General features: G+C 45.1%; 6 protein-coding genes and 1 pseudogene across 6 annotated transcripts in view; 5 read left to right on the forward strand and 2 right to left on the reverse strand.

The window, feature by feature from the left end:
- The window catches only part of LOC117006287 (mast cell protease 1A-like), a 2361-nt gene extending 1721 nt beyond the window's left edge, over positions 1 to 640 (forward strand). Inside the window, exon 5 of the mRNA XM_033078661.1 lies at positions 461 to 640. Coding sequence (XP_032934552.1) covers positions 461 to 640 — 180 coding nt within the window. The remainder of the gene's footprint in view (positions 1 to 460) is intronic.
- An 11491-nt stretch (positions 641 to 12131) lies between these two features.
- On the forward strand, positions 12132 to 14582 carry LOC117006671 (cathepsin G-like). The gene is made up of 5 exons (XM_033079227.1): positions 12132 to 12186; positions 12607 to 12772; positions 13266 to 13407; positions 13525 to 13782; positions 14297 to 14582. Exons 1-5 carry the CDS (start codon positions 12132 to 12134, stop codon positions 14474 to 14476), a joined length of 801 nt encoding a protein of 266 aa, XP_032935118.1. The 3' UTR covers positions 14477 to 14582.
- A 468-nt stretch (positions 14583 to 15050) lies between these two features.
- LOC117006288 lies at positions 15051 to 17829 on the forward strand (annotated as a pseudogene).
- An 11489-nt stretch (positions 17830 to 29318) lies between these two features.
- Positions 29319 to 31626, forward strand: LOC117006289 (mast cell protease 1A-like). The gene is made up of 5 exons (XM_033078663.1): positions 29319 to 29373; positions 29794 to 29959; positions 30415 to 30556; positions 30674 to 30931; positions 31447 to 31626. The coding sequence occupies exons 1-5, from the start codon at positions 29319 to 29321 to the stop codon at positions 31624 to 31626; spliced, it is 801 nt and encodes a 266-aa protein (XP_032934554.1).
- A 13454-nt stretch (positions 31627 to 45080) lies between these two features.
- On the reverse strand, positions 45081 to 46019 carry LOC117006674 (olfactory receptor 49-like). The gene has a single exon (XM_033079230.1). The coding sequence runs from the start codon at positions 46017 to 46019 to the stop codon at positions 45081 to 45083; it is 939 nt and encodes a 312-aa protein (XP_032935121.1).
- Positions 46020 to 57132: 11113 nt separating this feature from the next.
- Positions 57133 to 59138, forward strand: DAD1 (defender against cell death 1). Its single transcript, XM_033078897.1, has 3 exons — positions 57133 to 57370; positions 58290 to 58440; positions 58952 to 59138. Exons 1-2 carry the CDS (start codon positions 57139 to 57141, stop codon positions 58418 to 58420), a joined length of 363 nt encoding a protein of 120 aa, XP_032934788.1. The 5' UTR covers positions 57133 to 57138; the 3' UTR covers positions 58421 to 58440; positions 58952 to 59138.
- Positions 59139 to 65332: 6194 nt separating this feature from the next.
- LOC117006290 (T cell receptor alpha chain MC.7.G5-like) overlaps positions 65333 to 70119 on the reverse strand; it is a 9916-nt gene continuing 5129 nt past the window's right edge. Inside the window, exons 3-6 of the mRNA XM_042779918.1 lie at positions 69278 to 69541; positions 68282 to 68329; positions 66718 to 66827; positions 65333 to 66261 (exon numbers count right to left, since the gene is read on the reverse strand). Coding sequence (XP_042635852.1) covers positions 66256 to 66261; positions 66718 to 66827; positions 68282 to 68329; positions 69278 to 69541 — 428 coding nt within the window. The 3' untranslated portion in view covers positions 65333 to 66255. The remainder of the gene's footprint in view (positions 66262 to 66717; positions 66828 to 68281; positions 68330 to 69277; positions 69542 to 70119) is intronic.

Here is a 70119-nt window from a genome sequence, read left to right on the forward strand (position 1 = left end):
TGAAGGTAAAAGGATGCCAGAATGAACCAGCATCTTCAGAATGTTGAGCTGAGGGTCCTCACAGAAGTTCTGAAGTTGATGTGCTCCCCAAATTGGAGTACATTTTCCTAACTATCAACAAAATTTGCCTTTTTAATTCCTTGGGTGTGTTCTACCCAGACTAACCAGTGCTTCAGTGCTTAAATTCTTTGTGATACCCTTGCTAGGGTGGGTATGATATTCCCCATGTCTAACGTAGGCCTATGTTCTTTTTGAGTTTTTGAATCTCAAAGAGCCTTCAGCCTGAATTGTTTCATGGGTGGGCTCAGAGGAGTAGTGAGGCAGCTAGAGACCCTGCAGAGCTGGAGGAGGTGGAGGTGGTTGGAACAGGAGGTTCTTCACATGGAGGGAGGGAAGAGGAAAATTGTTCCTTAAGGCAGGGAGAGCATGTCTAACTCCTCTCACTCCTCTCATGACACAGGGTGATTCTGGTGGCCCATTAGTCTGCAATCAGAAGGCTCATGGCATTGTTTCTCATGGACTTGAAAGCCGCCTCTTCCCTAAGGTATTTACCAGAGTCTCCTATTTTGAGCCCTGGATACGTCAGCAGTTGAGGAGGTTTGCACTCCAAGAGCTGCCTGCCTCTCCATCCTCCCAATAAAATGCTCAGTGCCCCTTCTCCAGAGTGCATCAAACACCTGCTGGTGCTCAGAAGCTCCCAGGGGCAGCTGAGCTGGGCTCAGAGAAGCCCCCGTGGTGCAGGCACAGGCTTTTGCAGCAAGGAGAGTCTCCGTGGCAAAGTGAAAATGCAGCTCCCAAGTCCACACAGCTTCCCATTGTTCCCTTTCTCCCACTGCTGCTCCAGCTCTGCTTTCTGGCATTCAGTAAAACCATCTTCAAACTTGCTTGTGTCTGCAGCCTTCTTGGGAACTGGATGCAAACCCTGAGGGTGAGAATGAGGAGATGACACTCCTTGGGAGAAGCTGGGTGAGACTGTAGGTGGGACAGTGCAGTACAGGTGTCAGTCCCCAGATGCTGCCAATGCTCCCCTTGCCTCCATCAGCCTCTTGCAGTCAAGGCAGCAGGTTGATTCAGCAGCCTGTACAGAACATTTATCCAGCCTGTCAGGAACAGAGGCATCTCCACATGCAAGGGGAGATCAGGTGGTGTACGAGCTGAAAGGAGGGATGTGGGACTTTAGACTGGCTTTTTAAAATGCTGTTTATTGTATCGAGATGATTCAGCAATTCACAGGTTGTGGGTGACAAGAGCCCAGACCACAGCCTGTCAGCTTCCGCTGTGGGTTTGTCTGAAGCCAACTCTAGTTCTGGTTACAATGCTCTGTATACTTTGCATTGCAGAGCATCTGCATACCAAACAGTCAATCAATGCTTTTTCCTATTTTACCTATAGCCGATCATAACTGCTAACATTACCATATTCATGCAAGTATTTTCTTATTACAAAAAGTTAGTATATTACAGTTTATAATAAATGTTATATGTACCTATATTGTAACTATATTAGAAAAATTGTTCCTTCATATGAATAGAAAAATGTACTCAATCATTTCAAAGCAACAAGGAAAATGAAAAGGGACAAAGCAGATCCTCCAGATGTTTGGTGGGAGTAAGGACGTAGGTTTGATAACAGCATGCAGAAATTAAAAGTTCTGACCTTGGAATAGGCCAAATTGGGATGAATGCAGGCACTGGGCACTGGAATAATGCTTGTTGTGGGAACATATACTTAGTTTTATTACCCTAACTTAGTGTGCTTGCGCTACTTGCAAGGTCAAACAGCAAACACAAAGAAGGCGGTGAACCTTCATTGGAAACAAAGATCCCCTAAAGGATGAGACACCCCCAACTACGGGTGGAGCATGTGCAACACAACATATCAACATAGATTTAGGAACAGAAACTAGGAGGAGCTTTCCAGAACATTCTGTATTAATAGATATTAACATAGAGTATATAAATGAGATTTTTAGCTTGATTGTTTTGCTACGTTGGGAAGGGTGAGCCCTTCTCCATACCCCTGGTCGGTTTTGCTTATGCTTTATTTGAACCTCAATTATACTACATTACTCACTGTCAAATTTTGTATATGCTCAAATTTATGTATTTAATATAGTTTGTATTCATTTATATACAATTGCTGCTATTTTAAAAAAAGCTGTTTAATATAATTTTGTTCTAATTTATTTATGTTTGATAAATTCGACAAATAGAAGAATTCATTTATAACTATTTTATGCCAAAACCCGGGAGCTCCAGTTCAAAGGAAGAGTGGCTAATTTTGGGAAGGAGCTCCCCACCAGTTGTTAGGGTGGTCTCCCAGGACTAGGCCAGGCTCTCTTGGAGAAGGAGTTCCAAATTAAAATAAAGCATAAGCAAAAGAAGCTAGCAATAGGATGCATGCAAAAAGAAGGCTCCCAGGAGAGTACCATCACAAAGAAAAGTGCCTGTAAAAGTCTTGGGCACAGGAACTGCTTGGGAAAACACGGACTGTATTAAGTACCACAGGTTGGGTAAGGGGGACAGCTGTGTGCTTCTGTGTGTGAGTGATTAATAATTAAGATGGCTGGATTGCTGAAGAGAGTGAGGATCCTCCAGTACCGAGGTTCTGTATCTCTGCAAGGAGACCGGTCGGGAAGGGAGGGAAGTGAAAAGGGGAGAATGAGAGAAGACCCCGGGAGGGACTGGAAGGGAAGGTCCCAGCCGAAGAACTCATGTGAAAAGTCTTTGAGCAGAACGGAGCTGATGCTCGAAGGGGTGATTTAGGAGGAGAGTGGCTGAGTTTAGTTCAATTATCTTTTGGAAGGGAAACAGGTGGAAAACTGTATGTGATTAAAGGCTTTGTGGAAAGTAGCCAGAAAGAGAAGTTGTGGAGGATAGATTGAAAAGGGAATTAGGGAATTAGGAGGGAGACAAGTGTGGACACTGTATAGTGGCCTAGGAAAATTCCAGCCAGGATTTTTCCCAGGGTGAAGATTCACAGGTCTGGGCTGCGGACTTTTCCCAGGAAGATAGTTCTATCGGTGATAGAAAAGAATTAATAATATACAGTAATTTCACGAATACAAGCCGCACCAATTTGACTAAGATTTTGCTCCTAAACCGGAAATGCGGCTAATACTCAGGAGCGGCTAATATGTGAATAATTTTCTGACATTTACAACCTCAGAAGAGCCAGCCAGAGTGCAGAGCCGAGCTGCTGCAAAGTCGGCATTTTGCGATTTTGTTACAAATTGCTACTTTGTTGCACTGCGGGTGGAGCCTGGCTGCCTGCAGGCAGCACAGGGGGCGGGGAGAGAGGCGGGAGAGCTCCCTCCTTCCCTCCTCTGCCGCAGCCCGGGGGAGAGACGGGGGGGCCCCGTGTCGCCACTGCCGCGGCTCTGGGAGGAGAGGGGAGACCCGGGCCACCCCTGCCGCGGCTCTGGCAGACGGCGGGGGGCTCCATCCCCTCCTGCTGCCGCGAGAGCCGGGGGGGGCTCCATCCCTGCCTGCCACCACAGTGCAGCGCCGGGCCGTGGTGACCGAGCCCAGTGCCAGCGGCGGCTGGCCCCCAGTGGCCCCGCCGAGCAGCAGCACCGGGCTGGGCTAACTGGCCCCGTCAGCAGCCCCTAGCGGGCCGAGCCTGCACTGGCTTAGCTGAGCCAGTAAACCCCACCCTGCCGCCGTTCTGTTACAATTTGGCAACTTTGTTGCACGCGGGTCCTCGCTGCAAACGACAGAGCGGCTTATATTCAGGTGTGGCTTATTTATGGACAAAAAACAAAATATTTGTCAACACCCAGAGATGCGGCTTATACTCAGTGCGGTTTGTATTAGTGAATTTACTGTAGATTAAGCACCTGGTGTTTTCCACACAATAGTATGGTCTGTACATGACACGGGTTGTTTTTCCATAATATCCAATAACCTACTGTCCTGTCTGAGAATTGCGAATTATCCTATAAATAAGGGTCTGACTTTCAATAAATGCTTCTTTTGCACAAGAAGAACCATGTTGCTATTATTCACTTTCCCTAGTGTGATAGCCACAGACAAGCAGTTGGCAAAAGATGAAATAGTGTAAATATTAAGCGAGAGAGTTGAACCATGGAATGAGTGAGGGAGAGCAAGGGAGACTATGACATAGGGGATTTCTTAGTCTGTTGCTACCAGAGATGGGTCAGAGGAAGAGTAAGACCTCTAACCCAAGCGTTGTGAATTATGTGAAAAATTTGCAAGAACCTGATATGTGTGGGAACCAGGAGGGAGGGTCACAGAAGGGGAGCAGGATTCCTCAGGACAGTTCACTGAGGATCATGTTACAATATTGGGGGACAATGCAGTCACAAAGAGGAAAAATCAACCAGAAATTGATCTATTATTATATGTTTGAATGGAAAAACGAAAAAATCTGTGCAGACAGTTTACAATGGCCAGAGTTCAAATCATTCAAAGATGGGATTTGTCAGGCTCTAAATCTCTATGTGTATTTGAAAGAACCTCTTCTACAGGAGGAAATATTGCGGGCTATACGGGCTTGGAATAGAGATCATCATGGTCAAGAGCACATTAGGTGGATAATTATCCAAGAAATTTGGGGAACAGTGCCCAGAGGACAAATTATAGGGAAAGCTGAGTTAGCACCAAGGGAAGGATAAGACCCTGGCAAAATGAATAAAGAGACTAAAAAAGAATTTGCTATTATACTCATGCATAGATCCTGATACAGCAGCAGGGCAAGTCCTTTTCAAACCACAATTCGTAACTAAGTCATGCTGGGACTTCAGGAAGAAGCCAGAAAAATCAGAAAATTGGCAGGATAGGGGGCTTCAGGAGTTGTTAAGGGAAGCAAAAATCTGTATATTAAAAGAGATAAGACAAAACACAAAAACAAAAGCCAGGATTCTAATGGCAGCAGTCAAGGAAACACAAGAGACCACAAACACTGAGATATTAGAACAAGGGGAAACAATTTGACTGACGATGAAGCAAAAAAAGCTTCTCTAAGGGAAAACAGTGTAATTATGACTTCTCAGGAGGAAGAAACACAAACTGAAACACCTTAAATTTCCTTGGCAGATGTAGAAACTATAAAGAAGCTAGGGGCAACCCTGAAAAAGGGGAGAATGGATTCTGCCTGATGGTAGGAAAGCAGTACCAAAACCTTTAGCCCGACAGATCCTAAGCAACTTACATAGAATGACTCACTGGGGAACAAGGACACTTTGTAAGCACTTTTCAAAATGTTATAGGGAGTATAAGAATATTTGAAGTTGGGAAACAAATTACTCAAGGATGTCTCACATGTCAGAAAGTGAACAAATAAAGATGCTGAGGAGTCCTCCCTCTGGAGGCATTCGAGCAGCCTATAGGCTGTCCAAAAAGATCTAAGTTGATTTCACTGAATTACCCAGAATAGACAGGTGGAAATGCCTGCTAGTTAGAACAGATCAATTGATTCAGTGGGTAAAAGCATTTCCTGCAGTTTGGGCTACAGATTTAGATTAATACAGGTTATTAATTGAGATCAGAGCACTCATTAGACCTTGAGAATAATTAACAATTATTAAACAGAGCACTCAGAGTTGCCTGGCAATATCATATCCCATAACATCCCGAAAGCTCGGGACAAGTTGAATAAATAAAGCAAACTATTAAACAACTATTAATTAAACTAATGATAAACCCCAAATTACTATGGACCAGATGCCTTCCCTTAGCCTTACAAAACATAAGAACCAAGCCCCACTCTGAAACTGGGATCTGACCATATCAGATATTATATGCACTGCCTTACCCTCAAGGCATGACAATGGATCCCTCACTAGTTGGGGACAAAACCATTCAGGGATATAGTACAACCATCACAAACAGAGACAACTAAGAGAGAAAGGCATTTTGGCACAAACAACTCCTCTTGATTTTCCAATACATTCTATCCGATCAGGACAGTATGCATTGATAAAATGCTGCAGAGGAGAAAGTTTAGAACTCCAATGGAAGAGACCATTTCTGGTTCTTTTAACCACAGAAGCAACAGTTTGAACAGCAGAAAAAGGCTGCACTCATGCTTCACAACTAAAAGGACTGATATAAAACAAAGATTAGAAAATTATTTTGACACCAGGAAAATGAACTTACAAATTGATTCACATATAAAAATTATAATGAATCAATGATAAGGCTAAAGAGGATATTTGGTGCCTAAAGGCTACAGTCTACATGATTGGCATGAAACCACTGTACCTCAGGACCAAAGGGGGATGTAGTTTTTATATACAGTAAAAAAAAAAGTTATAGCATTACTGCATGAAATACCAATTTAAAATTGTTTTTGGAGGTGATTACTGAAATTTAAACATCCTGGTTCAGCTACCAACTGCACCCTCATTGGGCCTGGAGGCAGAACAGCACCCATGGGAAAGAATTAGTTGCCTCCTTTATCAAAAGGAACAACTCAGGAAAATTGAAAAGTTCCTCAGGAGACTCCAGCAGTCAACATTAACTGATTTCTTTGAGGAGCTGCAACTCCAGAAAAAGAGACTGGTAACACCTGTTATTGAGAGGGTTAAAAAACAATTAACACATTGGGAATGTGCTAAGCATGTCTTAAAGTGTCACCCATGGATTTGTGTTGTTTGCACCAGTTGCTTTAATTTGTGGTGGAGAGTAAGTAGGGGGAAATAAAAAAGAGAGACAATTCATTAGTTTTTTTAGGTCATATATGTGAACAGCTAACTTTAGAAAGATATTTTCGTGATTTTTTTGGAACTGTTAACTGAACTGTGCATGAAAACAAATCTTGTTGTAGTTGGCATATCTCTGGAGCTTTAGTGGATTAGAAAATAATATAACTGATCAATCTAGGGAAAGAGATAGGGCAATGCTGCAAAACTATAAAAAATTGGTGCCATCTTTGGAACAGAAAAAGTTAAAATGGCTCATATGTGCTTTATGAGGTCAAGGGTACCAAACCATTAGGATAAGTAGCTCGCCCCTTAAATCCCAAATTCCTCTTTACCTAACACATTTTTCGATTTTTAACACAAATTTCTAAGAAACTGTCTGTATGGCTCATCTCAGACTCTGTTCCATGCAGTCTTAAGCCTTTGGCCAGTTGCCAGGGGTATCATAATAATCCTCAGGAATTTTAACTTTCTACCTTTCTCAAGGCCCCTTGAGTTGCAACCAAGGGTCAAGATGTCAATCTTCATGGTGGCAAAGCTTTCATCCTGGGATTTACTTCTCTTTGGTGCCCTTGGCCTCATAAAGTTAGTATGAGCCATTTTTACTTTTTCTGTTCCGAAGATGGCACAAACTATTTGCAGTTCCACAGCACTGCCCTATCTCTCTCCCTAGATTGATCAGCTATTTTCCCTTATCCACTAAAGCTCTGGAGATATGCCAACTACAACAAGATTTGTTTACCTAAAAAATCTTTCTAAAGTTATCCGTTCAAGTACATGACCTAGACAAACTAAACAAATCAATTGTCTCTTTTTTTCTTCTGCCCTACCTACTCTCCACCAGAAATTAAAACAACAGGTGTAAACAACACAAATCCATGGGTGACACTTTAAGCCATGCTTAGTACATTCCCAGTGTGTTAATTGGTTTTGGACCCTCTCTATAACAGGTGTTACCAGTCTCTTTTTCTGGAGTTGCAGCTCCTCAAATAAATCAGTTAATGTTGACTGCCTGAGGCTCCTGAGGAAACTTTCAGTCTGCCTGGGCTGTTCCCATTGGTCAAGGAGGCGTCTAATTCTTTCTCAGCAGTACTGTTCTGCCTCTGGGCTCAAAGAGCTTGCAGTTGGCTGCTAATTCAGGATGTCTAAATTTCAGTAATGCACTTCTCAAAACAATTTTAAATTGATATTTCAAACTGTAATGCTATAAAATAGCATTTTTCGCCATCAATATAACAATCACATCCCTTCTAGTATTAAGGTCCAGTGATTTCATGCAATTTCATATAGACTGTAGCCTTTAGGCACCAAGCACGCTGTTTAACCTTATCATGGGTGCATTACAATTTCTATATGTTTTTGAACCTAATCCAAATCTTGGAATAATATGCTCCAACAATATTTTGTCTACCGTTTGAGCTGTAGCCCAAATTGCAGGAAATGCTTCTACCCACTGAGTCAATTCATCCACTATAACCAGCAGATATTTCCACCTGCTTCTTCTGGGTAATTTGGTGAAATCAACTTGGAACTTTTCAAATGGCCTATAGGCTGTTTGATTCCCTCCAGAGGGAGGAGTCCTCAACACATTCTTTTTTGTTCACCTTCTGACATGTGAGACATTCTTTAGCAATTTGTTTCCCAACTTCAAATATTCCTATAGACCCATAAAATTTTAAAAAGTGGTCACAAAGTGCCCTTGTTCCCCAGTGAGTCCTTCTATGTAAGCTGCTTAGGATCTGTCAGGCTAAACGTTTTGGTACTACTTTCCTACCATTAGGCAGAATCCATTTTTCTTTTTGAGGGTTGCCCCTAGCTTTCTTATAACATCTTCCTCTGCTAAGGAAAAGTGTGGTGTTACATTTTGTGTTTCTACTTCCTGAAAAGTCACAATTACACTGCTGTTTTCCCTTAGAGAAGCTTTTTTTGCTTCATCGTCAGCCAAATTGTTTCCTCTTGTTTTAATATCTCTGTATTCGTGGTTGTTTGTGTTTCCTTGACTGCTGCCATTAGAATCCTGGCTTTGATTTCTTTGTTTTTCCTTATTTTTTCTAACATACACTTTTGGCGCTTCCCTTAACAACTCCTGAAGCCTCCTATCCTGCCAATCTTCTGATTTTTCTGGCTTCTTCCTGATGTCCTGGCATGACTTAGTTACGAATTGTGTTTTGAAAAGGACCTGCCCTGCTGGTGTATCAGGGTCTAGGCCTGAGTATAATTGCAAATCATTTTTTATTCTCAGTAGCCATTCTGCTGGAGACTTGTCCTTCCCTTGCTGCTCACTCAGAGCTTTCCCTCTATTTTATCCCCTGGGCAAATCCTTGGATAATCATCACCTGAAATCCCTCATATTCTGCCTATGTTCTACCTGCTGATTCTTCCAATTTGGATCTGCCATAGGCTATTTCTGATTTTCCTGTTCTTGCCCTTGATGACCTCTATTCCAAGCCCATATTCCTGACTGTCTAATCATTTCTCTATCTTTTAGTATAAACATGATTCTTAAAATAGCCTGCAATTTTTTTCTCCTGGTTAAGAGAATATTTTAAAAAGACATATAGATTTAAACTCTGACAAATCCAATCATCAAATGATTCCAATTCTGACCAATATAAATTGTAAGCACAAATCTTTTCCTTTGTCCATTCAAACATACAATAATGGATCATTTTCTGCTTGCTTCTTTCTCTTCAGGATTCCCCTCTATCCTGATATCATAACATGGTCCCTAGTGGAATGTCCTGAGGAATCCTGCTCCCCTTCTGGGAACCTCCCTCTTGGTTCCCAGGCATACCAGGTTCTCGTGAATTTTTGTCATAACTCACAACCCCTGGGTCGGAGGTTCTACTCTTCCTCAGACCTATCTCTGGCAGCAACAGGAAAAATAATTTGGTAGTGAGTAATTTAGTATATTTGAGGTTCGTATAATGCATAAACAAGACCCAAAAGGGTTACAGGGAGGGGCTCGCCCGTACCAAACCATCAAGCTAAAAATCTCACTTATCTACTGTTTGCTAAAACGTAGTAACACAGAATTTTCTGGAAAGCTTCTCCAAGTTTCTATTCCTTAAATCTATGTCACTATGCTGTGTTGTTCTATCAGTAGTTAGGGGTCTCTCATCCTTTTGGGGGTCTTATTTCTGAGGAAGGCTCCTTGTCTTCATCGTGTCAACTGTGTAACCCTGCAGGTAGTGTGAGTGCACTGGGCTTGGGGTTATGTAATGAAGCACATGTTCCCTCAAGAAAATCTTACCTTGGTTCCATGCCTGGAATCATCCCAATTTGTTCAAACATTTTATTTCTAGATGTTGCTTATCAAACCTACATCCTTTTAGTACTACATATTTCTAGTCCTACATTTGGAGAGTTCCATCTGCTTTGTCCCATTTCCTTTTTCCTTTTTGCTTTGTAACAATCAAGTACAATCTTGCTAATATAGTTACAATTTCGTTAGCACAAATCACATTGATCACACCCATCCCTAGGAATTCTCCAATTTGCTGATGATTTGTACCCTCCCCTTGAACCTCCCCCATATTTCAGCTGTTGTACCCTCACATTTTCTGTCTTTTGCCCCCAAATTCCCCAGTGCAATAAAACCGTACCTCCTTTCTCCAGGGTACCCACAGTGCTGAAGGAAAGGGATGGCTCGCCCTGAAGGCCACATGTCCATTCACAGCACAGCTGAGGCCAGGCTGCAGCACTGAGGGTGTGGATTACAGACCATGGTTGGGACAGGCAGAGTCACCTGTGGTTGTGAGCCAATGTCTTGGGGTGACTTGATGATGTTTGTATCTGCAATTGCCTGTTCTGTTGGTGCTGAATATTGAGTTCTGCAGCTTTAAAACTGGTTCCAGGAGTGAAGGGAGAGAGGAGAGCTAGAGAGTTTGTTATCAGAGAATGCACCTGTTCCCGTGCATGCATCACACAGACAGTGTTGTCTCCAGTGGACAGCAGGACAGAGCTCTCCTTTTCGGTTGATTAGTTTCTGGCCGGCTGAAGCAGAGAAGGTCCCCAGACTGTAGGTTTTTTTTCTTTTTCTTAAAATTGTTTGAACCTGTTGTGAACTGAATACGAACAACAGCACTGGGAGATCACACCTGTGGCACACCAGGCCTGACCTGGGCTGTGACATTTCCCAGCATCAGAAGAACTAAAAACAGACTGAGTGAGCGAAGCTGCAACCCACGAAAGAGACTTCACTGAATTTGTCATCTCTTCAGAGCAACAAGAGGTTTTATCACTCAACACTGTTCACTTTTGTGATCGGAAGTGTTTTGCCTGTTATATAGATGGGGGTTATTTTTTTCACTTCTCTCTGAAGAAATAGTTCCAGCTTGGGGAGGGACTGCTTCAGTCTTTTTCCTTGAGGAATCCCATTCAAAATTTTTCTCCCAAATTTGCCAAAAACCAAGATAGACAGGCAAAATCACGCTCTGGAGCATTGCTGCCTCTGCTCTGCAAGCCTTCATGGGAGCTCCTCCTCTCCACCCTCAGCCCGTCCAGCAGACAGCTTTCAGGAGGATCCCCATACACCTACCACAGTCCATTGTCTTTTTACAGCACAGGGCCAGGGGCAATGCCAGCATGCTCTAGAGGATTTATTTGTGGGCTTTCTCTAGGCCAAAGCCATGTAAAACTGGGAACATCCTGGAGGTTTCACTGGCTGGGCTCATGGCCAAGGAGGGTCAGGGAAACCAGGGCTGAGTCCCTTGCAGCTTGTAACTCTGGAGTGAGAGCTGCCAGGGAGGGCTCAGAGAGGCTCAGGCAGGGCTGCTCCCCTTCTCCTGCACACACTGACCCTGCTCCTCCTGGCCTGCACCTGGCCAGGGCACCTGCTGATCTGGACCTGGGCCCACAGGCTGCCTTCCCAGCTGGACCTCAGCCTTTCCCATCACCATGGACTTGTCAGATCATTGAGAACACCAGTGCTTGAGGCTGTGAGGCTCACCCTGGCCTTGTCCCTTAGCTCCTCTGATTGGTGATTTCTGATTTCCCAAGGACATCTCTGATGGCAGTCAGCCCCTCTGATAAGAACCAGGATCTTTGCCTGGCCCTGGCCAGCTCTCTCCATTCCTATCAGAGTACAGGGGGGGAACAAAAAACAAAAAGAAATAAAGTCCAGATGGAACCAGCCAACATGCAGGGTCTCATGGGCTCTCTCCAAAGGTCTCTGATGGGATATGCACTCAACAGATCACCCATTGCTGTGCCTGTGTGCTGTGGGTGCTCTGAACAAGCCCAGATCTCTCCAGCTTTCTGATAAGATTGTGACAAAAACACAGAGAATGTCACGAACTGTTCGCAAAGCCACAGTCTCGGGTTTTGAAATCAAAAGCAACAAATGACATGGCTGCAGGCAGGCTGAGGTTTCCTGTTTCAGCTCCACACCACATTTACAGAGGTTATCATTCTGTACCTATCTCCTGCCTGCCACCGCAACTGGTCATCAGGACAGTGGCAGAAGATGCTGCTTCTCCTTCTGATCTCAAGTGCTTTTGTCCTGCCCTGGGCTGGGGCTGGTGAGTACACAGAGAGGGGACTTAGACAAGAACCTGCAAGGGCACAGATGGACACTGAGTAGTCAATCTCAGGCAAGGGTCCTACCTCACCTTCTCTCCTATCTCTACTCTCCTACTTTCCTCTCTCCTCTATCTCTCAGCTCAGGGTGTGCCTGAAACCAGTGAGGCATCACAGGCACCAGAGCTGTGCCCTTTGCTAGCATTTCAGTTATCCAGAGCCAGGGGTGTTCAGGCACTCCAGACAGTGCTGCTTGTCTTTCTCTCCATTGCAGCAGCAATGCTTTGGACAGCCCCAGGAAGGAGAGTTGCTGCTATCACTGGCACATGACACCAGAGGATGACCCCCTCCCTTCATGCAGCCCCAAACTTGACAGGAAATAACTGCAAACATCATATTAACATTTCCCATCTCTCTTCCAGGAAGGATCATTGGTGGGAAGGTGGTTGTGCCCCATTCCAGACCCTACATGGCTTATTTAAAAATCAAAGTTACAAATAAGACTGGCACATTTCATTCTTACTGTGGAGGGTTCCTGATTCAGCCAGATGCAGTGCTCTCAGCAGCTCACTGTGTGCCTGAAGAAGGGTAAGACCCTGTCTTTCTTGTACAGGTGTATTTTTCAAGTCCCAGATTCTCCCAAAGTGCCTCAGCCCTGGTATGGTCTGAAACAGCATCCTGTGTCTCTTCAGCCAGAGCAGGGATCTTTGGAGCTGAGTGATCCCTGTGAGTTGCAGGAATTGTCTGGCAGGAGCTGAGTGTCCTTGGGGACAGGAATGCTCACAGTGGTCTCCAGGGTCATGGATCCTAGCATGGCTTAGAGCTACTGCTGGACAAGAGGGTCCAGTGTCTCCCCTGCCCTGCCTCCCTTTGCCTTCAGCGTGGGGCAGCTGCCACCCGTGTGAGTGTGGGGTGAGGGATCCTCAGCTGGGCTGTGGAAGGGAGCCAGGGACAGAGGACAACTTGCTGAGAGCTGCTCTCTGGGGAGGTTTATCCCAGCACCAGCTCCCTGCAGGCCCCTGCACTGGGGGCTGTGTTCCTGTGGCCAGTGCAGCTGGAACATGTTGGTGTTTCCTGGCAGGAGAGTTGAGGTCACTGTGATTCTGGGAGCCCACAACATCCATGACGAAGAAGAGAGCCAGCAGTGGATCAGTGTTAGAGACTGGGTTTTCCATCCTGACTATTGCCCTGTTACCCTACACAATGACATTGTGCTGATGAAGGTATGGCCCAACACATCCTTCCTGCCTGAGGGATCTCCCCCTGCTCACCTTCCCAAAACTCTGAACTTGTTCCTAATTCTTGGCTGGCTCTAACCCTGTGTTATCTCTGCCTGACAGCTGAAGAAAAAGGCCAAGATCAATAAGAATGTGAAACTTATCTCCTTACCCAGTAGCAATGAACGTGTGAGAACAGGAACTAAATGTGAGGTGGCTGGATGGGGCTGGACATCTTTGTATGGGAGCAAGACTGATGTGATGAGGGAGGTGGAACTGAAGGTGCAAAATGACAAACCATGTCAGAAGGTATTCCGTAGATACCAGCGTCGGTCCATGATGTGTGTTGGTGATCAGAACAGTGGAAAGTCAACTTACAAAGTAAGTGTTGTTTTTGGCTGCAAGCTTTGGAGTAGGTTGCAACTGGACAGTCAGTTTGATTCGCAGGTGAAGGTAAAAGGACAACAGACTGAACCAGGACCGTCAGAATGATGAGCTGAAGTTCTGAAGCTGATGTGCTCCCTGTATTGGGGTGCATTTTCCTAACTATAACATTGTTTGCTTTTTTACTTACTTGGGGATGTTCTACCCAGACTAGCCTGTGCTTCAGAGTGTAAATTCCTTGTGATACCCTTGCTAGGATGGCTTAGACATTTCCCCATGTCTAAAGTTGGTCTATGTTCTTTTTGATTTTTTGATTCTCAAATAGACTCCAGCCTGAATTGTTTCATGGGTGGGCTCAGAGGAGTAGTGAGGCAGCTACAGACCCTGCAGAGCTGGAGGAGGGGAAGGTGGTTGGAACAGGAGGTTCTTCACATGGAGGGAGGGAAGAGGAAACTTGTTCCTTAAGGTAGGGAGAGCATGTCTGACCCCTCTCACTCCTTTCATGACACAGGGTGATTCTGGTGGCCCATTAGTCTGCAATCAGAAGGCTCATGGCATTGTTTCTCATGGACTTGAAAGCCGCCTCTTCCCTAAGGTATTTACAATGGCCTCCTATTTTGAGCCCTGGATACGTCAGCAGCTGAGGAGGTTTGCACTCCAAGAGCTGCCTGCCTCTCCATCCTCCCAATAAAATGCTCAGTGCCCCTTCTCCACAGTGCATCAAACACCTGCTGGTGCTCAGAAGCTCCCAGGGGCAGCTGAGCTGGGCTCAGAGAAGCCCCCGTGGTGCAGGCACAGGCTTTTGCAGAAAGAAGAGTCTCTGTGGCAAAGTGAAAATGCAGCTCCCAAGTCCACACAGCTTCCCATTGTTCCCTTTCTCCCATTGCTGCTCCAGCTCTGCTTTCTGGCATTCAATAAAAGCATCTTCAAACTTCCTCATGTCTGCAGCCTTCTTGGGAACTGGATGCAAACCCTGAGTGTGAGAATGAGGAGATGACACTCCTTGGGAGAAGCTGGGTGAGACTGTAGGTGGGACAGTGCAGTACAGGTGTCAGTCCCCAGATGCTGCCAATGCTCCCCTTGACTCCATCAGCCTCTTGCAGTCAAGGCAGCAGGTTGATCCAGCAGCCTGTACAGAACATTTATCCAGGCTGTCAGGAACAGAGGTATCTCAACATGCAAGGGGAGATCAGATGGTGTAAGAGCTGAAAGGAGGGATGTGGGAATTTAGATTGGCTTTTTTAAATGCTGTTTATTGTATCGAGATGGTGCAACAATTCACAGGTTGTGGTTGACAAGAGCCCAGACCACAGCCTGTCAGCTTCCGCTGTGGGTTCATCTGCAGCCAACTCTAGCTCTGGTTACAATGCTCTGTATACTTTGCATTGCTGAGCATCTTAAGGCATAGCAGTCAGTCAATGCTTTTACCTATTTTACCTATAGCCTATCATAACTACTAACATTACAATATTCATGCTACTATTTTTGTATTAGACAAAGTTAGTATATTATAGTTTATAATTAATGTTATGTGTACCTATATTGTAACTATATTAGAAAAATTGTTGCTTCATTTGAATAGAAAATTGTACTCAATCTTTTCAAAGTAACAAGGAAAATGAAAAGGAACAAAGCAGATCCTCCAGATGTTTGGTGGGGGTAAGGACGTAGGTTTGATAACAGCATGCAGAAATGAAAAGTTCTGACCTTGGAATAGGCCAGATTGAGATGAATCCGGGCACTGGACACTGGAATAATGTTTGTTGTGGGAACATATACTTAGTTTTATTACCCTAACTTAGTGTGCTTGTGCTACTTGCAAGGTCAAACAGCAAACACAAAGGAGATACTGAACCTTCATTGGAAATAAAGATCCCCTAAAGGAGGAGACACCCCCAACTACGGGTGGAGCATGCGCAACAAAACACATCAACATAGATTTAGGAACAGAAACTAGGAGGAGCTTTCCAGAACATTCTGTATTAATATATATAAACATAGAGTATATAAATGAGATATTTAGCTTGATTGTTGTTGTACGTGAGGAAGGGTGAGACCTTCTACATACCCCTGGTCGGTTTTGCTTATGCTTCATTTAAACCTCAATTATACTACATTACTACAAATATCATATTAACCTTTCCCATCTCTCTTCCAGGAAGGATCATTGGTGGGAATGAAGTTGTGCCCCACTCCAGACCCTACATGGCTTATTTAAATATCCAAGTTTCAAATGAGACTGGCACTTATCCTTCTTCCTGTGGAGGGTTCCTGATTCGCCCAGGTGCAGTGCTCTCAGCAGCTCACTGTGTGCCTGAAGAAGGGTAAGACCCTGTCTTTCTTGTACAGGTGATTTTTTCCAGTCTCACATTGTCCCAAAGTGCCTCAGCCCTGCTATGGACTGAAACAGCATCCTGTGTCTCTTCAGCCAGAGCAGGGATCTCTGGAGCTGAGTGATCCCTGTGAGTTGCAGGAATTGTCTGCCAGGAGCTGAGTGTCCTTGGGGACAGGAATGCTCACAGTGGTCTCCAGGGTCATGGATCCTAGCATGGCTTAGAGCTACTGCTGGACAAGAGGGTCCAGTGTCTCCCCTGCCCTGCCTCCCTTTGCCTTCAGCAGTGGGGCAGCTGCCACCCTGTGTGAGTGTGGGGTGAGGGATCCTCAGCTGGGCTGTGGAAGGGAGCCAGGGACAGAGGACAACTTGCTGAGAGCTGCTCTCTGGGGAGGTTTATCCCAGCACCAGCTCCCTGCAAGCCCCTGCACTCGGGGCTGTGTTCCTGTGGCCAATGCAGCTGGAACATGTTGGTGTTTCCTGGCAGGAGAGTTGAGGTCACTGTGATTCTGGGAGCCCACAACATCCGCGTCCGAGAACGGAGCCAGCAGAGGATCCGTGTTAGAGACTGGGTCATCCATCCTGACTATTGCCCTGATACCTTAAGCAATGACATTGCGCTGCTGAAGGTATGGACCAACAAATCCTTCCTGCCTCAGGGATATCCCCCTGCTCACCTCCCCAAACCTCTGAACTTGTTCCTAATTCTTGGTTGGCTCTAACCCTGTGTTTTCTCTGCCTGACAGCTGCAACGAAGTGCCAGGATCAATTAGAATGTGCAACCTATCTCCTTACCCCGCAGCAATGACCATGTGAAACCAGGAACTATATGTGAGGTGGCTGGCTGGGGCCGGACATCTCGGAGAGGGAACAGCACTAATGTGATGAGGGAGGTGGAACTGAGGGTGCAAAGTGAGGAACCATGTCAGGAGCACTTTGATGACTATGACCCTGACTCCATGATCTCTGTTGGTGATCAGAACAGTAGAAAGTCAACTTACTGTGTAAGTGTTCTTTTGGGCTGCATGATTGGGAGGAGGGTGGGTCTCTATAGTCAGCTTGGTTCTGAGGTGAAAGCAAAAGGACACCACAATGAACCAGCATCTTCAGAATGATTTGCTGAGTGTCCTCACAGAAGTTGTGAAGCTGATGTGCTCCACGAATTCGGGTGAATATTCCTAAATACCCACATAATTTACATTTTTATTTACTTATGGATGTTCTACAAAGCCTAGCCGGTTCCTTGGTGTGTAAATTCTTTGTGATACCCTTGCTAGGATGGTTTAGACATTTCCCCATGTCTAAAGTCGGTCTATGTTCTTTTTGACCTTTTGAATGTTAAAGAGCCTCCAGCCTGAATTGTTTCATGGGTGGGCTCAGAGGAGTAGTGAGGCAGCTACAGACCCTGCAGAGCTGGAGGAGGGGGAGGTGGTTGGAACAGGAGGTTCTTCACATGGAGGGAGGGAAGAGGAAACTTGTTCCTTAAGGCAGGGAGAGCCTGTCTGACCCCTCTCACTCCTTTCATGACACAGGGTGATTCTGGTGGCCCATTAGTCTGCAATAAGAAGGCTCATACAATGGTTTCTCATGGACTTGAAAGTCGCCTCTTCCCTAAGGTATTTACAAGAGCCTCCTATTTTGAGCCCTGGATACGTCGGCAGCTGAGGAGTTTTGCACTCCAAGAGCTGCCCGCCTCTCCATCCTCCCAATAAAATGCTCAGTGCCCCTTCTCCAGAGTGCATCAAACACCTGCTGGTGCTCAGAAGCTCCCAGGGGCAGCTGAGCTGGGCTCAGAGAAGCCCCCGTGGTGCAGGCACAAGCTTTTGCAGCAAGGAGAGTCTCCGTGGCAAAGTGAAAATGCAGCTCCCAGGTCCACACAGCTTCCCATTGTTCCCTTTCTCCCACTGCCGCTCCAGCTCTGCTTTCTGGCATTCAATAAAACCATCTTCAAACTTCCTCATGTCTGCAGCCTTCTTGGGAACTGGATGCAAACCCTGAGGGTGAGAATGAGGAGATGACACTCCTTGGGAGAAGCTGGGTGAGACTGTAGGTGGGGCAGTGCAGTACAGGTGTCAGTCCCCAGATGCTGCCAATGCTCCCCTTGCCTCCATCAGCCTCTTGCAGTCAAGGCAGAAGGTGGATCCAGCAGCCTGTACAGAACATTTATCCAGCCTGTCAGGAACTGAGGCATCTCCACATGCAAGGGGAGATCAGGTGGTGTAAGAGCTGAAAGGAAGGATGTGGGAATTTAGACTGGCTTTTTAAAATGCTGTTTATTGTATCCAGAGGATTCAGCAATTCACAGGTTGTGGTTGACAAGGGTCCAGCCCACAGCCTGTCATCCTCAGCTGTGGGTTTGTCTGAAGCCAACTCTAGTTCTGGTTACAATGCTCTGTATACTTTGCATTGCTGAGCATCTTAAGGCATAGCAGTCAATCAATGCTTTTACCTATTTTACCTATAGCCTATCATAACAACTAACATTACCATATGCATGCTACTATTTTCTTATCACAAAAATTTAGTATGTTACTGTTTATTATAAATGTATTTGTGCCTATATTGTAATTATATTAGCAAAATTGTTGTTTCATTTGAATAGAAAATTGTACTCAATCATTACAAAGCAACAAGGAAAAAGCAAAGGGACAAAGCAGATCCTCCAGATGTTTGGTGGGGGTAAGGATGTAGGTTTGATAACAGCATGCAGAAATGAAAAGTTTTGACCTTGAAATAGGCAAAATTGGGATGAATCCAGGCACTGGATACTGGAATAAAGTTTGTTGTGGGAACATATACTTAGTTTTATTACCCTTACTTAGTGTGCTTGCGCTACTTTGAAAGGTCAAACAGCAAACACAAAGGAGATACTGAGCCTTCATCAGAAATAAAGATCCCCTAAAGGAGGAGACACCCCCAACTACGGGTGGAGCATGCACAACAAAACACATCAACATAGATTTAGGAACAGAAACTAGGAGGAGCTTTCCAGAACATTCTGTATTAATATATATTAACATAGAGTATATAAATGAGATATTTAGCTTGATTGTTGTTGTACGTGAGGAAGGGTGAGCCCTTCTCCATCCCCCTGGTCAGTTTTGCTTATGCTTTATTTAAACCTCAATTATACTGTATTACTCACTGTCAAATTTTTTATATACAGTAATTTCATGAGTATAAGGCATAGCCTTTTGACTAAAATTTTCCTTCGATCCCGGAAGTGCACCTTATAGTCTGGTGTGCCTTACATAATGGACAAAGTCGCAAAATTTGCCAAACTCGACAAGTGAGCCACAATGCGGGGGTGGTGCCGCAGGAGCGTCAAGTTGCGAGGCGGGGCGGGAGTGGGCAGCCATGGCCGGTAGGAGTCGCGTGGGGAGGGAGAGTGCTTCCACCGGCCCTGGCCCAGGCGGAACAAGAAGCCGGGTGGCACCGCCCCCGGGGGCGGGCAGAACAAGAAGCCTGGCGGCGTCACCCCCGGCGTGGTGCTGGGGGGAATGAGAAGCCAGGCGGTGCCGCCCCCAGCCAGCAGCAGCCGCACAGGGAGAGAGGGAGCAGGCAGCGCCGCCCTGAGCCGCGGACGGTCCCGAGCTGTGGCAGTCCTGAACCGCCATGAACTGCAGCAACCCCGAGGTGTGAGTCGTGGCTGCCCCGAACCGCGGCAGCTGCGAGCAGCGGCCGCTCTGAGCCCCGCCTCGCCAGCCGGGGGCAGACGGGAGTGCCGAGGCCCACAGCACAGGGAGGGCGCTTGGGGTTGCATTTAAAGGCTACGCCAATCTGTGAAAAATGTTTGCAAATTGAGCACCTGCCAGGAAACTCCACGATTGAGAGATTCTGTTACTAATTAATTTCTTTGTTGTGCGCGGCATGGATCTTCGCAGCAAAAAAAATGTGCGCCTTATAGTCCGGGGTGCCTAATATAATGTACAAAGTTGCAAAGTTTGCCGACTCCTGGGGGTGCGCCTTATAGTCCGGTGCACCTTATGGTTGTGAAATTACTGTACTCAAATTTATGTATTTAATACACTTTGTATTCATTTATATACAATTACTGCTATTTTAAAAAATGCTGCTTAATTTAATTTTGTTCTAATTTAATTATGTTTGGTAAATTGGACAAATAGAAGAATTCATTTATAACTATTTTATGCCAAAAAAACGGGAGCTCCAGTTCAAGGGAAGAGAGCCTAATTTTGGGAAGGAGCTCCTCACCAGTGGTTTGGGTGGTCTCCCAGGACGAGGCCAGGCTCTCTTGGAGAAGGAGCTCCAAATTAAAATAAAGCATAAGCAAAAGAAGCTAGCAATAGGATGCGTGCTAAAAGAAGGCTGCCATGCCAGAATGAGGAAAAGTGCCTGTAAAAGTCTTGGGCACAAGAACTGCTTGGGAAAACATGGACTGTGTAAGTACCAAGGGTTGGGTAAGGGGGACAGCTGTGTGCTTTTGTGTGTGAGTGAGGAATAATTGAGACACCTGGATTGCTGAAGTGAGTGTGGATCCTCCAGTACCGAGGTTCTGTATCTCTGCGAGGAGACTGGTCAGGAAGGGAGGGATGTGAAAAGGGGAGAACGAGACAAGACCCTGGGAGGGACGGGGAGGGAAGGTCCCAGCCGGAGAACTCATGGGAAAAGTCTTTGAGCAGAAGGGAGCTGATGCTTGAAGGGGTAATTTAGGAGGAGAGTGACTGAGTTTGGTTCAATTATCTTTTGGAAGGGAAACGGGTGGAAAATTGTATGGATTAAAGGGTTTGTGGAAAGTAGTCAGAAAGAGAAGTTGTGGAGGATAGATTGAAAAGGGAATTAGGGAATTAGGAGGGAGACAAGTGCGGACACTGCTAATGGCCTAGGAAAATTCCAGCCAGGATTTTTCCCAGGGTGACGATTCATAGCTCGTGGCTGCGGACTTTTCCCAGGAAGTTAGTTCAATTGGTGATAGAAAAGAATTAATAATATAGATTAAGCACCTGGTGTTTTCCACACAATAGTATGGTGTATACATGACATGGGTTGTTTTTCCATAATATCCAATAACCTACTGTCCTGTCTGAGAATTGCGAATTGTCCTATAAATAAGGGTCTGACTTTCAATAAATGCTTCTTTTGCACAAGAAGAACCATGTTGCTATTATTCACTTTCCCTAGCGTGATAGCCACAGGCAAGTAGTTGGCAAAAGATGAAATAGTGTAAATATTAAGTGAGAGAGTTGAACCATGGAATGAGTGAGGGAGAGCAAGGGAGACTATGACATAGGGGATTTCTCAGTCTGTTGCTGCCAGAGATGGGTCAGAGGAAGAGTAAGACCTCTAACCCAAGTGTTGTGAATTATGTGAAAAATTGGCAAGAACCTGATATGTGTGGGAACCAGGAGGGAGGGTCACAGAAGGGGAGCAGGATTCCTCAGGACAGTTCACTGGGGATCATGTTACAATATTGGGGTACAAAGAAATCATAAAGAGGAAAAAGCAACCAGAAATTGATCTATTATTATATGTTTGAATGGACAAAGGAAAAAATCTGTGTAGACAGTTTACAATGGCCAGAGTTCAAATCATTCAAAGATTGGATTTGTCAGGTTCTAAATCTCTATGTGAATTTGAAAGAACCTCTTAAACAGGAGGAAATATTGCAGGCTATAAAGGCTTGGAATAGAGATCATCGGGGGCAAGAGGATTTTAGGTGGATAATTATCCAAGAAATTTGGGGAACAGTGCCCAGAAGACAAATTATAGGGAAAGCTGAGTGAGCACCAAGGGAAGGATAAGACCCTGTCAAAATGGCTAGAGAGACTAAAAAAGAATTTGCTATTCTACTCATGCATAGACTCATACAGCAGCAGGGCAGGTCCTTTTCAAAACACAATTCGTAACTAAGTCATGCTGGGACATCAGGAAGAAGCCAGAAAAATTAGAAAATTGGCAGGATAGGGGATTTCAGGAGTTTTGAGGGAAGTAAAATAGTGTATATTAAAAGAGATAAGACAAAACACAAAAATAAAAGCCAGGATTCTAATGGAAGCAGTCAAGGAAACACAAGCAACCACAAACACAGACATATTAAAACAAGAGGAAACAATTTGACTGACGCTGAAGCAAAAAAGGCTGCTCTAAGAGAAAACAGTGTAATTTTGACTTTTCAGGAGGGAGAAACACAAAATGAAACATCATACTTTTCCTTATCAGATGTAGGAGCTATGAAGAAGAAAAATGGATTCTGCCTAATGGTAGGAAAGTAGTACCAAAACATTTAGCCTGACAGATTCTAAGTAACATACATAGAAGAACTCACTGGGGAACAAGGAAACTTTGTGACCACTTTTCAAAATTTTATGGGTCTATAGGAATAGTTGAAGTTGGGAAACAAATTGCTCAAGAATGTCTCACATGTCAGAAAGTGAACAAAAAAGATGCTGAGGAGTCCTCCCTCTGGAGGCAGTCGAACAGCCTACAGGTCAGTTGATTTCACCAAAATCCCTAGAATAGGCAGGTGGAAATACCTGCTAGTTATAGTAGATCAATTGACTCAGTGGGTAAAGTCATTTCCTGCGGTTTGGGCCACAGATTTAGATTAATACAGGTTATTAATTGAGATAAGAGCACTCATTAGACCTTGAGAATAATTAACAATTATTAAACAGAGCACTCAGAGTTGCCTGGGAATATCATATCCCATGACATCCTGAAAGCTTGGGACAAGTTGAATGAATAAAGCAAACTATTAAACAACTACTAACTAAATTAATGATAAAACCGAAATTACTATGGACCAGATGCCTTCCCTTAGCCTTACAAAACATAAGAACCAAGCCCCACTCTGAAACTGGGATCTGACCATATCAGATATTATATGCACTGCCTTAGCCTCAAGGCATGGCAATGGGTCCCTCACTAGTTGGGGACAAAACCATTCAGGGGTATATTACAACCATTACAAACAATTACAGAGAATTAAGAGAGAAAGGCATTTTGGCACAAACAACTCCTCTTGATTTTCCAACACATTCTATCCGATCAGGACAGTATGCATTGATAAAATGCTACAGAGGAGAAAGTTTAGAACTCCAATGGAAGAGACCATTTCTGGTTCTTTTAGCCACAGAAGCAGCAGCTGGAAAAGCAGAAAAATGCTGGACTCATGCTTCACAACTAAAATGACCGATATAAAATAAAGATTAGAAAATTATTTTGACACCAGGAAAATGAACTTAAAAATTGATTAATATAAAAATTATAATGAATCCATGATAAGACTAAAGAGAGTATTTGGTGCCTAAAGGCTACAGTCTGTATGATTGGCGTGAAACCACTGTACCTCAGTACCAAAAGGAATGCAGTTTTTATATACAGTAAAAAAATATTTGTATTACAGCATTACTGCTTGAAATACCAATTTAAAATTGGTTTTGGAGGTGATTATTGAAATTTAAACATCCTAGATCAGCTACCAACTGCAACCTCATTGGGCCTGGAGGCAGAACAGCACTCATGGGAAAGAATTAGTTGCCTCCTTTATCAAAAGGAACAACTCAGGCAAATTGAAAAGTTCCTCAGGAGACTCCAGCAGTCAACATTAACTGATTTCTTCGAGGAGTTGCAACTCCAGAAAAAGAGACTGGTAACACCTGTTATTGAGAGGGTCCAAAAACAATTAACACATTGGGAATGTACTAAGCATGGCTTAAAGTGTCACCCATGGATTTGTGTTGTTTGCAACTGTTGTTTTTATTTGTGGTGGAGAGTCAGTAGGGCAGAAGAAAAGAAAGACACAATCGATTTGTTTAGTTTGTTTAGGTCATATATATGAACAGCTAACTTTAGAAAGCTATTTTTGTGATTCTTTTGGAACTGTTAACTGAACTGTGCATGAAAACAAATCTTGTTGTAGTTGGCATATCTCTGGAGCTTTAGTGGATTAGAAAATAATATAACTGATCAATCTAGGGAAAGAGATAGGGCAATGCTGCAAAACTATAAAAAAATGGTGCCACCTTTGGAAGAGAAAAAGTTAAAATGGCTCATACGTGCTTTATGAGGTCAAGGGTACCAAACATTAAGGATAAGGAGCTCGCCCCTTAAATCCCAAATCCCAATTTACCTAATACATTTCTCGATTTTTAACACAAATTTCTAAGAAACAGTCTGTATGGCTCATCTCAGACTCTGTTCCATGCAGTCTTATGGCTTTGGCCAGTTGCCAGGGGTATCATAATAATCCTCAGGAATTTTAACTTTCTACCTTTCTCAAGGCCCCTTGAGTTGCAACCAAGAGCCAAGATGTCAATCTTCACGGTAGCAAAGCTTTCATCCTGGGATTTGCTTCTCTTTGGTACCCTTGGCCTCATAAAGTTAGTATGAGCCATTTTTTCTTTTTCTGTTCTGAAGATGGCACAAACTATTTGCAGTTCCACAGCACTGCCCTATCTCTCTCCCTAGATTGATCAGCTATTTTCCCTTATCCACTAAAGTGCTGGAAATATGCCAACTACAACAAGATTTGTTTGCCTAAAAAATCTTTCTAAAGTTATGTCTTCATGTACATGACCTAAACAAACTAAACAAATCAATTGTCTCTTTTTTTCTTCTGCCCTACCTACTCTCCACCAGAAATTAAAACAATAGGTGTAAACAACACAAACCCATGGGCGACACTTTAAGCCATGCTTAGTACATTCCCAGTGTGTTAATTGGTTTTGGACCCTCTCTATAACAGGTGTTATCAGTCTCTTTTTCTGGAGTTGCAGCTCCTCAAATAAATCAGTTGACTTTCTGAGGCTCCTGAGAAAACTTTCAGTCTGCCTGGGCTGCTCCCATTGGTCAAGGAGGCGTCTAATTCTTTCTCAGCAGTACTGTGCTGCCTCTGGGCTCAAAGAGCTTGCAGTTGGCTGCTAATTCAGGATGTCTAAATTTCAGTTATGCACTTCTCAAAACAATTTTAAATTGATATTTCAAACTGTAATGCTATAAAATAGCATTTTTCACCATCAATATAACAATAACATCCCCTTTAGTATTAAGGTCCAGTGGTTTCATACAATTTCATATAGACTGTAGCTTTTAGGCACCAAGCACGCTGTTTAACCTTATCATGGGTTCATTACAATTTCTATATGTTTTTGAAGCTAATCCAAATCTTGGAATAATGTGCTCCTACAATATTTTGTCTACCGTTTGAGCTGTAGCCCAAGCTGCAGGAAATACTTCTACCCACTGAGTCAACTGATCTACTATAACCAACAGATATTTCCACCTGCTTCTTCTGAGGATTTTAGTGAAATCAACTTGGGTCTTTTCAAATGGCCTACAGGATGTTTGACAGCTTCCGGAGGGAAGAGTCCTCAAAATGATTTTTTTTGTTCACCTTCTGACATGTGAGACATTCTTCAGCAATTTGTTTCCCAACTTCAAATATTCCTATAAACCCATAAAATTTTAAAAAGTGCTCACAAAGTACCCTTGTTCCCCAGTGAGTCCTTCTATGTAATTTGCTTAGGATCTGTCAGGCTAAAGGTTTTGGTACTGCTTTCCTAACATTGGGCAGAATCCATTTTTCTTTTTGAGGGTTGCCCCTAGCTTTCTTATAGCTTCCACCTTTGCTAAGGAAAAGTGTGGTGTTTCAGTTTGTGTTTCTACTTCCTGAAAAGTCACAATTGCACCGCCATTTTCCATTAAAGCAGATTTTTTTGCTTCATCGTCAGCCAAATTGTTTCCTCTTGTTTTAATATCTCTGTGTTTGTGGTTGCATGTGTTTCCTTGACTGCTGCCATTAGAATCCTGGCTTTGATTTATTTGTTTTTCCTTATCTCTTCTAACATACACTTTTTGCGCTTCCCTTAACAACTCCTGAAGCCCCCTATCCTGCCAATCTTCTGATTTTTCTGTCTTCTTCCTGATGTCCTGGCATGACTTAGTTACGAATTGTGTTTTGAAAAGGACCTGCCCTGCTGGTGTATCAGGGTCTAGGCCTGATTATAATTGCAAATCATTTTTTATTCTCTTTAGCCATTCTGCTGGAGACTTGTCCTTCCCTTGGTGCTCACTCAGAGCTTTCCCTCTATTTTATCCCCTGGGCAAATCCTTGGATAATCATCACCTGAAATCCCTCATATTCTGCCTATGTTCTACCTGCTGATTCTTCCAATTTGGATCTGCATAGGCTATTTCAGATTTTCCTGTTCTTGCCCTTGATGACCTCTGTTCCAAGCCCATATTCCTGACTGTCTAATCATTTCTCTATCTTATACTATAAACAAGATTCTTAAAATAGCCTGCAATTTTTTTCTCCTGGTTAAGAGGATCTTTTAAAAAGACATACAGATTTAAACTCTGACAAATCCAATCATCAAATGATTCCAATTCTGGCCAATATAAATTGTAAGCACAAATCTTTTCCTTTGTCCATTCAAACATACAATAATGGATCATTTTCTGCTTGCTTCTTTCTCTTCGGGATTCCCCTCTATCCTGATATCGTAACATGGTCCCTAGTGGAATGTCCTGAGGAATCCTGCTCCCCTTCTGGGAACCTCCCTCCTGGCTCCCAGGCATACCAGATTCTCATGAATTTTTGTCATAACTCACAACCCCTGGGTCGGAGGTTTTACTCTTCCTCAGACCTATCTCTGGCAGCAACAGAAAAAAAAATTTGGTAGTGAGTAATTTAGTATATTTGAGGTTCATATAATGCATAAACATGACCCAAAAGGGTTACAGGGAGGGGCTCGCCCGTACCAAACCATCAAGCTAAAAATCTCACTTATCTACTGTTTGCTAAAACGTAGTTACACAGAATTTTCTGGAAAGCTTCTCCAAGTTTCTATTCCTAAAATCTATGTCACTATGTTGTGTTGCTCTATCAGTAGTTAGGGGTCTCTCATCATTTTGGGGTCTTATTTCTGAGGAAGGCTCCTTGTCTTCATCGTGTCAGCTGTGTAACCCTGCAGGTAGTGTGAGTGCACTGGGATTGGGGTTATGTAATGAAGCACATGTTCCCTCAAGAAAATCTTACCTTGGTTCCATGCCTGGAATCATCCCAATTTGTTCAAACATTTTATTTCTAGATGTTGCTTATCAAACCTACATCCTTTTAGTACTACATATTTCTAGTCCCACATTTGGAGGGTTCCATCTGCTTTGTCCCATTTCCTTTTTCCTTTTTGCTTTGTAACAATCAAGTACAATCTTGCTAATATAGTTACAATTTGGTTAGCACAAATCACATTGATCACACCCATCCCTAGGAATTCTCCAATTTGCTGATGATTTTTACCCTCCCCTTTAACCGCCCCCATATTTCAGCTGTTGTACCCTCGCATTTTCTGTCTTTTGCCCCCAAATTCCCCAGTGCAATAAAACCTCCTTTCTCCACGGTACCCACAGTGCTGAAGGAAAGGGATGGCTGGCCCTGAAGGCCACATGTCCATTCACAGCACAGCTGAGGCCAGGCTGCAGCACTGAGGGTGTGGATTACAGACCATGATTGGGACAGGCAGAGTCACCTGTGGTTGTGAGCCAATGTCTTGGGGTGACTTGATGATGTTTGTATCTGCAATCGTCTGTTCTGTTGGTGCTGAATATTGAGTTCTGCAGCTTTAAAACTGGTTCCAGGAGTGAAGGGGGAGAGAAGAGGTGCAGAGTTTGTTATAAGAGAATGCACCTGCTCCCCTGTATCCTTCACACAGACGGTGTTGTCTCCAGTGGACAGCAGGACAGAGCTCTCCTTTGCCTTTAGTTTCTGGCAAGCTGAGGCAGAGAAACTCCCTAGACTGTAGGTTTTTTTCCTTTTTCTTAAAATTGTTTGTACCTGCTGTGAACTAAAAACTAAGAACAGCACTGGGAGATCACACCTGTGGCACACCAGGCCTGACCTGGGCTGTGACATTTCCCAGCATCAGAAGAACTAAAAACAGACTGAGTGAGCGAAGCTGCAACCCACGAAAGGGACTTTGCTGAATTTGTCATCTCTTCAGAACAACAAGAGATTTTATCACTTAACACTGATCACTTTTGTGCTGGGAAGTGTTTTGCCTGTTATATAGATTTTTTTTTTCACTTCTCTCTGAAGAAATAGTTCCAGCTGGTGGAGGGACTGCTTCAATCTGTTTCCTTGAGGAATCCCATTCAAAAATTATCTCCCAAATTTGCCAAAAACCAGGACAGCCAGGCACACTCAGGCTCTGGAGCATTGCTGCCTCTGCTCTGCAAGCTTTCATGGGAGCTCCTCCTCTCCACCCTCAGCCCTTCCAGCAGACAGCTTTCAGGAGGATCCCCATACACCTACTACAGTCCATTGTCTTTTTACAACACAGGGCAAGGGGCAATGCCAGGATGCTCTAGAGGATTTATTTGTGGGTTTTCTCTAGGCCAAAGCCATGTAAAACTGGGAACATCCTGGAGGTTTCACTGGCTGGGCTCATGGCCCTACAGGGTCAGGGAAACCAGAGCTGAGTCCCTTGCAGCTTGTAACTCTGGAGCCAGAGGTGCCAGGGAGGGCTCAGAGAGGCTCAGGCAGGGCTGCTCCCCTTCTCCTGCACACACTGACCCTGCTCCTGCTGGCCTGCACCTGGCCAGGGCACCTGCTGATCTGGACCTGGGCCCACAGGCTGCCTTCCCAGCTGGACCTCAGCCTTTCCCATCACCATGGACTTGTCAGATCATCGAGAACACCAGTGCTTGAGGCTGTGAGGCTCCCCATGGCCTTGTCCCTTAGCTCCTCTGATTGGTGATTTCTGATTTCCCAAGGACATCTCTGATGGCAGTCAGCCCCTCTGATAAGAACCAGATCTTTGCCTGGCCCTGGCCAGCACTCCCCATTCGTATCAGACTAAAGGCAGAGATCAAAAAACAAAAAGAAAAAAAGTCCTGACAGAACCAGCCTACATGCAGAGTCCCAGGGGCTCTCTCCAAAAGTCTCTGATGGGATATGCACTCAACAGATCACCCATTGCTGTGCCTGTGTGCTGTGGGTGCTCTGAACAAGCCCAGATCTCTCCAGCTTTCTGATAAGATTGTGACAAAAACGCAGAGAATGTCATGAACCGCTGTCCAAGCCACAGTCTGGGCTTGTGAAATCAAAAACAGCAAATGACATGGCTGCAGGCAGGTTGAGGTTTCCTGTTTCAGCTCCACACCACATTTATAGAGGTCATCATTCTGTACCTATCTCCTGCCTGGCCACATCAACTGGTCATCAGGACAGAGGCAGAAGATGCTGCTTCTCCTTCTGATCTCAAGTGCTTTTGTCCTGCCCTGGGCTGGGGCTGGTGAGTACACAGAGAGGAGACTTAGACAAGAACCTGCAAGGGCACAGATGGACACTGGGTAGTCAATCTCAGGAGAGGTTCCTGCCTCTCCTTCTCTCCTATCTCTACTCTCCTACTTTCCTCTCTCCTCTATCTCTCAGCTCAGGGTGTGCCTGAAACCAGTGAGGCATCACAGGCACCAGAGCTGTGCCCTTTGCTGGCATTTCAGTTATCCAGAGCCAGGGGTGTTCAGGCACCCCAGACAGTGCTGCTTGTCTTTCTCTCCATTGCAGCAGCAATGCTTTGCACAGCCCCAGGAAGGAGAGTTGCTGCTATCACTGGCACATGACACCAGAGGATGACCCTCTCCCTTCATGCAGCCCCAAACTTGACAGGAAATAACTGCAAACATCATATTAACATTTCCCATCTCTCTTCCAGGAAGGATCATTGGTGGGAAGGTGGTTGTGCCCCATTCCAGACCCTACATGGCTTATTTAAAAATCCGAGTTACAAATGAGACTGGCACATTTCATTCTTACTGTGGAGGGTTCCTGATTCGCCCAGATGCAGTGCTCTCAGCAGCTCACTGTGTGGATAAAGAAGGGTAAGACCCTGTCTTTCTTGTACAGGTGTATTTTTCAAGTCCCAGATTGTCCCAAAGTGCCTCAGCTGGAGCAGGGATCTCTGGAGATGAGTAATTCTCTGTGAGTTGCAGGAATTGTCTGGCAGGAGCTGAGTGTCCTTGGGGACAGGAATGCTCACAGTGGTCTCCAGGGTCATGGATCCTAGCATGGCTTAGAGCTACTGCTGGACAAGAGGGTCCAGTGTCTCCCCTGCCCTGCCTCCCTTTGCCTTCAGCATGGGGCAGCTGCCACCCGTGTGAGTGTGGGGTGAGGGATCCTCAGCTGGGCTGTGGAAGGGAGCCAGGGACAGAGGACAACTTGCTGAGAGCTGCTCTCTGGGGAGGTTTATCCCAGCAGCAGCTCCCTGCAAGCCCCTGCACTGGGGGCTGTGTTCCTGTGGCCAGTGCAGCTGGAACATGTTGGTGTTTCCTGGCAGGAGAGTTGAGGTCACTGTGATTCTGGGAGCCCACAACATCCATGTCCGAGAACGGAGCCAGCAGAGGATCCGTGTTGTACGCTGGGTCATCCATCCCAACTATGATCATGATGGCAATATAAATGACATTGTGCTGCTGAAGGTATGGCCCAACACATCCTTCTTGCCTGAGGGATCTCCCCCTGCTCACCTCCCCAAACCTCTGAACTTGTTCCTAATCCTTGGCTGGCTCTCACCCCATGTTCTCTCTGCCTGACAGCTGGAGACAAATGCCGGGATCAATGAGGATGTGCAAACAATCTCCTTACCCAGCAGGAATGAACGTGTGAGAGCAGGAACTGAATGTGAGGTGGCTGGCTGGGGCCAGACGTCTTTGGAAGGGAGGAGGACTGATGTGTTGAGGGAAGTGGAACTGAAGGTGCAAAATGACGAATCATGTCAGAACGAATTCCGTAGATACCAGCGTCGGTCCATGATCTGTGTTGGTGATGAAAATCGTGCAAAAACACCTTACAATGTAAGTGTTGTTTTGGGCTGCAAGTTTGGGAGGAGGTTGGGTCTGGACCATCACCTTGGTTCTCAGGTGAAGGTAAAAGGACACCAGAATGAACCAGGACCTTCAGAATGCTGACCTGAAGCTCTGAAGCAGATGTGCACCCTAAATTGGGGTGCATTTTCCTAACTATGAACATTGTTTGCTTTTTTACTCACTTGGGGATATTCTACCCAGACTAGCCAGTGCTTCGGTGTGTAAATTCTTTGTGATACCCTTGCCAGGATGGCTTAGACATTTCCCCAAGTCTAAAGTAGATCTATGTTCTTTTTGAGTTTTTGTATCTCAAAGAGCCTCCAGCCTGAATTTTTTCATGGGTGGGCTCAGAGGAGTAGTGAGGCAGCTACAGACCCTGCAGAGCTGGAGGAGGGGGAGGTGGTTGGAACAGGAGGTTCTTCACATGGAGGGAGGGAAGAGGAAACTTGTTTCTTGAGGCAGGGAGAGCATGTCTGACCCCTTTCATTCCTTTCATGACACAGGGTGATTCTGGTGGCCCATTAGTCTGCAATCAGAAGGCTCATGGCATTGTTTCTTATGGAAAGAGACACAGACTCTTCCATGGGGTATTTACCAGAATCTCCTATTTTGTGCGCTGGATACGTCGGCAGCTGAGGAGGTTTGCACTCCAAGAGCTGCCTGCCTCACCATCCTCCCAATAAAATGCTCAGTGCCCCTTCTCCAGAGTGCATCAAACACCTGCTGGTGCTCAGAAGCTCCCAGGGGCAGCTGAGCTGGGCTCAGAGAAGCCCCCGTGGTGCAGGCACAGGCTTTTGCAGCAAGGAGAGTCTCTGTGGCAAAGTGAAAATGAAGGTCCCAAGTCCACACAGCTTCCCATTGTTCCCTTTCTCCCATTGCTGCTCCAGCTCTGCTTTCTGGCATTCAATAAAAGCATCTTCAAACTTGCTCGTGTCTGCAGCCTTCTTGGGCACTGGATGCAAACCCTGAGGGTGAGAATGAGGAGATGACACTCCTTGGGAGAAGCTGGGTGAGACTGTAGGTGGGACAGTGCAGTACAGGTGTCAGTCCCCAGATGCTGCCAATGCTCCCCTTGCCTCCATCAGCCTCTTACAGTCAAGGCAGCAGGTTGATCCAGCAGCCTGTACAGAACATTTATCCAGGCTGTCAGGAACAGAGGCATCTCCACATGCAAGACAACATCATGTGGGTTTCTAGAACCAGCTTAGGCAGACTGAAGACCAGGCTGTTTACACCCTGTGTCCCCCTCAGTGTCCTCGAACCTCAGATGAAGCATTTTCTTTACAAATGTAAAATGCCTGTGATTTTAACAGGAAACTTTCCCCCATTGGATCAGCTGATCCGTCGTGATTTGGCCAGGAGGTGCCCTTGTGGTTTGCTGATGGGATAGAAAATGTCAAATATGGCTGAGGTAAAAACAGTACTGCAGAGACCAGCCTGATTGTTTATGCCAGGAATTGTTTCTTTTAGTTTGTTGTTTTTGGTTTTTTTTAATCATTTATGTTATAAATAACTTGTTGGGAAAGATGAAACAGGGAAACTTTTTAAATATGATTGCCTGGCAACACATTTTGAGAATACAGAAACTATAAGCAAGATTGAAATGAAAGTAATCTTTGAGATACCAAACCTTGTTATTAAATAACTAGAAAACAATAGAATGTCCAGATGGAAGCAATCCCCTCTTGACTGAACAATTCCTTCTGCTTGCAAGCACGCCCAAAGTTCAGAGAAGACTCTGCTAGCCTGGCACAAGGGGTTCAAAGAGTAGTTTTTAGGGTTTGAAGTGTAACAAAGTACAGTAATATAATGATTCTTATAGGCTGTATGTAAACACTACAGGATTTGTATCTTGTATTAGATTGGTTAGTGGAAATTAGAATATTCAACACAGAAGAAGATTTATTTTATTGTAACGGAAACCTCTCTCTCATACCTCTTAGCTTTACTTTTTACCATGCTCTTAACTCTCTTAGCTCTCTCTCTTACCACCCTCTTGCCTCTTTCTCTTACCCACCCCCCACCCTCTTACTGCCCTGCTCCAAGCTGCGGCTGACAGCTCAAAGCAGGGCCCTCTCACCCACACCGTTTTGCAATAAACCACAAGTTCCAAAACCTAGCTATAGAAATCTCTCCATCTATCCCGACCGCCCAGCCCACTGTTGCCTCCTCCAGGTAGGTCAATCAATAAGGCAATTTATCTGTTAGCTGATAAGGAACACGCAATCAGAGCTGGGGACATGGAAAGTCTGCACTGCACCAACACGTCTGTCCCACCTTTGGTCACTGCCTCTTTTACAGGCAGTCTCTGGTGGGCTGTGACATGCCCACTGTGCTGGGGTACAAGTCTGAGCAAGCCTGAACATGCTAGCCAGCACTAAAGCTGCAGTGGCCACAAGCCCCCACCAGGTCTGGACAAGGCTCAAACGTTTTCAGGTGACACTCCTAGCGAGCAGGTGACAGCAGTGACAAGTCTGTTCATGTTCACATCTGCGTTTTCTTCATACATAAAAAGAGGATACAATTAAAAATTATAGTGGCAAAAAAAGAAAAAATACATAACAGCAAAAGCTAGCAATTCTAAGCTAAGGGATTCAAACAAATTTAATAAATTCATTACATCTTCCTTGGTGCCATGTCCATGCTTTACTTTAAGTTCAGTATTCTTTTTTATACTGATCCCTTGGTGGGTTTCCATAATGACACAAATCACTTTGTAACATCTCACCAGGGTACCCGCAGTGCTAAAGAAAAGGGATGGCTGGCCCTGAAGGCCACATGTCCATTCACAGCACAGCTGAGGCCAGGCTGCAGCACTGAAGGTGTGGATTACAGACCATGATTGGGACAGGCAGAGTCACCTGTGGTTGTGAGCCAATGTTTGGGGTGACTTGATGATGTTTGTATCCCTAATCTTCTGTTCTGTTGGTGTTGAATATTGAGTTCTGCAGCTTTATGACTGGTTCCAGGAGTGAATGGGGAGAGAAGAGGTGCAGAGTTTGTTATCAAGGACGGCATTTGCTCCCCCACATCCTTCACACAGACTGTGTTGTCTGCAGTGGACAGCAGGAGAGAGCTCTCCTTTGCTTTTGGTTAGTTTTTCTGGCTAGCTGAGGCAGAGAAGCTCCCTAGACTATGGATGCTGGTGAGAGTCAGGGAAAACAGCAGATTGAGTTTTCCCAAGCTACTCAAAGGAAAACAGAAGGGAAAGAATTGATAACAAAATTTAGCACCTGGTGTTGTGGACAGGAGAAGTGCATGAGGAATGTGATGTTTTGGTAAAAGCATGTTTACAAGAGGTGTTGCCTTCCTTGGACCAATGAGCTTATTCTATTCTTCGTTCTGCGAACCAGTCTATAAAAATGCGCCTATTCCTGCAAGAAATTGCTTCTTCCTGCTTTTGAATCCTGTGTTGCTGTATTTTTTCACTCCTCCCTGGCTTTACAGCAACATCTGAAGGTTCTGTTGAGATCACATTTGGGGCATTACTGATGTGCATAGCACTGGGATATATCCGGGTGCTTGGAGTCTGCCTGGACCGGGACGGACCCTTGGAGGTCTGTCAGAACTGGGGCTATGGCCCGAGCTGGATTAATCCTGGAACGAGCCACACTGTGAGCAGACTGAACAACCCAGAAGACCGGGACAGCAGAGCCTGGGGCCAGAACCAATGCCATGATGATTCAAAAAAACCATTTTCAAACTTGCTCATGTCTGCAGCCCTCTTGGGAACTGGATGCAAACCCTGAGGGTGAGAATGAGGAGATGACACTCCTTGGGAGAAGCTGGGTGAGACTGTAGGTGGGACAGTGCAGTACAGGTGTCAGTCCCCAGATGCTGCCAATGCTCCCCTTGCCTCCATCAGCCTCTTGCAGTCAAGGCAGCAGGTTGATCCAGCAGCCTGTACAGAACATTTATCCAGGCTGTCAGGAACTGAGACATCTCCACATGCAAGGGGAGATCAGGTGGTGTAAGAGCTGAAAGGAGGGATGTGGGACTTTAGACTGGCTTTTAAAATGCTGTTTATTGTATCGAGATGATTCAGAAATTCTCAGGTTGTTGGTGACAAGAGCCCAGCTCACAGTCTGTCACCTTCAGCTGTGGGTTTGTCTGAAGCCAACTCTAATTCTGGTTACAATGCATTATTGTACTTTTCATTGCAGAGCATCTTAATGCATGACAGCCAATCAATGCTTTTACTATTACCTACAGCCTATCCTAACTACTAACATTACCATATTCATGTTACTATTTTCTCATTACAAAAAGTTAGTATGCTACAGTTAAGGCTAGAAGATTTTTTTTTCTGGGTTTTTTTGGAAAATTCCAAGAACTATTTTTCTACTTGCAACATGGCATTTTTTGTTCGCTTGTGAAATCTTTTTGCTTGGTAAAAACATTTTCTGTTGGAAGTGGATTTATTGTTTGCTCTGTGTCTTAAAAACCCCTTCCAACTCACATACTAGCATACCATTTTTGTTCCTAGTTATCCAGTAAGACTGGCTCAGCAATTCTTTTCCTCTATATCAAAACTTGCTGTCATTTATTTTTCTTCTTCAGATTCCACATTCAAAGATCTTTCTGCTATACATACATATCTGTGAGACCTTCCTGTCAGATCCCTGTCCATCCCAACCATGTTGGATTCCAGTACCAACTTGAAACCCTCTTAGGATGCTTAGCCAGACTAAAGACCAGCCTGTTCACACCCTGTCTCCCCTAAAATGTCCCTGAACTCAGATGAAGCATTTTCTTTACAACTGTGAAATGCCTGTGGGTTGAACTGGAAACTTTCTCGCTGATCTGGATCATCTGATCAGACCTGACTGGGCCAGAAGGTGCCCTTGTGGTTTGGTAATGGGATAGAAAGTGTCAAATAAGGCTGAGGAAAAATATCCTAATATCCCTCTCTAGGTGCTGCACTTTCTTCTCTTTCATGCAGTCAATGTATGCCATGATGCCTTAGGATTTTAGCTTTTCTATTTTTCAAATCTTGTACTACATTAGTGTATAAATCTAAACGCCATATACAGTGTGAGTTACTGTCTTCACATTTTGGTCAGACTAAACAATTCCTCTGGGCCTGAGATCCAAGGACAGTCTACAGCCTCTGGAAGCATAAGCAAAAATGAGTTGGTGGGAGCAAACTCGAGGTAAATGACTTCATTGCCTGAAACTGTAATTGGAGGATTAACCCCTGATATGGAAATGGACCAAGCTGACAATTGTCTGAAAAACTCATGACCTTTTTCCACCTTGGGTGTGGCCTCTGAGAGACTTCTCACTGCCCAAGCTATAGCTCTTGAAGGCCTTTAATAAATACCAGCTTTGTTATTTTAATCTTGTCCAGCCTCTGTTCCAGGTACCCACTCCAAGGCGTCAGCCATGAGAGGAGTCAGCAGGTTCAGTGACCATGTGGAAGATGGACAGGATCTCCCCAGGGCACCTTCCTGTGTTTCTGCCCAGGGGCTCCTTGTCCACACAGGTTCTGAGGCTGGGACTCACTGGAACCAAGCAGGTCTGGCACAGTGTCAGATGGTGAGGATGGAGAGACGAGCAAGGCAAGAACCAAGGATCTGCCTGCCTGGGTAAAGACATGAGAAATGAGGAAAATCAAAAGTGCTCTTTCATGGGATGGACTGTGAGATGGGTGACCATGTAATTTTTTCCCTTCCATCTCACTGTGGTCCTGCAAATTTGGGCAGAGCTCAAATGCAAATCCCTGCTCCACCATGGTCTCTCCCCAGGGCAGCAGGGGAACATCTGTTCTGGCACCTGGAGTACTTCTCCCTCCTGTTATTTGCTGTTCACAGGATTGTTTCTCTCACTTTGTTTTGCCTCACTCCTCACTGCCATGCAGCTTTTGGCCTTTTTACAAATATATTTTCTTGAGAGGCACTACCAGCTTCATTGATGGGCTTAACCCTGGTCTGAGGGGTGTGGCAAATGTAAATGAGACTGATAGTACTGTAGATTTAATCAGCATGTGCCCTTGATAATGAGGATGCCTTGGCAAGAGCAAACAGAGCTCTGAAGATTGTAAGAAGATTGGATTAAGTCTGGCTGATAGGAAATAAGATTTTACAAAATAGAAATGTAAAGTTTGTCTGTGTGATGTTTAATTAAATGATTGTAGCATAAATTACTAGCCTTAGTAAATGGTGTATAAGCACATGTAGCTCTCAGCAAAATTTGGATTCTTATCATGAGTCAGTGTCCCTATCTCTCTTTTAATAATTGATAGGGTGGGTCTATAGTCTGGAACTGTCTGTGTCTGGTGTCAGAGCATGGTAAGGCAGCCCCATGTCTGCTCTCACAGAGGCCACCACATCCCTGCTAACACCATTTCCCTTTCCTGCTCTGGAGGTATCACCCAAATCTTGGTGCTGAAACCAGCTTAGCCTTTCCCACCGTGAAGACACTGACTGCAAACCACATCTATCATCTATGAGTCATGGACGGGAAACCTCGCATGCACATGGTCACCAGATAATGAATTGGAGCTATTTTCTACTCTGCTTCACACTGACACTGCCCTGGAGTCACACAAAATGGTGGAGGTGAGAAGGGACCTTCAGTACAGTAATTTCACAATTACAAGCCGCACCGATTATAAGCCGCATTTCCGGGGTGTCAGCAAGGTTGATGTCTTTGTCAACACACAAGCCGCACCCAAATATTAGCTGCACTTTCGTTCGCGGCGAACTTTCACAAAGTCGTCATTTAGTAACAGAATCGCGGATCGCCAGGGTTTACTGGCAGGTGCCGACCTTGGAAACATTATTTCCAAGTGAAAAAAGACACAGATAATAGCTGCGGCAGCGTTCCCTGCAAGTTTTATTTACAAGCCGAAAAAGACATGAACAATAGTGTGGTCATTTTGCGAGCATTCCCAACGGATCCGCGTTGCCTTTAAATAGCCACGCGGGCGAGCAGCCAAGCTCCGAGCGGAGCCACATCTCTGTGCCGGCATGGCCAGCCGCTCCTCCACGCAAGTCCAGCGCCCCCCCTCCTCTGCGTGAGCACAGCCACACCCCCTCCACGCGAGCCCATCCCCCCCGCTCATCCATGTGAGCACGGCCAGCTGTGCAGTCGCACAAGGACAGCCAGCCATGCAGCCGCACAAGACTGAAAACACTTTAAAAAGTACAGATAAAACACTTTTATCAAACTGCCGAGGTAACTCGCCAAGGTAACTCACCCCGATAACAACCCCCGCCTCTCAGTAATGCCGTCATCCACAGGCAGGCAATAAGCTGTTCTCTGACTGGTTCATCGTCAGAACAACGGGAAACCATGGATTTCAAACCATTTTTGCTCGGGACAGGACTGGCACAGTACCAGGTAAGGGCAGATATCACATTTTTGTTAATATATTAGCCGCCCTGGATTACTAGCCGCACTTCTGGGTTTCCACCAAAACTTTGGTCAAAATGGTACGGCTTGTAATTGTGAAATTACTGTAGTTGTCTGGTCAGATGTCGCTGCTCAAGCATGGCCACCTAAAGCACCATTTGCTCAGGACCAATTCCAGGTGTTTCTGGAACATCTCTGAGCAGGGAGACATCACAACCTCCCTGGCCAACCTGTACAAGTGCTTGGTCACCCTCACAGATGAATGATTTGTTTGCTGATGCTCAGACAGAGCCTCTCACATATCAGTTTGTGCCTTGTCCTGTCACTGCTCACCACTGTGTGTGTCTCCCACTTATCTCCTACCTTCAGAGATTTACATCCATCGATAACATCCCACCACAACCTGCTCTTTCCAGGGTAAAAACTCACAGCTGTTCTCCATAGGAGAAATGCTCCAGTCCCTTCCCCATCTCCATGCCACTTTGCTGAACTCTCCCCAGCACATCTGTGTCTCTCTTTTACTGGGAGGTACTCACTGGTACTGGAGTGAGGGGAAGGATCACCTCCCTCAAGCTACTGCAAACACTCATAATTTGGGTTACCCTAGAATAATTTGGGTAGTAAAGGATCATCTAAATCAAGCCCTATGCAGGGACACCATCTGCTAGACCAAGTTACTCAGAGCCCCATCCAACCTGACCTTGAATGTTTCCAGGAATGGGGCATCTAAAGTTCTCTAGGCAGCCTATTTCATTGTTTTGACACCCTCACCCTAAAAAATGTCTTTCTTATATTTGATCTAATAATTAAGATGTTAATCTTCTTCCTTATATATATTCTAATAACTAAGTGGCTAATCTACTGTCCCTTAATTTTAAACTATTAGCCTTGTAGTACTGCAACAGGCCCCAGTACAGACATCTGAGTGGCACGACTCATCATGATCTCTAGGCAGATATTCAGTTTTTCCTAATTTATAGCTTCAGTATTTCTTATTCTAATTGTGTCCAAAAATTTCTATCACCTGTCCATCTCCCCACTGAGCCAATTCTTTTCAGGGTTCATGAGAAAACTGGAGTGCAGAGGGATCAGAGTAAAAGATACGACTTTTTTATTAATTAAGACTTTTTTTTTCAATCATTAAAAAAGGCCTTGAAAGCCTTTTGCAATGGTGATGGATATTCCTTCTGTTTCTGTGTAATTAGTACAGCAGGTAAAGGTAGTGCTAATTAGAGCAGAGAAAGGCTTTGCAGACAAAGCCTTTGGCACTGCTGGGGGTTGCAGTAACAGGAGAAGAGTCTGGAATAAGACTTGTCTGATTGCCAGCACATGAATCAAACTTTGACTCAGGTCTCTCCCTGCTCGATAACAAAGATACTTTTCCTCTCTCTGCCTGATTCCCACCAGGGTAGAAGTCAGACTACTTCCCTATTAAAATGTTTCCATTTCCATTCTTCCTGACACATGCAATTAGAACAAAAGACAAACAGAAATTAAGCTGTAGGTATTCACTGAAGCACAGCTGGGAGCTCCTTAATTAACCACACACTGCTTCCAGCGCTGCGGGCAGCGGCAGAACAACCACAGACTCATTAAGGCTGTCAGCATTTTAATAAACCCCTGCAGGACTGTGGTGCCACCTCCCTGCTCCTCGTAGCTGTGGCAAAATCCGGCAAGGAGCTTTGAGGAAATAACAAAGCAGAAGCAGAAACAAACTCGGAGCTTTAATAGAGCCCAGTGTGAGGTGCGAGACAAGACACAGGGCTGGACAAAGTGTTCCCAGCAGGGCTCATTAGAGCTCAGACTCACAGGCTGATCACAGACAGCTCGGGAAGCCTCAGACTTCTGCAGCAACCTTCCCCCAAGAACAGTACAGCAGTGCCTGGGCAGTGCCAAGTGCTGCTTTCTGTCACAGTGCACCCCATGGCATGGACAGGTGGGGAGGAAATGCTACAGAGCCACCCCTGCAAAGCTGCTCTTCCAAACCATGGCAGAGACACAGCCTGCTCTGCAGGGGTCAGCTGCAGTGTCAGCCCAGACACTGTCACTGCAATAGTCACTGCAACACTGTGACTGCAACTCTGTCACTGCAATAGTCACTGCGACAGAGTGATCACAACAGTGTCACTGCAACAATGTCACTGCAACACTGTAACACTGTCACTGCAATGCTATAACTGCAACAGTGTCATTGCAACACTGTGTCCGCAACACTATCACTGCAACGCTGTCACTGCAACACACACAGTGACTGAAACACTATCACTGCAACACTGTCATTGCAGCATTGTCACTGTAACATACACAGTGACTGCAACACTCACTGGAACACTGTGACTTTAACACACACAGTGACTGCAACATACAGTGACTGCAACACTGTGACTGCAACACAGACAGGTCCAGGAGCCAGCAGCCCCCCTAACTCGCAGCTCCCTCCCTCCACCCTGATGTGGGTGAGCCCTGCACTCAAACATGCAGGTTTAAATGCAGCACCTCAAGCCCTGTGCTCTGTTCCATCAGACCAGCAGCACATCTTTCTCTGCTCTGTGGCATAAACCCTGACAGAGGATGGCTGTAGAACTTGTTTACATTTGCCATCAGTGTTTGGCCTAGAAAAGAAAAGTTTTGAAGTTCACATAAATGGCTGAAAACAGCTGAGATGACAATTACAAATAAATATGAATATGAAATGTCTTAAAGTGTGGAACCAGTTAAGAGTTACCAGCATGTAATTTAATTTTTAAAAAAATATTCACACTTGCAGCTGTGCAGCATTCACATCCACTGAGAAAATTAAAGCTATGTTGGTATAGTTACTCTAAATGAGAGATTGAATTGTTCTCTCTGAATGAATTAGATTCATTCATCTTTAGACCTATCATTAGCGGTCTAAAAAAAATTATTGTTTAAATCTAAATTATTAATCTAAGATTCAGCTGTCCTTAACAATTCTGATAAAGTGAAATGGGAAACTGTTCAGAGGAGTGGGATTGCAATCAGCTGATTTGGGGAATCACTGTTCAGATGAAATCTGAACTAGACATCCAGGCAACCAGTGCAATTCATAAAGAGAGAACTTTTTTCCAAAGAAAAGTGCCTTGTCCTCACTTGGGCAGTTAAAGTCACTCACATTAGTCAATTTGATAGTATAAAGTCAGGGTTAAATGTCACAGGCTCTGAGGACTAAACATTTATTAAGAAGCTTTCCTCAAATACATTATTTTCTTTCGTTGCCTTCTAGGGGAAAAAATTGTTAGAATTCCCTAACCTTTAGGAAATATTCACATTTCTTCACAACTTTGCTCAGAGTATCCTCCACATCTTTATTTCCCAGACTGTAGATGAGCAGTGGAGTAACAAGACAGTGTAAAAAGCTGAGACTTTATTCAGTGCTTTGAGAGTCCTGGTTTTTGGTAGGACACCTATTAAGTTTCCATAAAAAAGCGTAGTAACAGTGAGATGGGAAAAGCAAGGAAAGGAGGAAGAGAAAAGATTACATTTCTGGGATATTCCCAAATTCCAAGGTCAGAAATGCTGCCATGACTGTTTTATTTCTATATTCCCCATTTGCTATGTATCAAGTCAAGAAGAAATGCATCACAGCCTATAAAGCACCAAGAAATATATTTAATCATTGATCCATCATCACTAAGAGACTACAGAAAAAAGAAGACACTGTTACCATTGTCTGGTTGTACTATTTATTTTCTTCTTAAGCAGTTCTTGAACATTCTCCAGACAATAATTCATGAGAGAGATCACTGGGTATTTTTCATTTTGCCTTATGCAAACTTTGTAACAAAATAATTTCCTTGGGTTTGGAAAGCATCACACAGAATTGCAGTAGGATGTTTTGACAACCATGTATTGAAAACACACCAGACCAATACAACCAGTGGAAAACTCTAATACATATTTTCTAAGAATTGGAAAGACTGATGAATGTTTCTGGGTCCCAAACTTTATTAAAAAATCTTAACTATCCAGAAAAACATTGAGGAAAATACAGAATGGTAAGATTTACCTTCCTTGACAATATTTTTCGGGTCTGAAGAGTCAGAGAGTTTTGATACTCTGACCAATAGACACAAGCTATGATTTAGAAATCTTCAATCTAAAGAAGAAAAGAAAAGAGAGGAATTCTTGAGTGGGTGACCATTTCAAGACCAAATGCTGTATTGCCCTGGTTTCAGCTGCCACAGAGTTAATTTTCTTCCTAGTCGCTGGAACAGTGCTGTGTTTTGGATTTAATATAATATTGATAACAACATGGATGGTTTAGTGTTCACTGTAAATCAATTTTCAGTTTGCCAGGCTCTGCCAGGGAGCAGAGAAACAAGAAGCCAGGAGGGAGCAGGGCCAGGACAGCTGACCTGAACTGGCCAAAGGGGTCTTCCTCAGGACAGAACAGCATTCCCAGTACATAAACTGGGAGGCACTGGTCACTGCTCAGGGATAGGTGTTGGTCAGGACAGCAATTGTTCTGTGCACCCCTTAATTCCTTTGGGTTTTACTCCTCCCTCTCTGTTGCATTATTATAATTGTTCTTATTAGTATTATATTTCACTTTATTTCAACTATTAAAACTGCTCTTATCTCAAGCTCTGTTTCACCTTTTTCCAATTCACCCTGGGGGAGGGAATGAGTGCCTGTGTGGTGCTTAGTTGCCAGATGGGCTAAAAGCTACAACAAGCCAGAAAATAGAACAGGTACTGAACGAAAAAATGAGAAGAAATGTTCTTAATAATTTTTAATTCAATGCAATGTTAATTATTACAATTATACATTTCTCTTCTTTCCCTTTCCCTCTTCTCTCCTGTCTCTTATTATTATTTTTGTAGGGTTTGGTGTTTTGGGGGTTTTTTTAGGGATTGGCAGTCTATTGTCTATTATTTGTTCAAGAAAAAGTGATCAAAAAGTGATATTCCCGGGACCTGGTGTCACTTGTTACACTAAATATTTTTGCACACACAAGTAGCCTCTGTGCAGACACTCACACCAGGACACACCAAGCCACAGTCAGTGGGAACAGACAGTGGCCAAAGGACCAATGCCATGAGATCCAACAAGACCACTGTCCAAACTGGACAGGAATCTTCACTTAAGTGTCCAAAGGGTCCTCCCTTGGCATTGCTGAGAATTAGAATTCATCCAAGCTCCAAGGAGAAGGTAATTCCACATGAAATCCTCTATTTAGAATTACAATGTTAGGCTGTAATTATACCCAGGGGAAAACACACAGTAAGGAATCACAATTTGAGGGAGTAATGGAAACTTTGGGAAAAACCACTTTCATCCTTGCATAGGTTTATTGTTTTAGCATCATCAGTGACCTTGGATGTTCAACCACACTCTCAGTGTCCAGGAGATTGAGGATATGTCCAGAGCTGAAAAAAGTACCACTCTAGCAAAAGTGGAAAAGACCATTCCAAGTTCTCCTGACTATCCACACAGCTGTAAAAATTACTGGTGGAGATTCCTGGATTCACTACACACAGCCAAAGCCAGCCCCAAACCTGGAAATACCTTTACAGCTAAGACTAAACAAAATGTTCCATGAATTGTACTTGGGATCCAGGATTATCCTTTACTGAATTAGAGGTAGGAGAAGGAATTTTGTGGATGTGTGCCTTAAGTTTTAGCTTTCATGTATTTCAGATTCTGTACTGCCTTAGTGTGTGACTTTGAACTTCATATAAAGTGTTAGCAAGTTCTCCTCACAGCTCAGTCACACAAAACAATCCTTCAATCCTTTTCCAGCCCCAGAACCAAGGACACTGCTGTAGTTTCAGGCCCAAAAAGCACAAACAGCAGGGAATTGAGGAGAGAATCTGGGAGGATGGGACTGCATAACCTGGAGCTGCAATTGGACAATTAACCCCAGTACGGAACTGGACCAAAACTTATAAAAGTGTGAAAACCCATGACCCAACACCCATCTTGGGTGGAGCCTTGGCCAGGCTCTTGTACTGGCCAAGGTGAATCCTTTAAAGGCCTTTTAATAAATTCCTACTTTATTCCTTTTACTCTGTCCAGCCTCTGTTCAGGTAGCCTCTCTCAGGCACCAGTAGTGATTGCAAACACAGATTTGTGGAAGTTCTAAAAATGAGAATATTAATAAGAATGGTATTTCTGTAGTTGCTTTGTAGCATGTAGCTCAATGTGTTCTCCTGTGGAGAACCCACACTGGAGCAGAGGAAAAGCATGAGAGGAAAGAAGCAGCAGAGAGGAACCCCCAAGCACTGACCACAACCCTCCCCACCCACCCTCTGTGCTGGGACAGTGCTGCAGTAGTCTAGAATGAATGAATAAACCTGAGCACAGAAAGGGGAAAGTACAGGTGTATAGTATTTAATTTTGTTTCTCACAATCTAAACTATTTTAGTTGCCGGTAAATTACACTGGTTTTCCCCAAACTCAGTATGTTTCACTCCCGGTAGGAATTGGCAAACCATCCCTCTGTCTTTATCTCAACCTACATGAGTTTTTGTTTCTGTTTTTCCTCTTTTCTGCCTCTCCTCTGTCCCACTGTGGGGTGGAAGGTGTGAGTGGGAATTTGGTTATTCACTAAGTCTAACCCATCCCAGCAAAGGAAGCAAAGCTGATGCTAGGTAACGGAAGACTAGAAAATCCTTTCTGTGCTGGCATATTTTTGTTGGAAACAGAAGGAGTTACATAACATTATAGCATAAACCATTTGAAATCAGCATCTTTATTTCACAATATAGATGTTGCATCTGGGAAACAATTCAGATACTTGGATGAGCTACTCCACTGTTCACATCTGCCTCAGGGAGCCAGAAAACTTCAGAATTCTCTCCTTTAAAGCTTGCTTGACTTGCCTGTTCCTGAGTGAGTAGATGTATGGGTTAAGTGTCTGAGTCAGCACAGAGAAGAATAAAGAGAGAATTTTGTCAGAGTCCTGCCCACCTCGCTGTGCTGGGCGGATGTACCTGTAAATGCAGGTGCTGTAAAACACTGTCACCACTATCAGGTGAGCTGAGCAGGTGGAAAATGCCTTCCTCCTGCCTGCAGATGATGGTATATGCAAGACAGTGACAATAATGCATCCATAAGAAACAGCAGTTACTGTCAGGGTGCCAGGGAGGATGATGATAAGGATGATGAACATCAGCTCTTCGATGAAGCCTGTGTCTGTGCAGGACAGCTGCAACAACAGGGAAGCATCACAGTAAAAGTGGTTCATGACATTGGGACCACAGAATGGCAACTGCACAGTCATAATGGTGGGAGGAAACATCAAGAAAAAACTCAGTGCCCAGCAGCTCAGGATGAGCTGCAGGCAGAATCTGCTGTTCATGATAGCTGTGTAATGCAAAGGGTGGCAGATGGCAACATAGCGGTCCAGGGACATCACTGCCATGTGGAAAAGAGTGCAGGTCCCCAAACAGTAGAAAAACAGCATCTGAAGGAAACAACCAGGCAGGGAAATCGTCTTCCTCTCTGTCAGCAAGCTGTACAGGGTGCTGGGGAGGAATGTGGAGGTGAAGGTGATTTCCAAAAGGGCAAAATTCCTGAGGAAGTAGTACATTGGGGTCTGAAGGAAGTTATTCATGAGGGTGATACTGATGACAGAAATATTTCCAAGCAGGATCAAGACATAGGCAATGACAAGAAACAGAAAGAAGGTGATCTCCATGTGGCGGCTGTTAGCCAGTCCCAAGAGGACAAATTCCACTACAGTTGTGCGGTTCATTGAGACGTCATTGCTGGCAGGAAAAGAAAAGACCTGTTTTGGAAACTGCTGGAATACAACTGAACATGTGCCAGTTTGGTTTTGCTAACATTACAGGGCAATACTAGCAAGAAACCTCTTGAAAAAGACTGGAGCAGCCACAGTAACCACATATTAAAAATGCTGGTCATGTAAAAGAAGTCAAGTTCCATTTGTAAGACTGAGTCCTCATTCTAGTCTAAACAATTCCTACAGTTCCCTCACAGCACACTTGAGAGAGGAGCAGAAGTTGTTATAGACCCTGGGTCTCTCTGAATGATCTGACAACCTCCACCCTCCAACAAACAAAAAAACTCCAAAATGCCCAGAGTGAGAACTTCACCTGTGTCCAGAGACTTATCACAGAGGAATTATCACAGAGGAATGTAATCACACTACAGACTGTCCCTGAAGCAGGTTAGATCGGTTCAAGGACACATTAATATTGCAAAAGAGAAAGTTACTGCAGTTAAAAGGAGCCAGGGGAAGAGAGAGAGGTGGAGACACTTCAGAGAAGAGGCCAGAGAGAAGGACAGCAATGCTGCAAAGCTAAGGCTGGCTGAGAGACACTCAGACACTGAGAGAAGGCAAAATGCACAGAGCAGTGGTTGGATGCTACAGCAAGCACCAGGGTGAGAGAGGGGATGGGAAAAACTGTGGGGAAATTATCTGTTTCTTTACCTTCAGCTCTACAGCTCCATGGATCAACTCTGATGCTGATGGACATTCTTTGTTCTTTAGAGCCCCGGGTCCAAGCACCCCTCCCTCTTACAGCACCCACCCCAAGCTCAGACTGTGCTCTGTCCTGTCTGTGGCACTGCTGCACTCCACCACCATGCCATGATCTCGTGAAGTGAAACATGAAAACTCTGCCTGATGTCCTTCAATCACAGTCTTTTCTTGCCAGGTCCCATCTGTGGTTTTTCAGCTGCATCCTCCCTCCTCTTCCTTCCAGACACCAGCCCTAAAAAGAGACCTGTCTTGTTTTGCACTCATGTTTCCTAGGTTTTGTCTATGTTGTATGGATATTTTAATCTGGTTTTAGATTAATTTCAGACTCATTTCAGTTATTTCTGAATGACTGAAGTAAACACCAACACAGTGAATTTCCAGGAAAAGCAAGCCCATCTTGTTTAGCTGATAACCAATATCAAACAAGACACTCAAATTTCCCTCTTCAAATGCTCAACAAAAAGACAGCTATAAGCTAAGATGCTAGAACCCTTCTTAATGCACTATTCCCATTAAATCTTCCCCCTTGGTGCCCTTTTCCCACCAAAATACAGGAATTTATTGCCATAATCTTATTGTTGTTTCTCAAAAAAAACCCCAAACAATACAAAACAACTTTCCTCTCACAAACCATACGAAATACAGGACATATTTTTCAATACCACAGATGGACAAATATATCTCTAAACCAAGAAACTCCCATGGTAACAGCTAAAGGCTTTTACTTTAATTTGAAGAGTAAAAGTTAAGTTTTCCAAGTCAATGCCCCTTTAAACTTTCCCTATTCTTCAGAAAACTATATCCAAACTCAAAGAAATGCTCCAGGTAGTTACCAGTGTATCCACAACAATCCAGGGTGCTACAAAAAGTATTCTGAGTCTGATTCTGTTTCTCCTTAACTTAGCTTGACAATTGATTTTTGGCAATAAAATTTCCTCTCTCTTCAGCTCCTTTTTATAGTAGTGGCAGTGTATTACAGCCTTGTGCTTCCTCACTGTGTCAAACCTCAGGGACCAATTAGGTATCAAAATCTGAAAAAATACCTTGTGGGAAAACACTTGTGAAAGAACAGCAAGAGTATAATCAAACCACGGAGAAAATGAGATTGGGAAGGATCTCTGGAGGTCCAATCCTTGCTAAAAGCAAAGTGGACAAGGCTGCTCATGACCTTCTCTCAGTAAGTGTGGACATCTCCAAACACGGGGATGTATCAACTTCCCTGCAGTGCCACAACTTCCCTCGTGTTTTCATTGGGAATATTTATTTCCTGTTGTGCAGAAAGGATTTACTTTAAGCCATGACCTGTCTACACCTCTTGTTTGGAGAGCTCTGGCTCTAACTCGTCTCTGACTCCCCCTCAGTGGACAGTTCAGGCAGATCCCTCCTCTCTGTCTTCTCTCTGCTTCTCCTCAGGTGTGTCCCAGTTCTCTGATAAACTCACTTGTCCTCCACAGGACTCACACCATTCTAATAACATCTCTGGGGTTGTTTTGTACTGTGCACAGTTGTCCCAATAGAGCCTCACAAGTGCCAAGCAACAAGAATTTAGTGCCTGGTCAGAACAGTGGGTGCAGCCTGGTGTGCAGTGACCCTTCAGTGGCCCAGGGGCAGTGCTGGTGTGCTCAGCACTCCTCCCCAGGAGCCACAGAGCTGTCCAGAGCTGCTCCACAGCCTGCAGCTGAGGTTATCAATGCCATGGGCAGGATCACTGCTCGTGGCACTGAGGGTACTGCCAGAGGCTGAGCTCAAAGTACCAGTGTCAGACAGGAATCACACCACCAGTAAGGTTGGAAAACACTCCCCAAATAAAGTCCAACCTTCAACCAAACACCACCATGCTCTCCAAAGCATATTGCAAAGTGCCACATCCACTCAGTTTTTGTAATTCCAGGGATGGTGACTGGAATATTAAACCACCTTTGGTACTATTGTTGTTCTCTCTTCATTATTAGAAGTGAAGTGACCAACATGGATTCCTCAAGTCAGGAGGAAACAAACCTTTGTAAGAACTTGTAAGCCTAGTTCATTTCTAAATGTGAAGGAGTAACCCAGATCCTTACTTAAACTGGGACTCACTCACCTCAATCAGCTCAGTTGTAGTTGTGGAGAGGAGGAAAGGACAGTCATTATTGAAAATCTCAGTTCTGCAGAAACAAAACTCCATATTTGACACTTAATACTTTCCCTCTTCCTGAGAGAAGTGATTCAGAGGTTGGGCTTGATTCCTTCACCGCACACCAAGAACAAATAAACAAAATTACCAGCAACCATTTAGAATAGGAGGAAAGACAGAGACTGACTCCAAGCCCATCTCTTTATTTGCAACAAGTTTTTCTCTAGTTTGATGATGTTTCCAGAGGTAATAATAAACCAATAGCATATAATGTGTGGTAATGAGGAGGATCTGATGTAGGAGTGGGAACTCCATGATGATATGTGATATGTATTTCAAGCAGGTGCATGTGTCTTCTGTCAATTGTTAATCCAGGTGATGCCCTAAGTTCTAAGTTTTTCTGCTCTGTTTGAGGGTGCTTTTCCATTGTGCCTGGGTGATGAAGACAAAACAGTCCTTTTCCAGCTGAGGACTCAATGAGAGTTTCTTCAAACTTCAGGCCATAAGCACAAACAATGTGAAAAGAGGAGGGTGAGCCAGCAAGCAAGGAGGATGAAACCTCACAATTTGAGACTATTAATTGGACAGTTGATGCTTGCATGAAAATGGACTAAAATCTATAAAGGTGTAAGATCTTGTGACCAAGCCTTCATTTGCTTCCATCTTGGAGCCATCCAGGCAGGGGCCATGACTGTGGCACTGGTACTGCCAGGGTGTGGCCTTTGAAGGCCTCTCTATAAATATCCATTTTATTCTCCTGAACTTTGTATAGCCTCTGTTCCAGCTCCTCTAGGCATCACAGGGCTCATCTCATCCAGTTCATTTACCATCCTGTGTGCCATGGTTCATTTGAGGTCAGGGTGTGCTGCTCTCTGTTCTGTCCCTTTGCCTCACCACCATCTAGCAAACGTACGCAATATATAGATGCAATTGTGTTCTGACTTGCATCATAGTGGGCTAAATCTTTCTCAGGTGTATCCACTCAGGTTACAGCAGGTTGGGCAGAACTGCTCTTATGAAAGGTAGAGCCATGGTGGAGGAGTTCACAGACAAGTGCCTCCCATGGGAACAACCCCATGACACAACCAAAGAAACTCCTCTCCCTAAGTGAACTGAAAAAAGATTTTTGGAAGTGACAAACTGATGAGACTCACATGTTTTGTCTTCCTGCACTGTTGGTGGGAAGGAAAGAAGGGCTGGGGTGGTGGGGGAAGGTGTTCTAAAGGTTTATTTTAGTTCTCGTTATCCTCTTTGAATTATGTTAATAATTTTTTCTTTATACTTTTAAAATTTTGAGCCTGTTTTGCCATTAAAGTGTTTCTTCCTGATCCTTACCTCAACTCAAGAGCCCCTTTAGTTGTTCTTTCTCCCTCCTCTGCTCAACTAAGGGAAAAAAAAATGAGGGAAGAGTTTTTTCATAGGTGCCTGGCATTTAGCCAATGTCAAACCACAACAACACTCAGTGCACAAAAAATGTGGAAAAAACTAGTATGGTGCAAGCTAATCTGTGGTGATCAGTTCCTAGAAATCTTAACTCTTTATTCATACACTGTAAAAACTTCTATGGAGATAAGAGCTGAGGAGTCTCAATACATAACTCAAACTTTTAGGAATTTGTCACTTCTTGCAGTTATATCTGCTGCTGGTGCTGTGACTCACTGAGAGGGAGATGTCACATCCCAGATCTCCAGCAGCCACCAGTGTAAGGAATTCTGGCACCATGAATTCTGGCACCATGAATTCTGGAAGGGCTGTGCTCTTGTGAGCACTGCTCTTACCTCATGCTTTGGAGGGGCTGGCACCAATACACAACTTCCCAGCTCCTTTGTGCCCACAGTGTTCCCCCCACATCTCCTACTGGTGTGAAATATGAGGTTCACTTTCCTGGTAAATTTTAAAAGCTTTAATAAAAGACAATAAGACACAAACAATAAAGCAAACAGTTATAAAGGCTGGGTGCTTGACATTCAGCCAAGAGCATGCCCTAGCTCAGAAAACACTTCTTTAAATGCATCAACATGTTGCATATTCATAGACCTTCATGGATTATTCAAAATCATCCCACTCCAACCAGTAAATTAACTTTTTTTAAAATTTCTCCTTGTGGGTCCATCCTGTCAGACACTCCCTGATAACAGAGATCAATAAATTCCTTCCTGGGGTTCTGGTGTCCAATAACACAAGAATGTGATGAAATTCCTGAGAAGCTTTTACCACTTTCTGAGCTAATTACATGAACAAAAGCTTTTTCATCACCATGTTATAGTCCAAGAAAAATATATATCTATCACACTGCTATTTCTAAATTTTGTTAATAGCAGAACTAAAATGAACTATATTCATACAGCAAAGTTTTCCAACATTATATATATAGTATTCATTTTAATATTTGTGAAAAGCCAATAATATGTACTTATAACAGATCCATAATGACATTCCCATATGGAAATTTAAGTGAATCCACTGAGAATTCGTCTCTCTGTCCCAAGATCTGCCTGACGCACTACAAATCCAATTAAACAGTTAGAAAAGCACATTATGGCAATCCCTAGGCCTGGAGAAGGGGTGCACCTCCAGGAATAACCTCAAGAATTAGTAACTGTTGGTCAGCAATTGGGGATCTCTGGTACAGGTTGTCCAGAACCAAAAACAAACATCAGGAGGATAGGACAGATCCTAAAACCTCCCCCAGTTGCTGACAAAATGTGTCACCTTGTGGGAGAATGAGGTACAGTTTGTGGGTGGAGGGTGTTGCAAAAGGAAGTCCTTGAGAAGAAATGGACAAATTACCCACCACTAACCTGGAAGGCTCATAAAGGAACTGGGATAAGATCAAAGGGCCTCAGGAGTCACTGTCATCCCCCCAGCCCCTCTAGAAATTGGAATAACCAGTTTAACTGGTTCTGAATAGGGAAATTGGACTCTACTGCTCTCAGTAAGTGAGCTGAGGAGTGGCAGGTAAAAGCTCACAGAAAAAAGCTAGAGAGGTGATTATCCCATTCATTTCCCACAGGTCCCTTGCAATCCTTGGCTACTTTTGTGGCAAGTGAAATAAACAGGGCCAGAACACCCACTCCTTTGTAAGGCCTCTATTGAAACATCAGCTCAGGTGGGGAGCTCAAGGGGTTGCATGTGCCACTACTGCTCCCAATGGACAAGCTGGAGAAAAATGACAGCAGCTTTGCGCTCTCAGGCAAAGCTGGGGCTTCCATCCACATGAAAATCCCAAGAATACCAGTTTTGGCTCCTAGTCCAGGGACCTCATGTTGGTAGGATGCTGTTGAAATCATGGTACTGGAATCAGAGCAGCTTGGGATGATAAATTCATGTTTTGCACTGTTTTCCCAATCTGGAGGCACAATTCTCAGTTCCAGATGTCATTTGGACTCATTGTTTTAAGGGCTTTTTAACTCCAAATAGTGTCCCAGTGTCCTTTGCACCCCTTTCATTTGCATACGGATCCATGATGTCGCCCTCCTCACAGGCGCCATTTCAGGGGAGCAGCAGAGGCATTACCCGACGGAAGGGAAAGGGCACACAGGTGAGACAACTGGGGAATGAAACAGAACGAGGCCAATAATTTAACATTAACAATTAACATTAATTAGGAATCAGAACAGGATAAGGCTTGGAATTTAACATTAACAATTAACATGAAAACTGAACAAACTTAGGCACTTGTTCATAACAGTAGGTGCCAGAGCACAAATGTCAGCACTTCAAACTGAAGTGGCCACTCATTGCAGCATTAAGTCAGACAAAGAAAAGACACAGGTAATGTGATTTTGGTAAATCTCAACCCAGCGCTCAGCCTGGGTAAATCCTGGTTACTGAGGAGTGAGACTGCCACGGAGATTGTCACGATTGTGAGGCCACTACCAGCAAACCCTGGGGCTGGATTTATTAAAGTGATATCTGCATAGATGCCAGAGGCAGGGTGTAAGAGTTGAAATAGTTTTTTTAAATGCCGTTTATTATATTTAAATGATGTCATAATTTATGGGTCGTGGCTGACAAGAGTTTACAATTTTTTTAGCCACAGTTGTGAGTTTGTTTGAAAGCGTTTATTTTTAGTTTTGGTTACAATGCATGATATCTTTTTTATTGTAGATTATTTTAATACATGATAACTAATTAATATTTTAAACTATTACTTATAGTTTATTACAATTACTAACATTGCTATATTTATGTTATTATTTTTTAATTATAAAAAGTCAGTATGTTGCAGTTAAGTTAGAAGTTATTTTTTAGTATTTTTGTAGTGGAAATTTTTGAGATTTTTTTTACTTCCAACATGGTTTTTTTGTTTGTCTGCAAAAATTTGTTTGAGGTGGATTTATTCTTTGTTCAAAGTCATAAAAACCCCTTGCAACTCACTTACTCTTTACTTTCTTAGTTATCCAATCAAACTAACTCTGCAATTTTTTTCTTCTATATGAAAACTTATTATTATTTTTTATTCTTTTTTCAAAATTTATATTCAAAAATCTTCTAATTATACACACATATCTATAAAACCTTCCTATCAAATCCTTATCCTTCCCAACAGCAGGGGATGGTGTTTGGTCTCTCGTCTCCCTCTCTCTGCTCCAAGTCTGCCTCCTTTCAAAATAAGAAATGTGAAACGCACCCCACAGCCTTGGGAATGTGTGAAGGCATTGCTGCAGTGTCTTAGGTTACAATATAGGATGTGATAAAAGGTATCTATTCTATCACCATCTGTTGAGGGTGGGGCAGTGATCCATATCTCTGTGGGAGATATTCTGCTAATGGCCATCCATTGAAACCAGGCAGGGCATTGTTCTTTATCTTTTCACAACCCATCCTTCCTGCAGCCAGTCATTTTCTGCTAATGGCCATTGAGTCCCACTGTGTGACTGATAAAATTACTGCATCCCATTGGAAGTTGCTCCAGCCAGGGGGAAGAGCCCAACATTTCTTACCAAGATAAAAACAGAGGTTTTGGGACACTAAGAAAGCCCCTTTCTCCACTGGACTCCAGAGGAAAACCGGATTTCTCCACATCACCACGGGACCTCTGGAGGGAAACTGCACCTTGTACAGGAGCACTGCTCCAACTGAATCACATCTGTCACTGCAGGAGGATGCAGCCACCATGGAATGGGACTGCTGCCAACACCCTGCCTGACGGGGTGTCATGTTGTACTCTGACTTTGTCAGGGCTTGGGGTTTGTTTCTTTGTAGTATTGTATTTCTATTTTAATTTCCCTAGTAAAGAACTGTTATTCCTAATTCCCATATCTTTGCCTGAGAGCCCCTTGATTTCAAATTTATAATAATTTAGAGGGAGGGGGTTTACATTCTCCATTTCAAAGAGAGCCTCCTGCCTCTCTTAGCAGACACCTGTCTTCCAAACTAGGACATGCAGTAAGTGCAGGATTGCAGGGAAAGGGGTACAATTCCCTCCTGTAAACCCAACAGGGATCAGTGGCTGACAGTGCATTGCCAGTGCCCCAGAGCTGACACTGCCCTGAACAGCTGCTGTCCCTCACACAGCCAAAGTGATTCCCACACATCCGATCCGTGTGGCTCTTGGTATCACATGGTTTTTATGGGTCCCTTTTGGTGTCACTGAAGCTGTGGGAAAACAAAAGCCCTCTAACAACGCATTTAGTGTTAGAGAATGAAGGCATTAGTTTATTCTGGCCAGGGTGTTGCTCTGGCCAGGATGTGCAACAGAAATAATTTCATCCACAAATTGCCCAGGTGTGCAGAGAGAATCCTTCCATCACACATCAGTCTTCATGAGATTTGTCAGAGGTACAGTCAAAACCCATGAATATGCCTTGGCTCAGCGTTCATTGGTTTCACACAGTTCTCCATATTTTGTTTCGTATTGATTATGGATATTTTGGCCTCTGATATTAATTAAGTTCTCATTCTTTGGTTCTCTCATCTTTTCCCAGACCTGGTGTCTCTGACCATTCCAGGGGTGATGTTTGGAGTTGATTTTCATTGATGGTTGTTATCTTTTGTGTATTATTGAGCCATCCCAGCCTCCTGAGATGTTAAGTTCATCACCCCTTGAGTGATGAATCCCTCCTTTGAAAAGAAACTTTAATTCCTTTTCCCTGAGACAAAGGCGAACAAGACTGACTAAAATTAGAAAAAAAATTAAATTTTGTATAATTTTCCACCAGCAGGAGGCAGACTGGGATCGTTTTGCTTTTACCCAGGAGGGGAATCAGTGTCCCTTTACTCGAGAGCCTGGCCCGTCACACACTGCACAGGAGCTGTGACAGATCCCTGGACAGGGGACTGAGGAATATCCATATATTGATCATGCATTGATCAGCAGCTCTGATGTCACCACAGTGGTGACACTCACCACTCAGACAAATTTTATCACCTCCTTGGAGAGTCTGGGACTTCCATTTCCCACAGAGAAGGTGCTGATGTCTTCGGATTTTAGCTTTTCTATTTTTCAGATCTTGTACTGCATTAGTGTATAATCTAAACTTCATATACAGTGTGAGTTACTGTCTTCACATTCTGGTCACACTAAACAATTCCTCAGGGCCTGAAATCCAAGGACTCTCTACAGCCTCAAAAAGTATAAACAAAAGTTAGTTGGGGGGAGCAAACTGAGGGTAAATTACTTCATTACCTGAAACTGTAACTGCAGGATTAACCCCTGATATGTAAATGGACCAACTTTGTATCTGTCTGAAAAACTCATGACCACTTGGGTGTGGCCTCTCTAGGATGCTTCTGACTGCCCCAGGTGTATCTACTGAAGGCCTTTAATAAATACCAGCTTTACTCTCTTAACCTTGTCTAGCCTCTGTTCCAGGTAGCCACTAAAAGGCATCAGTACAACTTCCTTCCTCCCAGATTAAATTCCTGTGGATATGGTGGAAAGGAGGATCAGCGTGTTCCCTCTGAATCCTTGACCACCCTAGAGCAAAAATGAAAGAGTAAAGATACTGGGGAGTATAAAGGAGCTCCAGCATGCTTTAGGCTTGTTTTTTTGAGAGAAAACATGTTTCAGATGTCTCCATTATTGCTGCTCTAGTGGCAGTACACCAGACAAGAAAAGGATTTGGATTCTTTTTAAAACTGTTCTAAGTAGGACCTAGTTTTCTTACAGGTATTCCATAAAAAGATGATGTGGCCCTGTGAAGATGAAGCAGCAGCAGGACTGGAAAAGTTCTTTGCTGCATTGATTGTTTATATTTGTCCTGTTTTATCCCAGCTGTTGTTACAACCTAATGTAATCACACCCTGTGATTATTTGCTTTATCTTTTGTGGGTGGTGAGATCTTTCTTCCCTTACCCTTCCTTTCTTATACATTTTCTTAAGTGTTATCTTTATGGTTTTACACGGTCATATTACTATAAATGACACCCAAAATGGCTACATACCTGTTTTTGTGTGCAAGCACACTGCTCTACAATAAACTTTACATGTATATATTTACAAACACCCAGCATTAAGAGTCATCTCACCCTAACCCACCCCAAAGGCTCTAATAGCAAGCACCTGGGTTTCAGCCCAGGAGTAAAAATTTCATGTCAAAATTTCACAAAACCTTTACAAACCACCACGAGCCTCCTGCAGAAGGTAAGGGTAACATCCCTGCCAAGCCAAACTCGTGATTCGAGGATTGGAAAACTCCCTTTATTGCAGAGACTGTGTGGGAGCATCCCTCGTTTGGGAGGGACAGGAAGGCTGGAATGATTTAACACAATGAACGTATAGAGAAAAGTTCTGCTTTGGTTTATTAAAAAGTGGTTTCCTGCTTCAGAAACCGAAGAGCAGCAGACTTGTTTTGGTCTCAGTTGTTTTACTCAGCTCAGGTTCAGTACCATGAGAGTTTTTGAGGGAAAAGAATATTAAAAAAAAAAACCAAACAGTGGTTTCTCTTTCTTCACACCCAAGTAGGGCAACGCAGGTCTGTTCTGCACCACCCTCGTGGTAGATCCCGGACACTCCTTCGGCCACAAATCCCCCGGACAATGCTCGGCCAAACCCCCCGGCCAGACCCTCGGCCGAGCCGCCTCAGCCAGGGCCCCGCCCCCAGCAGCAGTGCCGGGCTCTGATTGGCCCTTGGAAGTAAAGCCTCGCTAATCTGCCCAGCAACAGCTGGCTCTGCGCTCTTATTGGCTCTTGGAAACAGGGGCGGGGACTCCGCAGACCGTGAGCGCATGCGCGGTCCGACAGCGCTGTTTCCCCTATCCCTTACCGCCACGTCGGTGGCGCACGCGCAGTGCGGGCGGGCGGTGCGGCGCATGCGCAGTGCCGGAGCGGCCATGGCGGGCTCGGTGCGGGCCGTGGCGCGGCGCTTCCTGTCCGAGTACGGCGGCGGCACCGCCGGGCGCCTCAAGGCGCTGGACGCCTTCCTGCTCTACGTGCTGCTCACCGGCGCGCTGCAGTTCGGCTACTGCCTTGGCGTCGGCACCTTCCCCTTCAACTCATTCCTCAGCGGCTTCATCTCCGCCGTCGGCAGCTTCATCCTGGGCGGTCAGTGCCGGCCGCGCGGTCCCCTCAGGGCCTTGGGGTTACCCTGAGCCTGCCCCCGGAGCACGGCGGGGATCCTCAGGAGTCCCCTCAGCACTCCCGGCCGTTCCCCAGCTCCCCGTTCTGCTCCCGGCGGGGCAGGAGCTCCTCGGCAGCTCTGGAGCTGCGGTCCTTGTCCCCCAGCAGTGACACATGCACGGTGCTGCTCCCCACAGTGCCCCAAACCCTCCCTGTTGGTCTGCAGCCCTCCCCAGCACAGGGCTGGGAGAGCTGGGGGTGTTCAGGAGAGGAAAAGGTTGGAATGAGACCCGAAAGCCTCTTCCAGGCCCTAAAGGGGCACCAAGAGAGCTGGAGAGGGGCTTTGGACCAGGGCCTGGAGTGACAGGACACGGGGATGGCTTTCCAGAGGGCAGGGCTGGATGGGATATTGGGAAGGAATTCCTCCCTGTGAGGGTGGGTAGGCCCTTGCCCAGGCTGCCCAGAGCAGCTGTGACTGCCCCAGTTTCTAGAAGTGTCCAGGGCCAGGTTGGATAAGGCTTGGAGCAGCCTGGGATAGTGGAGGTGTCCTAGGGATGGGAATGAGATGATCTCTAAGGTCCCTTCCAACCCAAAGCATTCTGACACACCCAATAGAGGACACAGGAATATCCACACTTCAGTGTGAGTCCAGTCCTGCTCTGAGCCTCTGCCTCTCAGCACTCTGGGCACCCTGTGGTGTGTGTGGTGCTGTGGGAGCACTGACCCCATGACAGCCCCATCCAAATTCCCTGGCAGTGTCCTGTGCCTCTGTAGTAAGGCTGGAGTAACTTCTCCCATGGGGAGCAGTGACCCATCCTGGGCTGGGCTGCCCCAGGAATGCTGTGCTTCCCACCATGGCTTGCTGCTGTGCTCACTGATGGCTCGTTCTTTCTCTGCTGTGCAGTTTGCCTCCGGATCCAGATCAACCCCCAGAACAAGGGCGAGTTCCAGGGCATTTCCCCGGAGCGGGCGTTTGCTGATTTCCTCTTTGCCAACACCATTCTCCATCTCGTCGTCATCAATTTTGTTGGCTGAGCTCTGGGAGAGGCTGCCAGGTACAGATCTGCGGTTGCAAAAGGGGCAGTCACAGCACTGCAGTGCTTTTGGGGAGAACTGGAACAAGAATAAATCCAGGAGTCTCCTGAGCTCCCAGCTTCCTCCTGGCCACGCATGGCTGAGCTGCTGTCCTCTGGGTTGGCACAGAGTGAGGATTTACGGCTTTCTGATTTTCAGCATATCTTTTTTTGGCTTTTATAATTAAAGAGTTTAACTAGGACTACTACAGAAACCTACCCACATTCCTCTCTTATGAGAGAAATTCCCCATTCTCCTTTGCAGGAGAAGCTTTGGGAGCTCACAGTCCTGGGCTCTGTGGGGCTGAGGTATGGCTGGGGTTCAAGTCTCGAGTTCTTCACAGATGAGGCAGCTGGGACAGGGACAGCTGGGTGTTGGGGATTGGGGACATGCCCTGTGGGTACTGGTGCAGGGGGCCACACTGGGGCTTGGGGGAGCTTTGTCCCCTCTGCTCTGCAGTAACATTGCTGATGTTGCCTGCTCTCTTTCCAGGTGGTGAGCTGCTCCTGATGGCAAAGCCTGTCACAGGGAAGTGCCCAGCACACTCTGACCTTCCTTGGTGGAGGAAGGGGACACAGGACTCAAGATTTTTCCCTCCCAGAGTGTCCCGTGGAGGGATCTGCAGTCTCATTGTGTAACCGTGATCCTTTCCATCAATAAAACACTTTATAATACTGCAGCCTTTTCCATGTTGGTGACAAATACAGAACTTTTCCTGCTTCCAGGTTCCCTCTCCGGCATGAGTCCCTGGTTTTGCCCCCGTCACTTCCTTTCTACCCAGCAGGCCTTTTTTCTGTGCCCCAGTTTTGGAGGGAAGCAGGAAACAAGTGATCATGGAAACTCAGTTATCATCCACCCTTTTCATCTCCCTCTTTCCTGCCTTTTGATCTTCCAGAGTCTGTTGCCAATGTGCCCCTGGGCTTCAAAGCTGTGGAAAATTCAGATGAGGCTGTGGTTAGTGGCCACAAAGGGAAGGAAGTGTCCTCCAGCACATCCCCAGGTGTACCCAGTTCCCACAGACACGTGGGTCACATCTAGATGTCCCAGCTGGACTTAGAGGCTCTGAGAGGCCTGGGGTGATGCAGCCACCCTTCCGTGGTGTCAGTGTGCCTGCACTCTGATGTGCTGATGAGCACAGGGATGTTGGGATGGACTGCCCAGGTCCTGCCCAGCTGTCAGGGCCTCAGAGTGGCACTGGAGCTGCTCTGGGGCCAGGTAGAAGCTCCCCCCTCAGAATCACAGAATCAAAGTTGGAAGAGACCTTCAAGGTTGTCCAGTCCAACCACCCAGCCAGCACTGCCACTGTAACTCAACCTCATCACCCAGCACCAGATCCTGACACCTGAATGCCCCAGGGATGGTGACTCCACCACCTCCCTGGGCAGCCCCTCCAAGGCCAGACCACCCTGATCTAAGCTGAATCTCCCCTGTCTCAGATCAAGGCCATTCCCTGCTCCTCTCACAGCAAGAGACTGCCCCCACCTCACTGCAGCCTTTCAGGGCTGTGATGTGACCCCCTCTGAGCCCCTCTGCACAGTAAACAATCCCAGCCCTCCCTCAGCCATTCCTCAGAAGAGAAATATTTTCTAATCTTTTGTGAGGCTTGTTGCTCTTCACTGGACACACTCCAGCTCCACAACAGTCCTTTATAGAGTGAGGGGTCCAGAACTGAATGCAGCACTCCCTGCAGCCTCACCAATGCTGAGCACAGGGGGAGGTCACTCGTGGCTGCACTATTCTTGATACAAGCCAGGTTGCTATTGGCCTTCTTGGCCACTTGGGCACACTGTTGGCTCACATTGAGGCAGCTGAAAAGCAGCACTGCCGAGTCCCTTTCTGCTGAGCAGCTCTTGAACCACTCCTCCCCCAGCTGGATCTGCAGGGGGTTGCTGTGACCCCCGTGCAGGACCAGCACTTGCCTTGAACCTCATGCCATTGTCCTTTGCCCACTGATTGAGTCTGCTCAGGTCTCACTAGAACCTTCACATGTGAAGTTCTGTCCTCACACTGATCCTGCTTTGTGGTTGTCTGGTTTTCTCTATTGCTGAAACTCGGGGGAGGGAAAACCTCAAGAGCCTTGAGACTCCTTGGCATGGAGATGTTTGTGTGCTGCACTGAGGGGATGGAACTTTGGGTCTCTGATGGCTTCAGAACCTCTCAGAATTCTGTTCTGGCTCCTGTTCACCATCTTTTAAACATTTCTAGCTGTGCTGCAACCATTACAGCTGTAACAGGCTGAAACCTGGGGCTCCCAAACCTCTTGTCTAACACGGGCTGTGAGGTGTGAGGGGTCAGTGAGGTTTTCACTGTCAAAGTGTAGGTTTGGTGATAAATGAAACTGGATATCGAGAAATGAAAGAAGCAATGGGGAAAATCCATGAATTCTATAAGAATTAATAAAGAATTAAAAATTAAAGGGAGGGTTATACATTAGAGGGGAATCTCAGGTATCAGGCAAGGGAAGTTGAGTCTCTCAAGTACCTCAGCAATGGGGAAAGAGAGAAGGAAATGTAGCTGGGAAATTGGGATAAAAAGGAGGCTGCATCATCTAAAAATTGCAGAGATCCCAGGGGAATGCCCCATGGCCTTTCCCTTTATTGGAATAAAGTAAAAGGACTCCGTCTCCTTTTTGGACATAAATCTCTGGTGTTTGTGGATTAATTTTCCTGACACATGAGCAGCGATGTTCAGACACTTCCAGGGAAGCAGGGCTGCAGCTTGTGTGATGGTTCCTCTGGAAGGCAAACCTTGAGAACTCACAAATACCCCCCTTCCTCCTCTCTCCCTTCGCTCATTTATCTGAGCTGACATCACATGGTATGGAATATCCCTTGGGTCATGGCCTTGCTGGGTCCCCTCCCAGGATCTTGCCCATCCCCTTTGGTGGGGGAAGGAATTTCAGAGGCACAGCCCTGCTGGACAGCAGCCAAAACACTGCTGTGTTATCAACATCTGTCCAGCTGCCAGTGCCAGGCACAGCTCTGTACAGGCTGGGAACTTTACCTTGGTCAGAGCCAATACAGCGGGTCAGTGATGCACCCAGCTCTGCTGTGCCCTGAGCTATGCCTGAGCCGTGCCCTGGCAGCAGGACCAGCACACCCATGGTGGGAAATGCTCAGCTCAGTCCTCCCCTGCCCACTGCTCGGAGCTGCCAGGCTTTGCTGTGGAGTTGGTTTGGTTTGGTTTTTATTTTTCCTTTTTCCTGCTTCTTACCTGCTTATGATTCTTCCAGTTGTCATTAATTGGGCAGTAGAATTCTTGAGGGCAATAGAATTGCAGAGGGACTTGTCACAAAGGATGTAGTGACAGGGCAAGGTGGAATGGTTTCAAGCTGACAGACAGCAGGGTTGGATGGGATATTGGAAAGACATTCCTCCCTGTGAGGGTGGGGAGGCCCTGGCACAGGGTGCCCAGAGCAGCTGTGGCTGCCCCTGGATCCCTGGAAGTGTCCAAGGCCAGGCTGGACAGGGCTTGGAGCAACCTGGGATGGTGGAAAGGGTCCCTGTCCATGGCCAGGAGGTGGGACTGGGTGATCTTTAAGGTCCCTTTCAAACCAAAATATTCTGGGATTCTGTGAACCTATGATAAATCCAAGCCCTGTCACAGCTCCTCCTGTGCTGGAATAAATTTCAACAAATCCACTGACACCTTCAAGCTCTGGTCCTTGTGAAGTTGACACTTGGGTTCCTGGTCACACAAGGAGGAGGGAAATAAGAGAGGATGTTTTGTGCACAGGGCCATGTTTGATGAGAGGTGACAAATATTGGGCAGCACATTTTCTCCAACCAAACCCTGAGAAGACACACAAATTCATCTCCTACCCATGGAGGACAGGCGGTAACACAGGGAAGAGGATGCTAAAGGTGGACCATGCAAAACCTTCCCTGGCAGTGTGAGAGGACCCTGGCCTGCCCCTTCATCCTTCCTTCTCATCCAGGTCAGGAGACACGGAAGGATTTTTCAATCTGTAAAAATGGTGAAGAGACCTATCAGCAAATTCAGAAATCTGACCCAATTCTAGGAGCTCTCCCCACCACGCTTTGTAGTGCATCCCTCCCCTCCTTTCCCTGCCCACTCTATAGATAGCTCAATCCTTCCTGCTGCACCCAAAACAACTCCCCAAGAGCAGGCTGTGGTGAGGGTAGGAGGGGAGGACATCTTAACCTCAATTCCACTTTGGCTTGTGGTCTAACGTCTGCTGTTCTTTTCCACAGCTCTCCCCCTCCCTGCCACGTGCCACCCCCAGCCCCTTTGTGCTGCACTTTCCAGAGGAAGTGGTTTTTGTGGTGGGGGGAGACGAGCATCAGTGGTGACCCAGATCTCGACTGTGGCGTCATGGAACTTGTGCTGTGGCCTCTTCCTGCCCCACCTGGGCCACCAGCCCCTTTCCACCTCCTGTCCTGCTCTGTTATTTCCTGGCTTTGCTTTGCTCTGTGGTTTTTGTGTCTCGAAATAAACAAGAAGATGCAGGGAAGGGGGGGCACATTGTGATGGTGGGAGATTGGCAGCCTGATATCTGCAAGTGTCTTTGAAGTAGACCTTGCAAATTCAGTGCTTTGCAGGTCACATGCCAGGAGCCATTTTAGTCAAAACATTTAACTCATCTCCCACCTGGCAAATCCTGTCCCTGGGGTCAGTTTAACCTAGAAGAGGAAAGACTCAGATGTGGGAACAGAGGCAACACAGTACTTAACTCTTGCCCTTTGATCTGAGAGTGAGTTTGAACTGAAACATAAACAATTCACGATAGTTATTAATTTTTAAAAGTCATGCTAGGAAGTTTTTTTTCCACATCTCTAAAAGTTTCTGGAATGAGGTTAATCGGTTGGAAATCTGTGAAATGCAATGACTTATGTCTTGCTTTATAGTTCATATATGGTTTAGGCAGCTTCTTCAGGCTGTTTCCCATGACATGGCAGATTTCATCAGGAGTGGAATGTAAGCTCCAAGAGCTGCCTGGAATCCAGCACTGAAGGAGCCACAGGCTTCCTACAGCTGGAGAGAGATGAGAACAAGTTCCTGAACATCTGTGCAATAATCAGGGCAATAGGGGAAGTTTGAAGCTGTTCCTTGTCAGGAGGGGTCAGTGATTGTCACCCTGAGACAGGTCACAGCTCAGGTGCAGGACCAAGGCAGGGGAACAGGGGGGCTTTGCCCTGTTGCTGCTCAGCCATGTGGGGTCAGACCCTGGCATGGTCCTCCCACAGGAAGCACCAGAAGTGTTTGAATCATGACCCTTTCCAAAGCAGCTCCTTGTGCAGGCTGTGACCCCAGCTGGGTGAGGGAACCACAACTGGTCCTGAGGGGCTTTTCCTGCCACTTTGGAAGGTACAGGCAAGGCTCAGGCTTTGCAGGGAGAGTGTGTTTCTGTCAGAGCACACTTCTCATTTCTTCCCCACAGGGGAACCTCTGTTATATTTTTCACAGATTTGTAATCCTACAAGTCATTAGTTCATAACTCTAAACTCCATACCCAGCTGCTGCTTTCCCATTCTGGTCAGACACAACAATTCCTCTCTAGGCCTGGCAATCAAGGACCCCTCACTGCCTCAGGCTCCAAGAAATGTAAAGAAAAGTGAGTTGGGGGGGGCAAACTGGGAGTAAATGACTTCATGACCTGAAGCTGTAATTGGAAGATTTACCTCCAATATGCAAAAGGACCAAACTTATAAGAGTGTGAAAACCTGTGACACATCATCCATTTTTGAGTGTAGCTCCTGGGGGGGGGGCTTTGTCTGCCTGAAATGCACCTGAAGGCCCTTCAATAAATAAATATATTCAATAAATATAACTGCTCCTTGTTCCCTTAATTTTGTCTGGCCTCTGTTTTTGGTGGTCCCAGAAAAGCCTCACTGGGGCATGAGAAGATGGAGAAATTGATGTCACAAAAGGAAAACCTTTCCCTTCCAAACGTGCCAGGGCCAGACAGAACCTGGAGGCCAAGGGGGTCCATTGGTGTCATCACTGCAAAGCAGGCAGCCTGTGCTGCTGTGACACTCCGGACTGGGGACCTGGGGACAGGACACCTCAGGGCCCTGTGTGCCCCACAACAGCAGCAATCCAGGATCCTGGGGCCATGGGCAGTCCCCTCACTGTGGCCAAACCATGTTTTTGTTGTCAACACTCAGCACAGCCTCAGGGCAAAGGGGCTCCCCCCTTCCCTGTACTGAGCACTGGTCAGGCCACACCAAGTGCTGTGTCCAGTTCTGGCCCCTCAATTTAGGGAGGACATTGGGACACTGCAGAGTGTCCAGAGGAGGGAAACCCGACTGGTGAGAGACTTGGGACACAAACCCTGTGAGGAATGGCTGAGGGAGCTGGGGTTGTTCATTCAGCCTTGAGAAAAGGAGGCTCAGGGGTGATGTTATCACTCTTACAGCTCCCTGAAAGGTGGCTGCAGTCAGGTGGGGTTGGTCTCTTTCTCCAGGCAGCACTGACAGAACAAGAGGACACAGTCTCAAGATGCTTCGAGGGAAAATTAGGTTGGATATTAGGAAAAAGTTTTTCACTGGAAGAGTGATGAAGTACTGGAATGATCAGCCTGGGGGAGGTGGTGGAGTCACCATCCCTGGATGTGTTTAAAAACAGACTGGATGTGGCACTGGGTGCCATGGTCTAGTTGAGATGTTAGGGCATGGGCTGGACTCGATGATCTTGAAGCTCTCTTCCATCCGAATGATTGTGCAAACTCTGTGAATTCTGTGCTCTCTGTGAATTCTCCCTCTCCCCACTGTCCTCACAGGACACAGCACAGATGTCCTCAGAAGGATTTTGTTCCCACCCTCCAGGGTGGATCCAACCCCTTCCCTCCTCCCTCCCAAAGCTCAGCTCAAGGGTGAAGCAATGCCTTGAACAACAAACACAAGACACAAACAAGTTTCTCGTTTTTATTAAGAATTGATTGATAACAGCCTAAAGAAATGCCAGGACATTTTTGGGTGCCAGTACAGTTCATGAATCAGCAGCATGCAGATGCCACAGGCAAGCACTGTTCCAAGGTGGGCACACATGGACAAGTTAATATTTCTGTATATTTTTATGCAATTGTTACAAAAAGAACTTGTGAGATCTCAGGTTGTTAGAAGTAAACAAAAAGAACAAAAGTGGTTTGTATTTCTACTACACACAAAGCCAAATCTTAAAGTGGCTTAAATTAGGATGATTTATGATCAGATAGACTTTAAAAAATAATAAAAAAATATTATTTTTCTTTCTTTTTTTTTTTTTCTGTGATATTGAAGTGACAATTTCACTGAATTTGGGACTTCTGGGAGACCTGCAGCTCATCCTTTAGGGAAAAAAAGGGATATCTTGCTCTGATCTAGCAAAGCCTGGCAGGACAGTGCATCCTGAGTCAGTCTCCTTTTGCTTTTCAGTGTTTCATTTGCACTTGAAAAGGTTTCTAAGAGACATGAATATCTTAAAGCTACCAAAACAGGAAAATTCCCATTCAGGTGTTCTTTAGCTTGCTTTTAACAAACTGCCCTGCTGCAGGCTGTAGTCATCATTTTAATGCAAGTAACAGCAATGCTTGGCAATTTGCATTTAAAGCAAAGTCTGCTCCATGCAGAAGAGGCTCTGTATGCTGAATGACCCAGGAGGGCAGAATGCTGGAAATTTTCATTTTGAGTACTTTTAAAGCAATGCAAATAAAGCAATTTAGAATATAATGGCTGGTGTGGTTAATAAGAACAGCAAGTGATGTCCCTTGCACATGGAATGTTCCTGTGCTCCCTCTCTTGCTCACGGTGCTCTCTCAAAGCAGATGGTTTTGGTACTTCAGGACTGCACCACTTTCAGTCCTGTAACAAAAACAAAAGTGTGGCAAATCATTATTTGGGTTATAATCACAGCTGCACAATTGTACAGCTGAAGTGTCCAGGCAAGAGAAAGAGGAGAAACAGACACTGGGCAAAACCAAATATATTAGAGTTTATATAAAGTCAATAACCATCAAACTTTCCCAGGTGGAGACAGGTGAGGGGAGAAATCTGATGGATGAATGCAGGCAAGGGAAGGGATGGATGTAGGAACAGAAGGGAGAAATGTCTTGAAAGGAAAAAAAATATTCTTATGGACAAGGAAGAGCACTTAAGGGGTGGGTGAAAATGGTGTGGAGGGATTTTACTGCTGGCAGACAAAAGAAGTCCGGATAGACTGCAGAAACAGCTATTCCAGAGAGAAGGGGCATTCATAGCTGCAGAAGCAATCCAGATGTTTTCTGACAGATGTTTTCTGATCCCCCCAGGCATACTCACCTTTTTTTTCTTCCACATAAGCATCGTCATCAGCACATTAAAAAGTACTGCTTTCACTAAAACTATTTTGAGGCCCAGCTGTGATAAAGACAGTGTGTTCAAGTGCTCATCTGGAAAAAAACAGAAAATGAGAGTCACAAGAGCACTGAGACATCCTCGTGTTCCACAGACTGAACCTTTTTACCAAAGCTGCTCCATTGAGAGATGGAGTCAGCTGGGAGGACAGGAAATGAGACAGGGAGCAGGACTCAGAAATTTCAATTTGAAATACTGTGCATTGTGAACCCAGGATGCTGGAGGCAGCCTCCTTCCTCTCTCTAAATTTTTTTGAAGATGGGCAGAGGGAAAGCAATTTTGATTTTAATCAGAGAACACAATTGTATTTGAATTTTATATTAATCTGAAGTTACAAAGTCATTTTTGCAAATACTAAAATGAATGTTATATGTACAATGTTGGAAAACTTTGCTTTATTAATATAGTTTCTTTTAGTTTTGTTATTAATAAAACTTAGAAATAGTAGTGTGATAAATATATTTTTCTTGGACTACAACATGGTGATGTAAAAAGCTTTTTTTCATGTAACTAACTCAGAATGGCAAAAAAATAATCAGGAAATTCTTCTCATTCTTGGATTATCCTATCTGGATAAAGATAACCAGAACTCCAGGGAAGGAATTTGTTGATCAGGGAGTAGGCAACAGAAAGGCACCACAAAACCCCCTTGATTTACGGGTTGGTGGTTGATTTTGAATAATGCATGAAAGTCTATGAATATGCAACATGTTAATGCATTTCACCAAGTGTTTTCTGAGCTAGGCTGTGCTCTTGACTGAATGTCCAGCACCCGGCTGCATTAACCCTTTGCTTTATTGTCTTCGTCTCTAATTTGTCTTTTTTTTATTTTTTTTTTAATTAAACCTTTTTTAAGTTGCCAGGAAAGTGAACCTCGTTTTTCACATCAGTGAGAATCTTTCAGAGAGCTGAAAGGCTGATGGAATCAGCAGCTGTGTTTACTGATGAGTGTTTTCCTGAAATGGTGTTTTGGAAAGATTTGCAAGAGCAGAGCTGCTGTGTGAGCAGGGCAGGCTCGGGCTCTGCTCTTTGAAGTGGCAGAGCAGCAGAGCTTGGACTGCAGCACTGTCCTGAGCCCTCCCCAGGAGCGGGGGCAGAGCTTGGCTGCAGCTCAGCTGTGCTGAGCCCTGAGCACAGAAACCACCAGCTCAGCTCTTGTTTCATTAGGTGTTTGTGCACCCAAAATAACCCAGCTCCTCTGAACTGAGGCAGTGCTGACTCACAGCAGGACCTGGAGTCCCTCTGGTGAGTCAGAGCAGGAGCTGTGGGCGCTGGCTGCACTAAATTAAATTATCACCTTGGTCAGGAAAGCTGCATTAGCACCACGACTTTCAGCCTTGATGCTTAAAGCCTGTGAGGGCTCTTGTGGAAATTTTCTGTCTGACTTTTTGCTGCTTCAAAAAGAATTCTGCAAGCAGGGAAAACCAGTAAAAGCTTGGGAAGACATTTACTTTAGTCAGGCTAGGGTTTTCTCCTGTGTGTTACATACCTGTCCTGAAGTGTGGGGACAGTCCTGTGACACAGAAAGCGCTGGCACCTGCACAGAGTAACAATAAACTTGATTAATAACAAAAATGTACTTCTTCAGAGATCTATAAAAATATCTCTGCTTAGAAGGACTGAATTAGAGTTTCTGGCCAACAAACGCTCCCATAAACACTTTTCTCCCTTTCTCAGGGCAAGCATAAAAGATGATCTAGCTAAACTTCAGTGTCCCATTCAGTGTCCCACTGGACAGAGGAATTTCAAGCTTTTTATCCCCGAAGTGTGTTTTTCAGATCTCTCTGCTATGACTGTACCAATCCACTGACCCTTAATGCTGTTTGCACTAAGGAGGAAGGAGAGAGAAAACAGAGGAAATGAGGCACCATTCCTGTGTCTTGTGGGACCATAGTGGAGCACTGCCTGCAGGGCTGGGAGAGGAATGAGGGATTTGTCTTTACAAACAAGGTGTGGGTCTGCTGGTGGATAAAACCAGCATTGAGAGATAAAAGAAACAATGGGATGGATTCCACTGATTGATTAATGGAAACAGATATTTGCCTTTACAAACAAATTCTAGGTTTGCTGATAAATTAAATTGGATATTGAAAGAAGCAATGGGGAAAAATTATGAAGTCTATAAGAACTAAAAATTAAAAGGGAGGGTTGTACATTAGAGGGGAATCTCAGGTATCAGGCAAGGGAAGTCTGTGCCTCTTAAGTACCTCAGCCAGTGGGGAAAGAGAAGGAAATGCAGCCAGGAAATTGGGATAAAAAGGAGGCTGCATCCTCCAAAAATTGCAGAGATCCCAGGGGAATGCCCCATGGCCTCTCCCTTTATTTGAATAAAGTAAAAGGAGTCATCTGTCTCCTTTTTAGACATAAACCTCTGGTGTTTGTGGATTAATCTTCCCGACAGCCGAGAGCTGCAGCCCAGTCCTGCTCACACCAGCAGCACCCAGAGCACATCCAACCCTGCCCACAGCCCCAGAAATGCCATTACCACTCTCAGGGTCCTCGCCCTCCAGCTCTCCAAAGCCCTCGTGCCTGGCACCACAGTGCAGCTCATCCCTCTTGGCCCAGTAGGTGGACAGGTAGCTGGATTCCATGCTGCTCTCAGCATTTTCCACCTCCACGATAGCAGATGTGCGCTGCTCAGCCGAGTTAAGAGTGAGCTTTTCAGGGGAGTAATCTGTGATAAGGCACATCTCCAGATTCTGGTCATCTTTAGAGGTCAGCCTGTAGACTGAGGGAGATGGAGTAACTTCTGCAAGTGGAGAAAAAAAGAGTCATTAAGTCAGATTACACATTCACTGTTCCTTCAGTCTTAACATACAGGCACAGGAAATGCAGGTTTCTGCTTTATTCCTGTGTGATGCTGCCTGATCACTGGGATCTTGTGCCAGGACACCTTTAGAGAACCAAACATCACAGTGGATGATGCAGAAGCTACTTCTGTTCACTTGTGTGGGAGACACAGAGTGGCCAGGCAGAATTCCTGGAGCATCTGAAGAGGTTTGTGGACATCCACACCCTGCATGTCCATACCTAACCTGGCCATTGCTCTCAACACCTCACTGGACTTTGGCACCTTGACCTGGGGCACCCAAGGATGAGTGTGACAGCAGAAGGTGTCCCTGCCCATGGATGGAACATGGCCTTTCAGCTCCTGTTGGAGCCAGTGAGTTGGGAGTCTGTCTGAATTCTTCAGAGAGAAATCAGAGTGCAGGGGTTGAATTAAAACCTTCGGCTGGATTGAAGTGTGTTGAGCCAATCACACGTAAAGTAGAGATGTAAGTTTAAGCTTTACAATAAGTAAGTTTTAGAATGAGCTTTAAGAGCTTT

This window comes from Catharus ustulatus, chromosome 23, assembly GCF_009819885.2.
Source record: "Catharus ustulatus isolate bCatUst1 chromosome 23, bCatUst1.pri.v2, whole genome shotgun sequence".
NCBI classification, from domain to species: Eukaryota; Metazoa; Chordata; class Aves; order Passeriformes; family Turdidae; genus Catharus; species Catharus ustulatus.

Excerpts from the sequence above, each read along its gene's own strand:
- LOC117006671 (XM_033079227.1), top strand. The coding sequence starts at position 12,132 with ATGCTGCTTCTCCTTCTGATCTCAAGTGCTTTTGTCCTGCCCTGGGCT. Across the intron at positions 12,187-12,606 it reads CCTGCCCTGGGCTGGGGCTG|GAAGGATCATTGGTGGGAAG; the intron begins GTGAGTACACAG and ends TCTCTCTTCCAG. Across the intron at positions 12,773-13,265 it reads CACTGTGTGCCTGAAGAAGG|GAGAGTTGAGGTCACTGTGA; the intron begins GTAAGACCCTGT and ends GTTTCCTGGCAG.
- LOC117006289 (XM_033078663.1), top strand. The coding sequence starts at position 29,319 with ATGCTGCTTCTCCTTCTGATCTCAAGTGCTTTTGTCCTGCCCTGGGCT. Across the intron at positions 29,374-29,793 it reads CCTGCCCTGGGCTGGGGCTG|GAAGGATCATTGGTGGGAAG; the intron begins GTGAGTACACAG and ends TCTCTCTTCCAG. Across the intron at positions 29,960-30,414 it reads CACTGTGTGGATAAAGAAGG|GAGAGTTGAGGTCACTGTGA; the intron begins GTAAGACCCTGT and ends GTTTCCTGGCAG.
- LOC117006674 (XM_033079230.1), bottom strand. The coding sequence starts at position 46,019 with ATGAACCGCACAACTGTAGTGGAATTTGTCCTCTTGGGACTGGCTAAC.
- DAD1 (XM_033078897.1), top strand. The coding sequence starts at position 57,139 with ATGCGCAGTGCCGGAGCGGCCATGGCGGGCTCGGTGCGGGCCGTGGCG. Across the intron at positions 57,371-58,289 it reads CGGCAGCTTCATCCTGGGCG|TTTGCCTCCGGATCCAGATC; the intron begins GTCAGTGCCGGC and ends TCTGCTGTGCAG.